The following is a 72,089-nucleotide window of genomic DNA, read 5'->3' as shown; positions in this document are numbered from 1 at the left end:
ATCCGGGGAAAGGATTCGATTGTTGGCAACACAGCGCTTGCCAAAGAATGGTCTATACATTCCATTTCCCTGGTTGACTATCATGACCTTGTCCTTCAACAGGACTTGGAGGCTAACGAGCTTTTCGGAGCTCAAGCTTTGGCGATGGTACGTCTTTTTCTTTTGGCATTCATAGCTCTCTACCGTAATTTTTATCGTTTCTCATTTTTGCTTTGTATCTTTTAGGCGAATGTCCATTTTCAAGGGGCAATTCACCAAGCCAAGACTTGGAAAGTTGGCCTAGAGGATGGAAACAAGCTGGAGGAGGCCAACCAGAGGATAGAGGCTCTTCAAACCCAGCTCATCTCATCAACTTCTGACCTAGAAACGGCCTGGGATGAGAATGTTATCCTCAAGGCTCAAAAGGACAAAGCCTTTGACGGTTGGATGGATACTCAGGAATTCAAGGATTTAATGGTGAAGCATGATGCCCTCCTACATCCAGTCAGCTACAAGGCTGGGACGCCGCTGTGGAGGCTATCCAGGACGAGTTTCCAGAAGTCCTTGAACAATCTTCCTTCCCTTGTCCTATACGAGTTCCAGCACTTGGGGGCATTGCAGATAAACTTGCTGATCTGATTAAGGATGGCTCATCAGAAAGCCAGGGCCAAGGCAAAAAAAGGAAAGAGCTTGAATCCAGCTCTGAAGAGGAGGAATCTTCTTCTGAGGAGGAGACCGAGCCTGTTATAAAGAGGGCCGGGGTAGAAGAGCCTCCAAAGCCAGCGTCCCCTAAACCAGCGTCTTCTGCAGCCTCCAAGGCGTCCGAGGATAGTTCCGAGGGAACCTCTGCGGAGACTTCCAAAGAGACATCCGAGGGACCGACTGAAGAGATGTCCGAGGAGACTTCGGATAGTGGTTTCGAAGAATCTGAGCCTTCAAAGGCCTAAGTTTTATGTATTTCTTCTTTCTTAGACAATATTGAACTTTGCAATTGACTTTTATTATTTTCAGTTGTATTGCCCAAGTACCATCGTATTTTTTCTGAGTTTTCAAACTCAAGTTTATAACTTGGTTTTATCCTTCACAATGCATCAATCTAATAGGCTTAAGCCGAACGCCCTTTATTATAACTTGGTATTCTTGATACCTTACATGAGATGGCTTCAACCCTAATAAAACCTAAACATATCTTCTATAAAAAATCCTAAGCAAGCAAAGCTTCAAGGTGCTTTTAAACCTTCTTGTCACTCTGACAAGTGAGAATCGTGCTTTAACTGTTTTACACATAGTAAACTTTCAGGTTTTGGGCATGCCAAGTTCTCGGGACTTCAAAACTGTCCATAGTCTCCAGCTTGTAGGTTCCTCTACCCTGAATGCTCTTGACTTTGTATGGCCCTTCCCAATTTGGGGAAAGTTTCCCTTTCTGCCCTACACCAGAAGCTTCCACTTTCCTCAAGACTAAGTTACCTTGTTTGAAGAACCTTTCTTTAACCCTTAGGTTGTAGTAGAATGAAGCTTTTTTCTGATATTCCACTATCTTCGCATGTGCCTCATCTCGTACTTCATCAATTAGATCCAGGGCTAACCTTTGCCCTTCTTCATTTTCCTCAGCATTGAAAGCTTGAATCTTGGGGGAGGAATATGATATCTCTACAGGAACAACTGCTTCTGCACCATATGCTAACATGAAGGGAGTTGCTCCAGTCGTGACTCTACAGGTAGTCCTATAGGCCCATAGTATTGGGAGTATTTCATCCACCCAGTTATTCCTTGACTTATCGATCCTCTTCCTTAGTCCATCCAGGATTATTCGATTCGCCACTTCCGCTTGCCCGTTGGCTTGCGGGTGAGCCACAGAAGTGAATCGCAACTCAATTTCATTCTCCTCACAATACTTCTTGAATTCCTCATTGTTGAATTGTGTTCCATTGTCAGTGACTAGGATGTGGGGAATTCCATACCGGCACATGATATTATCCCACAGGAATTGTGCAACTTGCTTAGTTGTAATTTTGGCCAAAGGTTTGGCTTCAATCCACTTAGTAAAATAATCAATGGCTACAATCAGGAACTTCCTTTGTGCCGTGGCCATGGGGAAAGCCCCAGTATATCCATTCCCCACATAGCAAAGGGGATGGGCGAGTTGATGGAGGTCAGCATCTCCGGGGGTTGTCTAACGAGTGGTGCGTGTTCTGACAGCGGTCACACTTTTTCACATATTCTTTGGCTTCAGCCATCATTTCTAGCCAATAGAAGCCTAAATGGGTTATCTTATGAGCTAAGGCCCTGCCCCCCAAGTGTTGCCCATATATGCCTTCATGTACTTCTTCAAGTGCCAAGCGTGCCTCATCGGGCCTAAGACACCTTAAGTAGGGAACCACGAAAGATCTTTTATACATAATTTCATTTATTAAAGAGTATCTTAGTGCTCGAACAACCAATTTTCGTGCTTCAATAGCATCGTTCGGCAACCAACCGGTTTGAATATAAGTCTTAATGGGATCTATCCATGATGTTCCCGGACCTATAGGAGCTACAAGCTTAACATCAATGCTTCGTGTCTTCAGGATGCGGAAGTACACACTTCCTGAACTTCCCTCTATCTCAGATGAAGCAAACTTTGATAATGCATCTTCTTTAGCATTTTCCTCCCTTGGAATGTGCTCAACATGGCATTCATCGAATTGGGTCATCACGGCCCTTACTAGGCGGACATACTTAGCCATCGTATCATCCCTTGCCTCAAACTTTCCCTTCACCTGGGATATGACCAGCTTCGAGTCTCCACAGACTTTTAAGTTCTTGACTCTAGGTGTCCCTGCTAAGCCAAGACCAGCTATCAGAGCTTCATATTCTGCCTCATTATTTGTGGTTGGGAAGTCTAACTTCATGGCATACTCAATTAAGAACCCATCAGAGCTTTGTAAAACCAAACCTGCTCCACTTGAATTTGTTTTTGATGCTCCATCCAAATAGAGAACCCAGTATTCTTTCTCCTTATCAACCTTTTCTTTGTCCTCCTTATCAACTTCCTTGTCTTGAGGTATGGTATCTTCCTGCCCCCCCCCCCCCCGACTTCTTGGTTGGGTATGGTACATTCCACCATGAAGTCAGCCAATACCTGGGCTTTTATCGCCATTCGAGGCTTATATTTGATGTCGAATTCTCCCAGCTTTATAGCCCATTTGACCAGTCTCCCACTAGCCTTAGGACTATGGATTATATTTCTCAAGGGTTGATTTGTTAGAACATCAATTGGATGAGCCTGAAAGTAAGGACGTAGCTTTCTTGAAGCCATTAACAGAGCTAAAGCAAACTTCTCAATGGTTGAATAATTCAACTCAGCTCCATACAGAATTTTCCTGACATAATATACGGGTTTTTGGATTTTCAGTTCCTCCTTAATCAACACAGCGCTCAAGACATTTTCTGAAATGGCCAAGTACAAGTATAGAACCTCGTTTGAAACTGGCTTGGCCAATAACGGGGCTTGAGCCATATATTTCTTCAATTCCTCAAATGCCTTCTGGCTTTCCTCACTCCACTGAAAATCTTTGACCTTCTTTAAGGACTTGAAGAACGACAAGCACTTATCTCCTGACTTGGAGATGAATCGTCCCAGCGCAGCAATCCTTCCTGTGAGCTTCTGAACATCTTTGACAGTTTTTGGTGGCTCCATGTCCATGATTGCCTTTATTTTATCGGGGTTGGCCTCGATCCCTCACTTGGAGTGTGGCGCCCTCCAAACCCGGGTCAGAAGTTTGGGGTCCACACCCACACCTTATTTATAACCTGCTTATAACAATAATAAAGATAATAATAATATATGCAGTGACCCTATTTACCAACTATCACAGACCGCAACAGGTTAAAGTATGCACACAAGCCAAACACACTAATATATTACAAATCGTTCAAATCCCAATCATTCAAGCTCAAACTGAGTATTAAACTTTATTACAACTTCTACAAACTTAAATTATCCCAAAAGAAACCTACTAGCTTAGCTCGATCAACCTAAACCCCTAGCTCTCGCGCTGGACTGGGGATCCGCGGTACCAACTGGTTCCTTCTTAACTGGAAAAGAACATAAACAATATCGCACAAATGAGCTAACTAGCTCAGCAAGTCACAATGACAAAACTGAGAATAATGATCATCAAGTGAACATGATTATGATATCAAATGAACAATGGATTATGATTTAGAATTGGATATTTTACTTTTAATTTAAAAGCCAAGGTTAGGTTGCTGATCAGTCACACACTAACCCCGAGCAAGGCACACAGCATTGCTCTAACTACTGGATCCAAGGCACACATTGGCCTAACTTGACCATTATATGGACTGACCACGAATCTGGTCCACAATTTTATAAAAACAATCCAATTCTAACATAATAACAGAATAAGCAATAATAAACAATAATCAGAATCATTAACAACAATGAGTGTTTAACAATGAAAGGGTTTCAATCCTTGTAAGGATCAATAAGGTAATTTAAAAGCTTGGATGCTGGTATTGAAAGAATTGGATAATAAAGGAATCAACATTTCAGGGTTTCAAAGATTTGGGCTTTCAAAGCATAGGATACAATATTTTAGTATATAAATAATTCAGTTCGCTGTTTGGGATTTTGTTTGCATGTATTTGTGGAGTAGTATCGTATACTTGAGGTTCGTGTTTGGGTATACAACAATCAATGGTCTAGAAAGAATAAGGTTCATGGCTCAAGAACAATGACTGGAATCAGAGTTTGGGTTTCAGTGCTTCAAAGCACTTGCAATATCAACAAGACTATCAAATACTATAATATCTCAAGAAAGTTCAGAACACTTGCCTGGTATTAACTTACTACACTGCACTCGCTTCCAATCACAATCGTCTTACTCCTCAACTACCTGTTTCCCTTTCCTACGCCTTGCCTCTTCTGCTCACATATCATAAGCATCTATTAATAATCGACTCGTAGAGTTCTATTCAACACATACTTCTATCTACCCTTCGTTTTACCCAAATCCGATTAACGGATTGAAAGTTATGCAATAATCAATGTTAGATATATTTGATAATGTCACGGCTAATATGTTTTATGTTTAGCTTTCAGATCTTATTTGAACAGGATAAATCAGTACTTAACTGTTGATCAGTACTTATACTGGAAGTCAGGACTTAAGGATATCAGTACTTATGTTACCAGAAGATAAATATCAGAACTTAAGTGCTGAAGGATAATCAGATAAGGACAATAGCTGATTAAAGGAAAGAAGATCAAGATAAACATAAGAAGAGATATGCATGAAGAAGGAATTCTGTAAAGAATGGAATACTTGGAAGAAAAGATATCTGATTGATATATTTTAGGAAGCAGAATTATATTCCATATCAATTAGCGATTATCTTGTAATTGTGTAGTATATAAACACAGACATAGGGTTTACACTATAAGTGTTATCATTATTAGAAAAGATTATTCATTGTAACCCTAGAAGCTCTCGTGATATTTGTTCATCACTGAGAGGTAACAGTTCCATACTGTAACAGAGTTTATTGTTTCAATAAAGTTTGTTTTCTGTTACTTAAGTTCTTAAAGTTCGATTTGAGTGTACTATACACTGTATTCACCCCCTCTACAGTGTGTGTGTGACCTAACAATTTTTATCAGAGCTTATCTGTTAACATATATACAGTTAAAGATCCAAACACAATCATGTCGGACACAGAAACTCCAACTAAGCCTACCAAAACTGAGGAATCACCAAAGACACAAATTCAGAGTCGGTATGAGACCATCAGAGTTCCCATACTGAGACCATCTAAATATCCCATATGGAAGGTAAGGATGACCATGTTCCTGGAAGCAACAGATCCAGAATACCTTGATAGAATCAAGGAAGGCCCTCACAAACCAACCAAGCTCGCTGTTGCAGTTGCAGGTGAAGCAGCAAAGACCGTACCAAAAGAGAAGAGTGATTATACTGCTGAAGACATAGCATCAATTGCTAAGGATGCTAAGGTACGACACTTACTGCATAGCGCCATTGATAATGTAATGTCAAACAGGGTAATCAACTGCAAGACTGCTAAGGAGATATGGGATGCTCTGGAAATAAGGTGTCAGGGAACTGACATAATTAAGAAGAACAGGAAGACAATACTCACTCAAGAGTATGAACACTTTGACTCAAAGACTAATGAGTCATTGAATGATTTATATGATAGATTTGTCAAACTTTTGAATGATTTGTCATTGGTTGATAAAGAGTATTATCTTGAAGATTCAAACCTTAAGTTCATGTTAGCTCTTCCTGAATGCTGGGATTTGAAGGCAACGACAATAAGAGACAACTACAATCTTGATGAAACAACTCTTGACGAAATCTATGGAATGCTTAAGACTCATGAGCTGGAGATGGAACAAAGAAGCAAGATGAAAGGAGGAAAGTCAAGGACAGTTGCTCTTAAGGCTGAAGAAGAATTCCCCAAAGCAGCTTCCTCAAAGAAAGACAAGGGTAAAGCTCTTTTCATAAAGTCTGATACTGAGTCATCAAGTTCTGAGAGTGATGATGACTCAGATTCTGAAAGCTTGCCTGAGACTGATGCTGATGAGGAGATGATGAAGCTGTGTGCTCTTATGGTGAAAGGATCCACAAAGATTGCATACAGGAAGTTCAGGAAGGGAAAGAAGTTTTCCAGGAAAGGCATAAGTTCTGAGAAAAAGAATTTTAGAAGATCTGAAGGCAGAGGAGGAAAGTCTGAAAGAGGAGATTACACCAATGTTAAATGCTATAACTGTGGTGAGAAAGGCCACATATCTCCTGAATGCAAGAAGGTAAAGGGTGACAAAGGCAAGGCTCTTGTCACAAAGCAGAAAAGCTGGACAGACACCTCAGACTCTGAAAGTGAGGAAAACTATGCATTGATGGCAAATGCTGATAAAGAAAGTGCTAAGAGCAGTTCTGAAGCTGCTGAAACAAAGGTACCTCAGACTACTTATGCTTTTCATACTGATGATATTAATGAGTTGAGAAGATATCTTAAAACCATGTTTGTTAATTATAGAGATCAAACTTTAACATGTGAAAGATTAACTTCTGAAAATCTTGCATTTAAGAAAAGAAATGATTTCTTAGAAAAAGAGTTAGTCATGTTCCATCAAACTCAGAAGGATAGAGATGATGCTTTTTATGTTAGGAATGAAGTGCTAAAATTAAATGAATCTCTAAAAACTGAGTTAGAAAAGGAAAGAGAGATTATCAGGACTTGGACTAACTCTGGCAAAACAACTCAAAATTTGCTAAGTAGTGGAAACTGGAAAGAGGGCTTAGGTTATGGAGAAGATAAGAAAGATAAAAGAACTGAAGAAATTAAGTCTGTTGATAAGCAAAAGCCAAAGTTAAAACCTGTTAAGTTTGTAACTGTAAAGTCTGAAAATGAAAAATCAGAAGTTACAAAGGAATCAACTTCTGACAAACTAAAACAGGAAAAGACAGCTGAAGTGAACATAGGCTTAATGACAAAGAAGCAGCTTAAGCATAAGCTGAAAGATGTCAAGAATGCAAACAAGGTAAAATCACCTAGGAAAAATAGGAATGGAAATGAAGGTGTGAATAAAAGCAATGATTATAAACCTGTTCCTGATGCTCCTAGGAAAACATGTCATAACTGTGGAAGTTCTAACCATCTGGCTTCTTTTTGCAGGAAGAATAAGAATATTAACTCCTTACCTTCAAAATCAGGAGTTAAGAATCAGTCTGTTAGATACAAACCACAAAATCCTTATTTTCATTGTGGTAGTTTATGGCATTCCATTTATACTTGTAAGGAATATCATAGTTTGTACTATGATTATTATCAAATAAAACCTTCTTTGAAGAAAGTTTCCATTGTTCCTTCTAGTGTAAATTCTGATTCAAAGTCTGATAGTTTAAGTTCTGATAAGAAAAATGTTAACATAAACTCTGATGCTAAATCCGCTGCAAATGTTAACAAACTTAATAAGGCCAAAGGATCCAAGCAAGTCTGGGTCCTTAAAATTAATAATTAGTGGTCTTTGTGAGTGCAGGGCAACAGGAAAAATATTCTAGTTCTGGACAGTGGATGTTCAGGACATATGACTGGAAATAAGGCCCTGCTATCAGACTTTGTGGAGAAAGCTGGCCCAAGTGTTTCTTATGGAGATGGCAACATTGGAAAAACATTGGGATATGGCAATATCAATCTTGGAAATGTCATAATTAAACAAGTAGCTCTAGTCTCAGGACTTAAACACAACCTACTGAGTAAAGTCAAATCTGTGACAGAGGTTATCATGTTGATTTCTTTGAAGAACACTGTGAAATTATGAGTAAATCTAAAGGCAAAGTTGTTCTGAAAGGATTCAGGCGTTGTAACATTTATGAAGCTAAGCTTTCAACAAGTACTGATGGTTCTGCAATCTGTCTGATGAGTAGAGCATCAATTGAAGAAAGCTGGAATTGGCATAAGAAACTCTCTCATTTAAATTTCAACAATATAAATGAACTGGTCAAGAAAGATCTTGTGAGAGGATTGCCAAACACAGTATTTGCTCCTGATGGTCTTTGTGATTCATGTCAGAAAGCCAAACAAAGAAAATCTTCATTCAAGAGCAAGACTGAATCATCAATTCTTGAGCCTTATCATCTAATACATGTTGATCTATTTGGTCCAGTAAATGTCATGTCTATTGCAAAGAAGAAGTATGCGTTGGTCATAGTGGATGAGTTCACCAAATACACATGGGTGTATTTCTTGCATACAAAAAGTGAAACTGCATCAACCTTGATTGATCATATCAAACATCTGGATAAAATGGTCAAAGATTCTGTGAAAGTTTTAAGGAGTGATAATGGCACTGAGTTCAAGAATTTGATAATGGAAGAGTTCTGCAAAAACCATGGAATAAAGCAGGAATTTTCTGCTCCTGGAACTCCACAGCAAAATGGAGTTGTTGAACGGAAGAATAGAACTCTCATTGAAGCTGCACGTACAATGCTTGAAGAAGCAAAGCTTCCAACCTATTTCTGGGCTGAAGCTGTGCAGACTGCTTGTTTTACTCAAAATGCAACACTCATTAACAAGCATGGAAAAACACCATATGAGATGGTGAAGAAAAAGAAGCCAAATCTGAAATATTTTCATGTATTTGGATGCAAGTGTTTTGTTCTCAAGAATCATCCTGAATAGCTATCAAAGTTTGATCTAAAAGCTGATGAAGGAATCTTTGTTGGATATCCACTTTCCACAAAAGCCTTCAGAGTCTATAATTTGAGAACAAAAGTGGTCATGGAATCTATCAATGTCTCTTTTGATGACAAAAAGATTACTGGTCTTGAAGATTTCATTGACCATGATCAGCTGAGATTTAAAAATGAAGACTCAAATTCTGATACAGAAAATCCTGACAGTCTAAGTCCTGATACTGTAAACTCTGATGGATTAAACTCTGATGTTATTGAAACTGTGGAGACTACGTCAAAGGAAGATGCACCTATGCAGGGGGGCCATACTCAAGATCCTACCACATCTCAAGAAACATCAGAACATGCATCTAGCTCTTCAAGTTCTGATTCGTCAAGTTCTGATAAGCCAAGTTCTGATAGTGCTGAAAATCTAAATACTGAAGAATCCAACTCAGAGAGCATAGTTTCAGGGGGAGCATCAGAAAATGAAAATGAAAATAGCATGGATCATGGGGGAGCATCCAGTTCTAGAGAAAACCTTCCATCTGCAAGGAAGTGGACAAAATCACATACACCTGACTTGATAATTGGAAATCCTGATGCAGGTGTCAGAACTAGAACAGGTACTTCAAATGAATGTCTTTACAATTCTTTTCTCTCTCAGACTGAGCCAAAGAAAGTGGAAGAAGCTTTTAAAGATGCTGATTGGGTGCAAGCAATGCAGGAAGAGTTGAATGAATTTGAAAGAAACAAAGTCTGGACCCTAGTGCCAAGACCAAAGAATAGATCTGTTGTTGGTACAAAGTGGGTATTCAGAAACAAAACTGACAATGATGGCATAATTACAAGGAATAAGGCAAGGCTGGTTGCAAAAGGATATTCTCAACAGGAGGGAATTGATTATGATGAAACATTTGCACCAGTTGCTAGGTTAGAAGCCATAAGGATATTCTTGGCTTATGCTGCTCACAAAAAGTTTACTATCTTTCAAATGGATGTGAAAAGTGCTTTTCTCAATGGAGAATTGGAGGAGGAGGTATATGTTGAACAACCTCCAGGTTTTGTAGATACCAAACATCCAGATTATGTCTACAGGCTTGATAAAGCACTTTATGGACTTAAGCAAGCTCCTAGAGCATGGTATGAGACTTTAGCTCAGTTTCTTCTGGAAAGTGGATTCAACAGAGGGACAATAGACAAAACACTGTTCTACCTCAACCATGGAAAGGACTTACTTCTGGTCCAGATTTATGTTGATGATATCATTTTTGGATCTACAAATGACAAACTTTGCAAAAAGTTTTCCAAGCTAATGCAGTCAAGATATCAGATGAGTATGATGGGGGAACTTAGCTATTTTCTGGGCCTTCAAGTCAAGCAGAATGAGGAAGGCACTTTTATTTGTCAAACCAAGTACACCAGAAACTTGCTGAAGAAATTTGGAATGCAAGATTGTTCAAGTGCATCCACTCCAATGGCCACTACGACAAAACTGGATAAGGATACCGGTAAATCAGTAGATATTACTGACTACAGAGGTATGATTGGCTCTCTACTCTATCTAACTGCTAGTAGACCTGATATCATGTATTCTACCAGTCTTTGTGCAAGATTTCAAGCAGATCCAAGAGAACCTCACTTAACAGCTATAGAAAGAATCTTTAAGTATCTTAAAGGAACAGCTGCTCTGGGATTATGGTATCCTAGAGAATCGGATTTTAAACTAATAGGTTACTCAGATGCAGATTTTGCAGGTTGCAAAATTGACAGGAAAAGCACAAGTGGAAGCTGCCAATTTTTTGGAGGCAGATTAGTTTCTTGGTACAGCAAGAAACAAAAGTCAATTTCCACATCAACTGCAGAAGCAGAGTAAATTGCTGCAGGAAGCTGTTGTGCACAGATTCTTTGGATGAAGAATCAGTTACTGGATTATGGGTTAACATATTTCAAAATCCCTATTTACTGTGATAATCAAAGTGCTATTGCTATGACAGGTAATCCAGTTCAACACTCAATGATGAAGCACATCAGCATCAGGTACCACTTCATCAGGGAACATGTGGATGAAGGTACAGTGGAATTGCATTTTGTTCCCACAGATCAACAACTAGCAGATATCTTCACAAAACCACTGTATGAAGCTACTTTTACACGATTGGTAAATGAACTTGGAATGGTTTCAGGTTCTTTCTCTAAATCTACTTAGTCTTGTTCTGTGTTATCAGAATTTATGCTCAGTATTTACAGAATTAATCTCATTGTGTATTCCGTGCTTAATTGATAAATGTCTTTAAGTACTGACTGTTGTCTGATATATGTTTCTAAACTCTGATAAGTGATATGTCTGTTCAAGTACCTATTCTATCCTATGAGGATAACTGTGCTAGATACTGACCTAGTAGTCTTCAATAAACAAATGATTCCATGTAAGAAGTAATTATTTCAGTGGAAACCCTATGACACTAGCAAATTCTGATAATTGAGCTTAGTTAAGTTTACTTTGTATATCTTATTACTAAGTCACAAATTAGAATAATGCTACTCATCTGTTAAGTTCTGATACTAGTAAAACTGCTGAATGTACTAAGTGCTGATAAACCTCACTTATCAAAAAAAAAACAAAAAGATCAAAGAATAAAATCAGGTACTCCTTTGAGATCTAGAGTAAAAATGTGGAAGGGACGACCCAAGTGCATTGCTGGTATTAAGTAGATATGCATTAGAAAAGCAAAATATTTTCTTGGTGACTTTTCACACTCTATGATTACTGGAGAAATACTCTGATAATAGCATAAATTCTGATAAATAGTCGTGACTCACTTACACTGAGGAGCCACTGTAAAATAGAATTTCAAAAGATGCATAAAATTAGCACAAAATAGTTGAGGTGGACTCAAGCATGAACTCATTCATCAGTAGGTTTCAGGACAATGACAGCTCTTTAGCAAAATTTTAGTTATGCCTTATTTCTAAGATGTACTGAAGTGAATCAGACTTTACTCTTTGTCTGTTATTTATCTTAATGCACACATTAATCACTCCATCTGAATGATGAAAATTTCTGTGGTGGTCTATGTTATTTTAGATAAACAATCATTGTGTCATTACTGCACAAATTCTGAGGACAAGTTCTAGTTACATGTTCTGATGATTAAGTTCTTACGTCTATAACTCAGAACTTGTATGAGGAGTTACTAAGATGGGCATTTTTTTTCGAGTTAAGAAATTATGTTCTGATGATTGTTAAGTTCTGGTATAGGTCTAAGTTCTGATTTCTCAGTCTAATCCTTTACTTGGCTTATCTATGAATATAATTTGATAACAGTCTCAGTTCGAACTAGAATATGTTGAAGTGGAAGATTAATAGTCACTATGATTAGGATTAATGGTATTTGTCCTTGAACAGTCCACTGTTTCTTGTTTCTTGTGCGTTTTAAACCATGATTCCTCTTTCCAATGAATGTTATTCTTTTTCAAAGTCTAGGGAGACGAGGTAGAATTAATTCTACCTGTCAGCATTCAATTTCTTTGCATCTCCTGGCATTCTCTTGCCTATATAAGCAGCCACTTCACATCAGTCTTTCCATCAAATTCTTCTCACACACTTATCTTCATAATTCTTCTTTCAAAAACACAATGGTCAGATACAACATGTTTTTGAACTACCAAAACTTCAATATGGAGCTAAGCTGTGCCGAGTGGCAGCAGGAATGGCATGTCACAGCCATTCCTGTAATATCCCATATTTTCAGATATTATCATTATTATTATTTGGAATTATTTATGTGATTTTATGTGAATTTTGGTGAATTATCTGATAAGTGGAATTGATGTTTGGGTGTTTATACGTGATATTATTTGAGTATTTGAATTTTTATATGTCCAGAATAAAATATAGATAATTGTGATATTTTTCTGGTAATTTTTGGAGTGTTATATGATTTTATAATGATTTATGTATTATTAAATATTTTCTGAATAATTACCAAAATTATTTTATAAAGCCGGGAATCATCCGACTTTAACCGTTTTCGCGTTTTTACAACCCGAAACTCTTCCGAAAACTCCTTCCTAACCTAATCTGATAATTCCGGACATTTTCCGTGTTTTAACTTTTTCGATCCGGATTACGGTTTGACCCGTGCGCGGCTCGGCGCAATATTTTCGATACGATAGTTATTTCGGTAATCAATAAAACCCGTATTTTCGGGAGATGGGATATTTTTACGTTATTTTCGTATATAGTATTTTATAAAAATCCCGGTTTTGATGATTATTCAAATATGGTATTAAATTGTATCATTTTTATAGTTACTTAGCAGCTAAGTAATCTATTTTCGGATATTTATTTGCATAAATACTTGGATTGTCTCTAAAATTGTTTTTATGGTTTTATAATTACAATAATTATATTTGGGATTTTATAAAATTTAGAAATCAATATTTCATCAATTATTTAGCCCTGTATGATTTTTAGATTTCATTTATTTGTAAAATCCGTATTTAATTCCAAAATTCTTCAAAATTATGAAACTCATATTTATTTAAGTTTGAAATATTCTGAGAATTTTAAAATTATTTTGGGAATTTTTAGGATTAAATTTACCCGCGCGTTGAATCGTTTAATTGATGAAAGCGGGTATAAATTGCGTTTCAAAAATTATTTTAAAATTTCGAAATTTATGTTTTTATAAACTTCGGGATATTTGTAACATTTTAAGACTATTTTTGTGATTTTATGAATTTGTTTCAAGTGCAGCTCGGTTCGTTAAATTGTGTAATGCGGGTATAACGCGCAAGTCAAAAATGCTTTAAAAATTATAAAAATTTTATTTTATTAGTTTTTAATTATTCTGAGAATTTTAGAATTTGTTTGGTAATTTTCTGATTTTATTTACCGGCGCGTTTATTCAATAAGTTGAGAAATGCGGGGCAAAACAAAATTTTCAGATATAAATAAGGATATGTTGCTGTGATCTGTTAAAAAAAAAAAAAAAAAAAAAAAAAAAAAAAAAAAATGAGAAAACGTGGCAGGAGGCCACCACCCCCACCTGCCACCCCTGTAAACAAAACCCCCCCCCCCCTTATTTCCCTACGCATCAGACCCCCACCCCCTGTCTCTCTCTTCTCTGCTTCACTTCTATCTCCTCTGTATATACTTTTAATTTTCAAAAATTCATATCTTACAAACCGTTCATCCAAATTTCAATTATTATATATATAAACAATCAGCGTTTCGATACCTACGCATAGGTATATATATTGCAAGGTTTTAAGAAGAAAATTTGCAGGGCATATTTCCGTTATATTTCCGTTTTAATTTATTTTCGGGGCGTAGAAAAAGAGTTTAGAGGTGGTGATTACTCCACATGGCATCTCAGCGTGTATATATCTATTGCTATTAATTTCGGATTTTTCTGGAGATATTTTCCGGACATCAGATTTTCTCTTCGGGGTGATCAGAATTTATTTTGGGTAACGATTCCGAAATTTCGCCTTCGTACTTATGTATATTATAGCATGTTAGTGTTTATATATTTATTTCATAATTTTTAGAAATTGTTGGAGAAGTCACTTTTGGTCCGAGTTTTGGTTCAGGTGGCCGTGTTATTCATTTCTGGAGTGTTTATATGCGTAAATATAAATTATTGTGTTGATTGTTGTTGGTTGTGTCGATATGATATCGACTGGCAGTCCGAGAAATAGAGGAGGTGCTGTCCAATTTCCAAGAAAATATTATTTTAAATTATTTTTCCAGGCTCAATAATTCTTATAAAATTATTTTCGAGTGTTCGAGCCCTATTATTTAGTTATAAAATGATTCGGAGACCCGTTTTAATTCCGAAAAATGTTCAAAAATTCATAATAAATAAACCGTTCGTCCGTTTAATACGAAACGAACGCGTACAGACTCAGAAAAATATTCCGCTTTCATTAAAAATACTTTCGAGACCCAAATCCTTTTTGTTTCTAAAGGTCGTTTGTTTTACAAGTTATTCTGAGTCGATTATTGATCGAAAAATCATATTTTTGACCTGATTTCAGTTTTAAACGAACAGAGTCGACCCTTCTGATGAACCGAGTCATATGTGATATGAATTATGTGATACGTGAGTTATGTATTTACATGCTATGTGAATTACGTGTATATGTGGGTCATAAGTCTTGTGTTTGACTGTTTTCCTTGTGTGTGGGTTATCGTATGGGTAGACGATAGGCTTTTGACGCGTAATTCGTCGAGTGGTTATCGTTTAGTCGATTAAAGTTCTATATTTTAATTATAGATGCGGATCATTCGAGTTGATCAGGACAAGACGTTGGATAAAGAGTGAAATGGAGTGGTATTGGGCATCTGGCTTCTAGCAATCGCAGGAGCAGCATATCAGTCAAGTGTTGAAAAGAAGGACGGTGATGTTTTAAGACAGAATGTCCGAATAGATGCGTCTTTGCGAGTGTGACTAACTGCTAAAAACCCAAAGGCAAGTGCCCTAACCTCACTTATCATTCAAGTGACGTTTAATTCGATTCATATTATGCAAGTATCCCTATCATCACTTATTGTTCAAGTCATATTTATTTTAAATCTTATCATGCAAGTATTGCTTTTCCTATTCTCAGTTTAGAATCGATAAATGTTTTACATATCGCTGAATTATCATGCAAATATTCTTCTGTTATTCTATGTTCAGAATAGCTAAGTGATTTTACTTATCAACTTATTGGATTTACAAATGTTTTGGATTTTGAGAAAGATGACGTTATTTTGGTTTTTCTGCCCAAGTAAATGGGGGAATAAAAGTTTTTAAGGGTGTCGAGTATTATGACCCCTCTCAATAAAATGTTTTTAAGATTGGATGGTTGCGTAAGAGGCCGTGGCGGCGGTCCAGTGTGAGTTATGTGTTATACAGGATATAACACCTTGCTAGGCCGATATGTGCCTTGGGTACCCCTTTGTTTAGTTGGATATGCTTAGGCATACCGGTGTTGCTCCGCGGCTGATCACCGGCGGCAACACACCGTCGTTCGAGGATTCCAATCTAAATTATTATATTGCTTTTGACATCTTACAAGGAAAGATTATTAAGTATTTTGTTTTCGGATAAAAGATGAAATGTAGTTTAGATTCAGTTTCTGATTTTGAGAATACTTAGTTTGTTGTTAAATATCAAAGGTGGTATTAGTACAGATGATTGGTGTTGACTTCAGTATGGGATGTTGTGAGCATCAAAGTTCGTAGTGATATCTAATTTGATATGATAACAAAATAAGTATTAATATCAAGAGTTGAGTTTTGGGTAAAGTTTATGATTCATTCCCTGATCATTGTTTCATGTTATTGTGGTTTACCATATTTCCGTAAACACTGTTTTTACGAGTTTTATTCTCGTCAAGATTCAAAGTATTGCTGAAGCATGTCGCTCAAGAATATCAAAATGGTTTTGAATACAATTAAGGAATCAATTCTGGGGTTCCTTAACTAAAGTTTTATGATTCAGCAATTATGATTTTTAAATGTTCTGCGCTGATGCAGATGTCGGTTTTATATCAAAACGACCCTATATATGCTATAATTAACTTGCTGAGCATTTCTTTCGCTCATACTTGCCTGTTTTTAAATTTAACCTCCAGTGAGGATTAGCTCGTGCTGTTTAACTCCGTAATTCAAGGAAGCAAAGAAGAAGCTCTTGGAAGGTGGTTGGTCCAGGGTTTGCGATCTAGTGTAAGTTTTATTGTATAAAGTTGTTTATATTATATTATATTATAGTTTTGTATTTTATTTGGGCCTAGTATACTTCATTTCGAAGTTATACTAGTGGGTTTAGTTTTGAGTTGGAATTTATTGAAAAGAGATTTAAAAGAAAGTGAGAAAAATTAATTGTGGAATTTGGATTTCTTGTTTCTAGAACTGTAACCTTAAAAGATCTTGGATTAGTTTGGGGTCATAAATGATAAATATCTTCCGCTGGCATTTGTTTATTGATTTAACAGGTTAATTTGGGATTGAGGTTTCATAGTGACGACCAAATCTCTTGACCCCGGATTTGGGGGCGTTACAGGTTGGTATCAGAGCTGAGGTTATAGTAAACTAGAAACGAGAGTGTGTAGGAGTGTGTATAGCTATGTGAGGACGTTCGAGCTCATATCGAGTTCCTGTTGGACTATTGGATATAGTACCAACGAGTAAGTTAAGATAAGGCGTATTCGTTTGAGATGGTTGTGCTGAGCTGGATGGAACTCCGGGAAGCTGCAAATTTCTATTGTGGAATCTTCTAAAACTACGATTCGACGACGATGAAGATTATCAATATCCTTAAAACATAAAGAAGTGTCTAGAATCGGACGACGAGTCAACAGGATAGTTCAGATTGAAGATAAATATTAAGACTTTGGCAATCCCTTTTCTTTCTATAATTTCTTTTGGCCTCTCTCAAAAGAGGTATCTGTTAGAGGATATATTCCCTAACACTCATTTTCAATCATATATGTGTTTTAAATATGCCAGAGGCTGTCGTGAAGCCTATTTTTCAGGTTTTGATAGCTCTGCCAAGTTATGATAATTTAACTTCCACTTTTCTTATTTGGTGGATAGTTTCTTGGTGATGTGACACCAATTGCTCATTTGGTGTCAGAATTTTGTTCTCTGGATTTCATTTCCTTCATAAATATCAACTTTAAAATCTTTTCATTTTTATTCATTTGATTTTGGATTCCTTTGATATTCTTTTATTCTGACTGAGATGAACAACCTTAACTATAAGGGACACAAGGTATACTTGTCTGTGTGATAGGAGTTGGATGGGACGCCATCACTTGTGTGTATTGTGAATACATGAAGGTTAATAACCTTTAGTAGTGTCTTAATTTGGACACGCAATACCAAGTTCGTTTGATCATATTGATCTCTCAGTTATTCTCTTATTTCAACAATACTTTTTCTCAAATTCAGATTTTGGTCCCGTTATGGCATCAGATTCTTTTCTTTTTGAAATTCCATGATTTTATCAATCCAAATATTCGAAGGTTTGCCAATCAAGTTAAGTTGAGTATCTTGGTCAAGTCAAAGTAAAGCGATGTGATGGAATTACCAAGGACGACAGTGGACTGTAATGCGATTAAAATATTAGTGGCATATACCGAAGTCAATCTGTTTCTTTATTTCTCTCTTTATCTATCTTTATTTTCTTCTCTCTATCTTTCTCTCTATTTTTCTTTCTCGCGATCAGTAAAAAGTGATTCTATTGAAGAATTGGTCAAAGGATGTAGACGGAACAGTGGTACACAGTGAAGCTCCTATAAAAGTTTTATCATGCAAAGAATACAAGATTTATTTGAGATTATGGAAAACTGGAAGTATTTGGGAATGGAAAGTTGGTTAGAAAACCCTTAGTGCTTTCTTCTGCTGATTCCGAGGACGGAATCCTTATAAGGTGGGTAGATTGTAATATCCCATATTTTCAGATATTATCATTATTATTATTTGGAATTATTTATGTGATTTTATGTGAATTTTGGTGAATTATCTGATAAGTGGAATTGATGTTTGGGTGTTTATACGTGATATTATTTGAGTATTTGAATTTTTATATGTCCAGAATAAAATATAGATAATTGTGATATTTTTCTGGTAATTTTTGGAGTGTTATATGATTTTATAATGATTTATGTATTATTAAATATTTTCTGAATAATTACCAAAATTATTTTATAAAGCCGGGAATCATCCGACTTTAACCGTTTTCGCGTTTTTACAACCCGAAACTCTTCCGAAAACTCCTTCCTAACCTAATCTGATAATTCCGGACATTTTCCGTGTTTTAACTTTTTCGATCCGGATTACGGTTTGACCCGTGCGCGGCTCGGCGCAATATTTTCGATACGATAGTTATTTCGGTAATCAATAAAACCCGTATTTTCGGGAGATGGGATATTTTTACGTTATTTTCGTATATAGTATTTTATAAAAATCCCGGTTTTGATGATTATTCAAATATGGTATTAAATTGTATCATTTTTATAGTTACTTAGCAGCTAAGTAATCTATTTTCGGATATTTATTTGCATAAATACTTGGATTGTCTCTAAAATTGTTTTTATGGTTTTATAATTACAATAATTATATTTGGGATTTTATAAAATTTAGAAATCAATATTTCATCAATTATTTAGCCCTGTATGATTTTTAGATTTCATTTATTTGTAAAATCCGTATTTAATTCCAAAATTCTTCAAAATTATGAAACTCATATTTATTTAAGTTTGAAATATTCTGAGAATTTTAAAATTATTTTGGGAATTTTTAGGATTAAATTTACCCGCGCGTTGAATCGTTTAATTGATGAAAGCGGGTATAAATTGCGTTTCAAAAATTATTTTAAAATTTCGAAATTTATGTTTTTATAAACTTCGGGATATTTGTAACATTTTAAGACTATTTTTGTGATTTTATGAATTTGTTTCAAGTGCAGCTCGGTTCGTTAAATTGTGTAATGCGGGTATAACGCGCAAGTCAAAAATGCTTTAAAAATTATAAAAATTTTATTTTATTAGTTTTTAATTATTCTGAGAATTTTAGAATTTGTTTGGTAATTTTCTGATTTTATTTACCGGCGCGTTTATTCAATAAGTTGAGAAATGCGGGGCAAAACAAAATTTTCAGATATAAATAAGGATATGTTGCTGTGATCTGTTAAAAAAAAAAAAAAAAAAAAAAAAAAAAAAAAAAAATGAGAAAACGTGGCAGGAGGCCACCACCCCCACCTGCCACCCCTGTAAACAAAACCCCCCCCCTTATTTCCCTACGCATCAGACCCCCACCCCCTGTCTCTCTCTTCTCTGCTTCACTTCTATCTCCTCTGTATATACTTTTAATTTTCAAAAATTCATATCTTACAAACCGTTCATCCAAATTTCAATTATTATATATATAAACAATCAGCGTTTCGATACCTACGCATAGGTATATATATTGCAAGGTTTTAAGAAGAAAATTTGCAGGGCATATTTCCGTTATATTTCCGTTTTAATTTATTTTCGGGGCGTAGAAAAAGAGTTTAGAGGTGGTGATTACTCCACATGGCATCTCAGCGTGTATATATCTATTGCTATTAATTTCGGATTTTTCTGGAGATATTTTCCGGACATCAGATTTTCTCTTCGGGGTGATCAGAATTTATTTTGGGTAACGATTCCGAAATTTCGCCTTCGTACTTATGTATATTATAGCATGTTAGTGTTTATATATTTATTTCATAATTTTTAGAAATTGTTGGAGAAGTCACTTTTGGTCCGAGTTTTGGTTCAGGTGGCCGTGTTATTCATTTCTGGAGTGTTTATATGCGTAAATATAAATTATTGTGTTGATTGTTGTTGGTTGTGTCGATATGATATCGACTGGCAGTCCGAGAAATAGAGGAGGTGCTGTCCAATTTCCAAGAAAATATTATTTTAAATTATTTTTCCAGGCTCAATAATTCTTATAAAATTATTTTCGAGTGTTCGAGCCCTATTATTTAGTTATAAAATGATTCGGAGACCCGTTTTAATTCCGAAAAATGTTCAAAAATTCATAATAAATAAACCGTTCGTCCGTTTAATACGAAACGAACGCGTACAGACTCAGGAAAAATATTCCGCTTTCATTAAAAATACTTTCGAGACCCAAATCCTTTTTGTTTCTAAAGGTCGTTTGTTTTACAAGTTATTCTGAGTCGATTATTGATCGAAAAATCATATTTTTGACCTGATTTCAGTTTTAAACGAACAGAGTCGACCCTTCTGATGAACCGAGTCATATGTGATATGAATTATGTGATACGTGAGTTATGTATTTACATGCTATGTGAATTACGTGTATATGTGGGTCATAAGTCTTGTGTTTGACTGTTTTCCTTGTGTGTGGGTTATCGTATGGGTAGACGATAGGCTTTTGACGCGTAATTCGTCGAGTGGTTATCGTTTAGTCGATTAAAGTTCTATATTTTAATTATAGATGCGGATCATTCGAGTTGATCAGGACAAGACGTTGGATAAAGAGTGAAATGGAGTGGTATTGGGCATCTGGCTTCTAGCAATCGCAGGAGCAGCATATCAGTCAAGTGTTGAAAAGAAGGACGGTGATGTTTTAAGACAGAATGTCCGAATAGATGCGTCTTTGCGAGTGTGACTAACTGCTAAAAACCCAAAGGCAAGTGCCCTAACCTCACTTATCATTCAAGTGACGTTTAATTCGATTCATATTATGCAAGTATCCCTATCATCACTTATTGTTCAAGTCATATTTATTTTAAATCTTATCATGCAAGTATTGCTTTTCCTATTCTCAGTTTAGAATCGATAAATGTTTTACATATCGCTGAATTATCATGCAAATATTCTTCTGTTATTCTATGTTCAGAATAGCTAAGTGATTTTACTTATCAACTTATTGGATTTACAAATGTTTTGGATTTTGAGAAAGATGACGTTATTTTGGTTTTTCTGCCCAAGTAAATGGGGGAATAAAAGTTTTTAAGGGTGTCGAGTATTATGACCCCTCTCAATAAAATGTTTTTAAGATTGGATGGTTGCGTAAGAGGCCGTGGCGGCGGTCCAGTGTGAGTTATGTGTTATACAGGATATAACACCTTGCTAGGCCGATATGTGCCTTGGGTACCCCTTTGTTTAGTTGGATATGCTTAGGCATACCGGTGTTGCTCCGCGGCTGATCACCGGCGGCAACACACCGTCGTTCGAGGATTCCAATCTAAATTATTATATTGCTTTTGACATCTTACAAGGAAAGATTATTAAGTATTTTGTTTTCGGATAAAAGATGAAATGTAGTTTAGATTCAGTTTCTGATTTTGAGAATACTTAGTTTGTTGTTAAATATCAAAGGTGGTATTAGTACAGATGATTGGTGTTGACTTCAGTATGGGATGTTGTGAGCATCAAAGTTCGTAGTGATATCTAATTTGATATGATAACAAAATAAGTATTAATATCAAGAGTTGAGTTTTGGGTAAAGTTTATGATTCATTCCCTGATCATTGTTTCATGTTATTGTGGTTTACCATATTTCCGTAAACACTGTTTTTACGAGTTTTATTCTCGTCAAGATTCAAAGTATTGCTGAAGCATGTCGCTCAAGAATATCAAAATGGTTTTGAATACAATTAAGGAATCAATTCTGGGGTTCCTTAACTAAAGTTTTATGATTCAGCAATTATGATTTTTAAATGTTCTGCGCTGATGCAGATGTCGGTTTTATATCAAAACGACCCTATATATGCTATAATTAACTTGCTGAGCATTTCTTTCGCTCATACTTGCCTGTTTTTAAATTTAACCTCCAGTGAGGATTAGCTCGTGCTGTTTAACTCCGTAATTCAAGGAAGCAAAGAAGAAGCTCTTGGAAGGTGGTTGGTCCAGGGTTTGCGATCTAGTGTAAGTTTTATTGTATAAAGTTGTTTATATTATATTATATTATAGTTTTGTATTTTATTTGGGCCTAGTATACTTCATTTCGAAGTTATACTAGTGGGTTTAGTTTTGAGTTGGAATTTATTGAAAAGAGATTTAAAAGAAAGTGAGAAAAATTAATTGTGGAATTTGGATTTCTTGTTTCTAGAACTGTAACCTTAAAAGATCTTGGATTAGTTTGGGGTCATAAATGATAAATATCTTCCGCTGGCATTTGTTTATTGATTTAACAGGTTAATTTGGGATTGAGGTTTCATAGTGACGACCAAATCTCTTGACCCCGGATTTGGGGGCGTTACAATTCCTGAGGAGATATGGGACTCTGTCCCACAGGAGGTACTGACACACCTTCTGTTCTTCTATATGGACTACCATCGCCATCTGGAGCGATTGGAGGAGGAAAGGCTGGAAGCTCTCCGCCAGCAAGAGCGAATCATCAGACTCGCCATTCTGTTTGTCGAGAGTAGGAAGAAGAAGATGACTTAATCTCGTCTTCTTCCTGTTTTTCTTCATCATCAGCTTTGTCAGGCTTTTTTGCTAGGACTAAGGCTGTTGATGTTAGGTTTAGAAGCTTAGGGAAAATCTTGTATAAGTATTGATGTAATTTCCATTTCATAAATGTATTGTCTTGATATATTAATGAAAGTTTTTTTTTACTTCAAGATTTTGCCTCTGAGTTATTTTATCTTGTGTTGATAAATCCTGATTGATATTCTGATGACCATATAAATTTTGTTTTATATTAAGTTCTGATTCATTTTCAGCACTTACTTATCTAATTTATCTTGGTCATTTTCATGTGATGTATTTTCAGAATATCAATGATGCAGTGAAAAATAATTCAATCAGTGATAACGGTTTAAATTTTGAATTAAAATTGTTTCTCTTGATAAATGGAACGGTTTTTTCCTTGAAACTAGGCAAATGGGTAAGTAATGATTCCTGTTTTCTCGAGCCCAGTAACTGTCTGTTATTACTGCATGTCTGACAGGTGTCCAACGGTAACATTTTTGTTCAGAGTATAAGTACAACAGAGAGAAGATTTCTTTAATCTTTTATTTTCTTCATATTTTATCTCTCTCCTTACTTTTACTCTCTTTCTCTTTATTTCTCACGTTGGTTTTTCATACAGACATTATCTCAAACACCTAACAGGCATACTTAAATCTCATTTTTTTTCACATGGCACCAAAGGATTTAATCATTGATGGAGCTAAGTTTGTCCCCAACAACTATGCTGCAGTTCTTGATCACACTGAAGCTCCATCTGAATTGCACTTTGTGCAAGATCTTCTTGCACATAGTGAGGCTGGGTATGCATTAACACAGCCTGAATTCTTTTCAAGCCAACAAGTTCTGAGGTTTTGGAGGACTTGATTTTTTGATGATGGTGGTCAACGTGGAACTCCCAGTATTATCTTCCAAGTGGGTGATTCATCCTTTGTAGTCACTCCTGGTACAGTACGCAGGGCTTTACATCTTCCAGAAGATTGTACTTTCTCAATTCCAGAGGACTCAGCCCTTCGGGAGTTAATGGCTGAATTGGGATATGAAAAGAGTCTGACGAAACTTGGACAGTTGAAATGGGCTAATATCAGAAGAGAATGGAGTTTCTTCTTTATTTGCATCACCAAAGCTTTTGGGAACAAATGTTCAAATTTTGATGATATCCCAATTCTGAGTCAGCACATAGGGTATGCTATTATTCATCAAACTCATTTTGATTTTGCAACTGGAATAATTGGTTTAATTGGGGATAGGATGATAGAGGATCGAGATGTTGTTTATTTTGCTAGATTCTGTCAACTTATTTACACTTACTGTACTGATGAACCTCATTTAGTCAGCACTCAAACCCCACCTTTTAAGGTTGTAAAATGATACTTTAATGACCTGGTAAATGCTGATACTAAGAAAAAAGTGGTTAGACCATTACAGATTCCTAAGTCTGTAAAACAGATCCTGGTAAATGCTGATCCTGATACTTATAGATCTGTTTACTCTGATGTCCAACCAACTCCAAACACCCAAAATCCATCAACCTCAGTACCTACCTCTCATTCTACTCAACCTACCCTCAGAACATATCTCAAATCCTATCTCTCTACTTCACAGACTGCTCAACCTTCATCTTCAGTACCTACTGTGAAGCCTTCATCTTCCAAGCCAAAGAGGACAAAGAATGTTCCTCAAACATCTCAAAAGAGAAGGAGTATTGCATTGAGAGATGAATCTGATTCTGAGGAACAGGTTTCTTCTAGAGAACCTGTTGTTTCTGAAGCTGAGAAAGAGATTTCTTAGAAGGATTCTGAAATTGGGGGTTCTAGGCTTCTTAAGAGGCTTAGACGAATGACAGTTCCTGAAACTCCCAAGGAATCCAAATCAACAAGGAAGTACAAGAAACAGAGGGCACAAAGGCCAGTTTCAGATGATGAAGAGGAAGCAGCTAAGGAAGGGGATCAGGAATCTCTGATCTCACAAGACAAGGAATTTGCTCCAGTCACTTCTTCTCCATCCACTCCATCTCAGGAAGTTGTATCTGACAAGGCTAACTCACCATCTGTGTCTCTTGTTGATCCAGGCACAAGTGCTGATATTGATGTTCAACACTTGGTTGTGTCTGAAGTATTTCTCTTAGAAGCTCCAACAGCAAATAATCCTTCCACAACACCTGTTACTGATGCTGTTCAAACTCCAGAGTTATCAACAACACCTTCTCTGCATCAAGATGCTGATGATCAGAATTTAGGTGAGCATCAGGATATGGCTGTTGATCAGAACTTAGTATCAGATCAACAATTAGAGGATGCTGAAGCCTCCATTGCTACTCACACTGTTGTCTTATCAGAAGATACTGATTCTTTAAGTTCTGATGCTGCAAATGCTGGAGATACTGGTGATGCTGCTCCAACTGTAGATGCTGATGAAGCAGGTCCTTCAGGACATACTCCTCAACAGACTCTTCCTAAGTCTGAACCGGTAAAGAAGTTTGGTACCGGGGCTGTACCAGTACCTTGGAGTGAAACTCCTGCAGGTCAGGAGTGGACTAAGGAATGGAACTCAGTTTCATGTGTTCCAACTGCAATACATCTTGCTGAGCACTTGACTAAAGCTGATGAAATGTTAAATTCTGGTGATTTAAAAACCCAGCTTAGAGTCACTGCATTGAGTACTAAACATCTACAAGGTCTTCATTCAACTACTCATGCAGAGCTATACAAGATTCAAGAGAACTTTATCAAACAAGAACAAGTTTGGAAAATTGATAAGAAAAAGTTCTTTCAACCTACCATTGACAGGATTGCTTATATTGAGAAAACTCAAGAGAAACAACAAGCTCAGATTGATGACATTCTGACAAATCAAGCTTCTCAGCAATCACAACTTACTGAAATCCAATCCTCAGTGGAATTACTTATCTCTCTTTTACTACATGTTGATGCCAAAAAGGGGGAGAAGGTAATTAAGTCCAAATGCAACACTAACAAGACACTGCAAGGAAAGGATGATGAAAATGATGATCAAGGATACTCTGGAATGGGTAGCGGTCATAGTCAAGGTAGAAGGTTTACATCAAGACAAGCTAGTCACAGGACAAGTTCTGATACTGGAAAAAGAATAAGTTCTGCTGCTGGTAAAAGGATAAGTTCTGATGAACTTCTAGATCTTGATGAGGAAATGTCAAGACAGTTATTTCTTCAAGAAAATCCAGGAATGGACTTGGAAAGTTTAAAGGAAGAAGAAGCTAGACTTAAATCAGAGAAAGTCACATCTAAATCTGAAGCTTCTGGTAAAAAATCACTTCCAAAACTCAAAGGCATTGTGATCAAAGAAAGGACATATACTGAAGCAACGTTGGCTAGATCACAACCACAGATAGATCCAAGATCTAAGGGTAAAGAAAAGGTTGGTGAACCTATCAAGGTTTATGTACCTCCTGAGGAAGAAGAAATTACTGATGAAAAGGATGATCTTGCTCTGACTTCAAGAAAAGTTCTTAAAACAACCTCTGACATGGCTCAAGTTGTTCAGAGTCAAGAAATTGTAAGTTCTGATATTCAGAAGAAGCAAGTAACCTCTGACAGAGCTCAAGTTAACTTGATATCAGAAAATAGATCAAAGATACTCTTACCAGTATTTACTAAAGCAAAACAGACTCAATCTTTGAAGACTACTGCAAGTGGTTTTGAAGCAAGAGTAGTTACTTGGAAGGAAGCTAGAGATAAAACTGGATTGGGAAGTGCTGATGAAAGAAGAGTACACAACACTACCAATGATCCAACTTCTTTGAGTGAACCAGGTATTGGAGCAACTCCTGAGAGATTGAATCAACTGAAATCTGTACAGATGGTTTACCATACCTACTTGAAAGAATACATCATGTTGTATTTCATGACAGATGGTAGGGTTTATCATATAAGACAAAATGCCATTCCATTGAAGTATTTTGAAGAATTGGAGCATGTACTTTTCTTACTTCAAGTGGATGACAGAATAACAGAGACTGCTGCAAACTACTTAAAAGAACAGATTCAGAGACAGAAAAGGCTTTATTTTGTTAAGTCTGACAGCATATATGTTCCAAAGTACAGAGATCAAAATGGTGATATTGTTGATATGAAGCCTAATACTGCACAGATCAGAACATATCTTGGTATTAAGGGACTTGAATTCAATCTGGAGTCTGACAAAGCTTATGTCATAAGACTAGATTAGGAGTTGAGAAAAGCAAAGATCAATGATCTCAGAGCTGCAATCTTTCAAACTAGTGAAGATACTGCAGAGCTTAAAGATGTCAAAAGGAGAATGATTGATGAACTAAGATATGCTGAGAAATGTTTATTGAAGAACTATCTCAGAACAACTCCTGACATCAGAGAGATCAGAAAATGATGAAGCCAAGTCGAAGATCTACAACTGCTTAAATACTGATATTTATATAGACTGAAGTTGTTATCAGAAATTTAAATTGGTAAAAGCTTTAAGGACTGTAAGTTGTAGTTATCTAGTCTAATTCTCATGCATTTGTACTTTGACATCATCAAATATCTGTTAAACTTGTATATTATGTTAATTTACAAGTTGGGGGAGATTGTTAGATATATTTGATAATGTCATGGCTAATATATTTTATGTTTAGCTTTCAGATCTTATTTGAACAGGATAAATCAGTACTTAACTGTTGATCAGTACTTATACTGGAAGTCAGGACTTAAGGATATCAGTACTTATGTTATCGAAAGATAAATATCAGAACTTAAGTGCTGAAGGATAATCAGATAAGGACAGTAGCTGATTAAAGGAAAGAAGATCAAGATAAACATAAGAAGAGATATGCATGAAGAAGGAATTCCGTAAAGAATGGAATACTTGGAAGAAAAGATATCTGATTGATATATTTTAGGAAGCAGAATTATATTCCATATCAATTAGCGATTATCTTGTAACTGTGTAGTATATAAACACAGACATAGGGTTTACACTATAAGTGTTATCATTATTAGAAAAGATTATTCATTGTAACCCTAGCAGCTCTCGTGATATTTGTTCATCACTGAGGGGTAACAGTTCCATACTGTAACAGGATTTATTGTTTCAATAAAGTTTGTTTTCTGTTACTTAAGTTCTTAAAGTTCGATTTGAGTGTACTATACACTGTATTCACCCCCTCTACAGTGTGTGTGTGACCTAACAATCAAGTAAACACCGAATATATAGATTGATAGTCAATTAACAAGTCACATATAGCACATAATACATCACGTAATCAATGATATATTATTTATAAAGAAGTCTCGGGTCATAAATAGGCTTTCTGTTATTTAAAATGATTTTTAAAATATTTTTCGGAATTAAAATGGGTCGTTGAATCAATTTCGGAATAATAAACAGGGTTCGGTTGGCCAATTCTGGCTCCGAAACAATTTTATAATAATTATCGAGCCTTGGAAATAATTTAGAATAATATTTTAAAGCTCGAAACTATTTTTCGAAATTTTTAAATCATTTTTAAATATTTAAATCTAATTAAATAATTAACTAAAATCAATTGGTAATTAATTAAATCAATTAATAAATTAATTTTCGAATTAATTGACCAATTAATCAATTAAAAATTAACTGAAATTAATTAACTAATTAATTCAGATTTATTTTTGAATTAAAAATAATTTTTGGAATTAAAATAATAATTCTTAGAATTTTCAGAAATTAAAATCGAATTTTTATAATAAAAATAAATAGGAAATATGATTTTTAAATATTCTTAAAACAGGAATCCTATTTTTGCAATTTCTGGAAAGTTCAGGGACCTAACTTCATCATCTCCAAAAGTACAGGGACCAAACTGCAATTTTGCAGTCCAGTCGCCGGAAAACGTGGGGGATGGCCGGAGAACTCGACTCCGGCATCCTCCCACCACCACAAGCTCCAGATCAATAATACACAACACCAGGAATCTATATCTGCAATCAAAATTCATCAATAACCCCAGACTTGGCCGGAATTTGATCAAGAAACTCGCCGGTTTCCGGCGGGTTCGACGTAAACTTCAAAACACAACTCCCTTCTCTACAGACCTCGTTGATTCATGAAACTTGTACGACTAGATTGCAAATTTCACATAGAATACAATCCACTATACCACAACATCAATCTATTCCAGAATAAGAAACCCCCAAATTTCAATTAAGAACATTCATACGGGTTATAAACCCTAATTTTAAAATTCGAAAATCAAACTCAATTTTGAACATGTTATTGAACTCCAAATCAGACGTATAATATATCAAAATCACCAGGAAAACAAGCTCTACAACATGCAATCATCAAATCATACAAATAATCATCCGAACAAAAATTCATATTTTTAATAAATTTAATTCGAAAATAAATAAAATTATAGAAAATAAACCTTGATTTCTGCAGTAAAACAAAGCTCAGAATCTGGTAGAACACTTCAAATCCTTCGTTTTGGTTACTCAAGCTTTGAAAACAGAGATCGGTAACGCCTTCGTTTTGCTGTTTGATTCTTAGAACAGTTTATGTAATTTGGGTTTTTCTCTGAAAGTTATAAAATTAACTATCTGCAAATGATTTTGATACGAAATAAAATACGGTAAAAGGCTATTTATAATTACGGAAAATTAGTATCCCGTTGGATCATTTCGGATATAAAACGGTACGTTTATTTATAAAAACTGATCCAAACGGTATCGGTTTTCGGGATAATTATCCAAATCAGTACAATTTGTATTGCGGTCTTGGTCTCAGCGCCTGGTTACACGTACTACGAAGTGATAATTGGGATAGTTTAATAAAAAGCTCCCGTTTATCAAAAATACGGGTTTTATTGATTTATCGAAATGAATATTGTATCGAAAATTTGTGCCGGGACCCGCGCAAAACAAACCGTACGCCGGATTGAAAAAGTCAAAACATGGAATATGCTCGAAATATTACAATTAGGTTAGGAAGGAGTTCTCGGAAGAGTTTCGGGTTCCAAAAACGTAACAACGGATGACGTCGGTTGGTTCCCGTTTTTATAAAATAGATTTTAAATACCTGGAAAAAGATTTTATAAATATCATATGATCCTTATAAATCCATAAATCATTATAAAAATAATTAGGAAGATATGACAATTATCTATATTTTATTTTGGACATATAAAAATTAAAATACTCAATTAATATTATTTTTGAATATCCAAGTACAGATAACACTTAACAATTAATTCACAGAATAGATACTGAACACAGATAATAATTATTTAATAGCAAACATAATTACACGATATATCCCAGATATTACATCCTTCCCCCCTTAAAAGGATTCTGTCCTCAGAATCTCCTAAGAAAACAAATGAGGGTACTTTTCTCTTATATCAGTTTCTAACTCCCAGGTTGACTCTTCAACCTTTGGGTTTCTCCACAATACTCTTACTAGCTTTACCACTTTATTTCTCAATACTTTCTCTCTCTCCTCTAGAATCTCTATCGGACTCTCTACATATGACAAATCTGCCTGAAGCTCTATTGGCTCATATTCTATTACATGCCTGGAGTCTGGATTATATTTCTTGAGCATCGATACGTGAAAAACATTGTGAATGTGCTCCATGTGCGGTGGTAACGCCAACTCGTAAGCTACTTTGCTGACGTGCTTTAGGATCTCAAAAGGTCCGACATATCTTGGGCTTAGCTTCCCTTTCTTTCCAAACCTCGTTAGTTCTTTCCATGGTGATACTTTCAGTAATACCAAGCTTCCTTCTTTAAATTCCATGTCTTTCCTTGACTGGTCTGCGTATTTCCTCTGACGATCTTGTGCGGCTATCAATCTTTTTTGGATAATTTCAATAATTTCCTTTGTCTTCTGTACCAGTTCAGGTCCAAGTATCTTGCTTTCTCCTACTTCGTCCCAATATATTGGAGATCTACATTTGCGTCCATAAAGGGCTTCATAGGGTGGCATCCCAATACCGGCATGATAACTGTTGTTGTAAGCAAACTCTACCAGAGGTAAATGTTCGTCTCAACTTCCTTTGAAATCAATAGCACAAACACGTAACATGTCCTCGATTATCTGGATCATTCTTTTACTTTGGCCATCCGTCTGGGGGTGATAGGCCGTACTCATATTCAGTCTTGTTCCCAAACATTCTTGAAAACTCTTCCAAAATCTTGAATTAAACCTTGGATCTCGATCAGATACAATAGACACAGGAACTCCATGACGAACTACAATTTCCTTCAGGTACATATGGACCAACTTGTCGAGCGAAAATCTTTCATTTATAGGCAGAAAATGAGCTGACTTGGTAAGTCTATCCACTATAACCCAAATGGCATCATTATTAGCCCTTGTCCTTAGTAATCAAACTATGAAATCTATGGCAATATGTTCCCACTTCCACTCTGGAATCTCCAATGGCTGTAACAATCCACTTGGTATCTGATGCTCTGCTTTAACTCTCTGACAGGTATAACATTTGTTAATCCATTCCGCAATTTCCCTCTTCATGTCTGGCCACCAATAATTCTTCTTTAAATCTCTATACATTTTGGTACTCCCTGGATGGATAGAATATCTTGAACTATGTGCCTCTTGTAAAATTCCATTTTCAGCTCCGTCACTGGTGGAATCCAAATTCTTGAAGAAAACCTAAGAATACCTTGATCATCCTTCTGCGTGCATAATTCCTCACCTACCAAACGATTTATATCTTGATCCATTACATCTTCCTGACATTTTTTTTATTTTCTCAAATAATTCCGGTTAGAAAGTCATACTGTATACTTTCGCTTCCTCAGGCTTGCAAACTATAATCTCCAATTTCTGAAATTCCTTATATATATCTTTAGGTACTGATAACACATTCAACCTTTCCTTCCGACTCAATGCGTCTGCTACCACGTTCGCTTTACCGGGATGATAATTAATCGAGCAATCATAGTCTTTGATCAACTCTAACCAACTCATTTGCCTCATATTAAGTTCCTTCTATGTGAATATGTATTTTAAGCTTTTGTGATCCGTGAAAATCTCGCATTTTTCTCCATAGAAATAATGTCTCCAAATCTTTAAAGCGAAAACTATGGCTGCTAGCTCCAAATCATGAGTAGGATACTTTTGTTCGTGTGGTTTCAATTGCCTTGACGCATACACAATCACCTTTTCGTGCTACATTAAAACACATCCTAGTCCTTTGTGAGAAGCATCGCTATAAATTACGAAATTCCCTTGATCGTCTGGAAGTGATAAAATAGGTGTCGTGATTAATCTCCGCTTCAACTCCTGAAAACTTTCTTCGCACTTATCATTCCATATAAACTTTTCATTCTTTCGTGTAAGCTTTGTCAATGGTGTTGCAATCCTTGAGAAATTCTGAATGAATCGTCGATAATATCCCGCCAATCCCAAGAAACTTCTTACCTCAGTGGGTGTTCTCGGTCTCTCCCAATTCGTAATTGCCTCGATCTTTGCCGGGTCCACTTTGATCCCTTCGTTGCTGATTATGCATCCTAAGAACTGAACTTCCTGTAGCCAAAACTCACACTTTGAGATTTTAGCGTATAATTTCTATTTCCTTAAAATCTCCAAAGCCGTTCTCACATGTTCTGCATGATCCTCTTCCATTTTTGAATAAATTAAAATATCATCTACAAACACAATAACAAACTTGTCCAAATACTCCTTGAAAATTCTGTTCATCAGGTCCATAAACGCTGTCGGGGCATTGGTCAATCCAAAAGACATCACTAAAAACTCGTAATGTCCATACCTTTTTCTGAAAGCTGTCTTTGGTATATCTTCTGGCTTGATCTTCAGTTGATGATATCCCGATCTTAAATCAATTTTGGAGAAGTACTTGGCTCCCTTCAACTGGTCGAACATATCATCGATTCTGGGTAACAGATACTTGTTCTTGATTGTCAGCTTGTTGAGCTCCCTATAGTCGATGCACAGTCTCATGCTTCCATCTTTCTTCTTGACAAATAATACCGGGGCTCCCCACGGGGATACACTGGGTCTGATTACTCCTTTCTCTAACAACTCCTGCAATTGCTTCGCTAGCTCTTTCATCTCAACATGCGCCATTCTGTACGGGGCCTTGGATACTGGTTCTGTTCTAGGTGCTAAGTCGATTGTAAATTCAATTTCTCTATCTGGAGGAAGTCCTGGTAACTCGTCGGGAAATACGTCTGGAAATTCATTCACAACTGGAATATCTTCAAGTTTTGTTGGTTCTTGACTTCTGTCAATCACATATGCCATGAAATGCTCACATCCTTGTCGTAGTAACTTCTTGGCTTCAATCATCGTTAAGAACTTCTTTACTTGTTTTTGACCCTTGAACGTTACTATCTTTCGTCTGGCGTTTTCACCATTACCTTCTTATTTCGACAATCTATCTGGGCATCGTGCCTAGATAACCAATCCATCCCTAATATAACGTCAAATTCTCCTAACTTAAATGGTATCAAATCTACACAAAACTTACTACCATAAATCTCAATCTCATAATTCCCACAAACTTGATTAACATTTACACGTTCTTGATTTGCTAATTCCACAATCATTATTTCATTTAAACACTCAACTGGACAATTTATCTTACTAACAAAATCTTGTGAAACAAACGATCGAGTTGCTCCCGAATCTATTAACACTTCGGCACATAAAGAATTCACATTAAGCGTACCTGCCACGACATCCGTATCCCGGATCGCATCCTTCACCGACATATCAAAAACTCTAGCCCTTGGAGTCTCATTCACTGTTGGGGTAGATCCCATAACCCTTAATGCATTACTAACTGGGGATGATGTCTTGCAATCCCTGGCCATATGTCCTGGCTTTCCACATTTAAAGCACGTAAATCCAATGGCTGGAACCTTTACTGCTGGATTCCGGATAGGCTGATCCTTACTTGCTGGTTCTCTTGCTGGCTGATTTCGGCACTCCCTCGAATAGTGCCCTTTCTGGTTGCATTTGAAACATACCACATTTAACTTATTACAAACTCCTCCATGCTTCTTCCCACATACTTGACAATCCGGAAAAGTTAATCTCAACTGACTTAGCTGATTTGTATTAACTGGACGGTTGCTCTGGCCTCCGTCTCATGCATTCTGTTTCCTGAAATTAAAATTTCTCCCTGTCTGAAACTTGCCCTTCTTAAAATTTGGAAACTTCCCTGGTTGTGACTGACCCTCACTTCCCTCAACTTTCCTTTTTTTGCTTTCTTACTCCTTCTGGAACATCTCACTCTCTGTCTCTACGATCATAGCCTTCTGTACTACTCATGCATAGGTATCCAATTCAAAAATGGCTACCTTCCCTCTGATCCATGGTTTCAAACCTTGTTGGAATCTTTTAGCCTTCTTCCTGTCAGTATCCACATATGACGGTACATACCTTGACAATTCCTCAAACTTACCCTCATAATCTGTTACCGACATGTTCCCTTGCTTTAATTCTAAAAACTTCAGCTCCATTTGATCCTGAACAAACTGAGGAAAATACTTTTCTAAAAAACAATTCCTTAAACCTTTCCCAAGTAATAACATCTGTACCTTCCAATGTCTTCACCATCTCCCACCAATAGGTGGCTTCATTCTTCAGATAGTAACTTGTAAACTCAACCTTCTGTTCCTCCTTTACTTTCACTAAGGCAAATGCCTTCTCTATTTCCTTTAACCAAACATTTGCTTCAATTGGCTCTAAGGAACCCTTGAATTCTGGTGGGTTTATTGCTTGAAAAGTTTTAAAAGTTACCTGGGGGTTGGTCTGTCTTTGTTGTTGTTGTGCCAGGTGAACTGTTTGTTGGGCCAGGATTTGAAGAATCTGGGCTAATGCGGGGTCCATGGGTCCTGGGTTCACATTCGGATTTGTATCATCTTGGTTGTTATTGTTGTTGGTTTTTTCATTCTGGGTGTTGGTGCGGGTATTTCTTTTGGGAGGCATTTTCTGTAAAGAATCAATCAACTTATTTAGCTTTTGAATCAATCTTTTGCATAAAAGAACAGTTTTACAAAACATAAATATCTCTTTTTGAAAACAGTTGTAACTAAGTAAATTGCATGCTTCTTTACAGAATATAAACAATTATGGAAAACAGGGTACGTGGTATCACAGGGGTATAACTGGTGTAATAAATAAGGTAAGGTATAACAGGTGCAATAAAGTAAATGACAGTGCTGGAAAGGAAAAAGGTACTGATATATAGATCAAAAGTTTTAGGTAGTACAGGCGTAAAGACGCTTCAGAAGTAAAAGCAAAAAGGGTACAACAACCTACTCACTAGTCAGCATAGCTAGTCTATAAAGACAGCTCAAAAGTCTACTGATACACACTACACACTACTGTACATACTACATAACCATAACAACACTGCTCAGTATCTCCATCTCTGAATCTCTGGCTCATGGCAAATCTGGACCTCCTATCTCCTCAAGCTCCTCTAGAACCCACTTAGCCCACTCCACTAGGACATCAGGGGTGATGTCCTCATGTGTAGCCTCAGCAATCCTCACAGTAGCTGCTCTACGAAATGCCTGGAGCTTCTCCCTAAGTCGCCTCTCACCACTCCCCATCTCTCTGGTACGCATGATATGCAATAACTCCTAGATCTGACCCTGTAGGAATCGCTGCTCCATAAGGCAAGCCTCAAACTGATGATATGGGACAGGATAGGAAGAGAACTTGAAAGGTACTCCTGTGACTGAATGACTAGTAAAGCCTGAATCAGCAGGTGGGGGTCCTCTGATAGGTGGCCTCATGCCTGGAGGTGGAATAGCCTGCAGTGGTACGGGCTGTAACACAGGTGGAGGTAATATAGCCAACACTGGTGGAACAACAGGACGTGGATCCGAAGACGACACTCTAACTGAAGGCTCTGAGTGATCAGCTGATACGGGAATAAAAGAGTCGGCCATCGCTGCTATCTGAAATCATATCGCAATATCAGAATCTCGAACCATAACGCGAATTACACTAATACCTGATATACCGAAGCACTCAACCTCTCGATGTTCTATATTTCTATTCCTTACTTCTAATCCTAACCCTCTACCCATTCCCGTCAACCTAGGCTTGTGTCAGTGACTTATAACCTGTAGCTCTGATACCAAACCTGTGGCGCCCTCCAAACCCAGGTCAGAAGTTTGGGGTCCACACTCACACCTTATTTATAACCTGCTTATAACAATAATAAAGATAATAATAATATATGCAGTGACCCTATTTACCAACTACCACGGACCGCAACAGGTTAAAGTATGCACACAAGCCAAACACACTAATATATTACAAATCGTTCAAATCCCAATCATTCAAGCTCAAACTGAGTATTAAACTTTATTACAACTTTTACAAACTTAAATTATCCCAAAAGAAACCTACTAGCTTAGCTCGATCAACCTGAACCCCTAGCTCTCGTGCTGGACTGGGGATCCGCGGTACCAACTGGTTCCTTCTTAACTGGAAAAGAACATAAACAATATCACACAACTGAGCTAACTAGCTCAGCAAGTCACAATGACAAAACTAAGAATAATTATCATCAAGTGAACATGATTATGATATCAAGTGAACAATGGATTATGATTTAGAATTGGATATTATACTTTTAATTTAAAAGCCAAGGTTAGGCTGCTGATCAGTCACTCACTAACCTCGAGCAAGGCACACAACATTGCTCTAACTACTGGATCCAAGGCACACATTGGCCTAACTTGACCATTATATGGCCTGACCACGAATCTGGTCCACAATTTTATAAAAACAATCCAATTCTAACATAATAACAGAATAAGCAATAATAAACAATAACCAGAATCATTAACAACAATGAGTGTTTAACAATGAAAGGGTTTCAATCCTTGTAAGGATCAATAAGGTAATTTAAAAGCTTGGATGCTGGTATTGAAAGAATTGGATAACAAAGGAATCAATATTTCAGGGTTTCAAAGATTTGGGCTTTCAAAGCATAGGATACAATGTTTTAGTATGTAAATAATTCAGTTCGGTGTTTGGGATATTGTTTGCATGTATTTGTGGAGTAGTATCGTATACTTGAGGTTCGTGTTTGGGTATACAACAATCAATGGTCTAGAAAGAATAAGGTTCATGGCTCAAGAACAATGACCGGAATCAGAGTTTGGGTTTCAGTGCTTCAAAGCACTTGCAATATTAACAAGACTATCAAATACTACAATATCTCAAGAAAGTTCAGAACACTTTCCTGGTATTAACTTACTACACTGCACTCGCTTCCAATCACAATCATCTTACTCCTCAACTACTTGTTTCCCTTTTCTACGCCTTGCCTCTTCTGCTCACATATCATAAGCATCTATTAATAATCGACTCATAGAGTTCTATTCAACACATACTTCTATCTACCCTTCATTTTACCCAAATCCGATTAACGGATTGAAAGTTATGCAATAATCAAGTAAATACCGAATATATAGATTGATAGTCAATCAACAAGTCACATATAGCACATAATACATCACGTAATCAATGATATATTATTTATAAAGAAGTCTCGGGTCATTAATAGGCTTTCTAGTATTTAAAATGATTTTTAAAACATTTTTCGGAATTAAAACAGGTCGTTGAATGAATTTCGGAATAATAAATAGGGTTCGGGCCAATTCTGGCTCCGAAACAATTTTATAATAATTATCGAGCCTTGGAAATAATTTAGAATAATATTTTAAAGCTCGAAACTATTTTTCAAAATTTTTAAATCATTTTTAAATATTTAAATCTAATTAAATAATTAACTAAAATCAATTGATAATTAATTAAATCAATTAATCAATTAATTTTCGAATTAATTGACCAATTAATCAATTAAAAATTAACTGAAATTAATTAACTAATTAATTCAGATTTATTTTTGAATTAAAAATAATTTTTGGAATTAAAATAATAATTCTTAGAATTTTCAGAAATTAAAATCGAATTTTTATAATAAAAATAAATAGGAAATATGATTTTTAAATATTCTTAAAACAGGAATCCTATTTTTGCAATTTCTGGAAAGTTCAGGGACCTAACTTCATTATCTCCAAAAGTACAGGGACCAAACTGCAATTTTGCAGTCCAGTCGCCGGAAAACGTCGGGGATGGCCGGAGAACTCGACTCTGGCATCCTCCCACCACCACAAGCTCCAGATCAATAATACACAACACCAGGAATCTATATCTGCAATCAAAATTCATCAATAACCCCAGACTTGGCCGAAATTTGATCAAGAAACTCGCCGGTTTCCGGCGGGTTCGACGTAAACTTCAAAACACAACTCCCTTCTCTACAGACCTCGTTGATTCATGAAACTTGTACGACTAGATTGCAAATTTCACATAGAATACAATCCACTATACCACAACATCAATCTATTCCAGAATAAGAAACCCCCAAATTTCAATTAAGAACATTCATACGGGTTATAAACCCTAATTTTAAAATTCGAAAATCAAACTCAATTTTGAACATGTTATTGAACTCCAAATCAGACGTATAATATATCAAAATCACCATGAAAACAAGCTCTACAGCATGCAATCATCAAATCATACAAACAATCATCCGAACAAAAATTCATATTTTTAATAAATTTAATTCGAAAATAAATAAAATTATAGAAAATAAACCTTGATTTCTGCAGTAAAACAAAGCTCAGAATCTGGTAGAACACTTCAAATCCTTTGTTTTGGTTACTCAAGCTTTGAAAACAGAGATCGGTAACGCCTTCGTTTTGCTGTTTGATTTTTAGAACAGTTTATGTAATTAGGGTTTTTCTTTGAAAATTATAAAATTAACTATCTGTAAGTGATTTTGATACGAAATAAAATACGGTAAAAGGCTATTTATAATTACGGAAAATTAGTATCCCGTTGGATTATTTCGGATATAAAACGGTACGTTAATTTATAAAAACTGATCCAAACGGTATCGGTATTCGGGATAATTATCCAAATCAGTACAATTTGTAGTGCAGTCTTGGTCTCAGCGCCTGGTTACACGTACTACGAAGTGATAATTGGGATAGTTTAATAAAAAGCTTTCGTTTATCGAAAATACGGGTTTTATTGATTTATCGAAATGAATATTGTATCAAAAATGTTGTGCCGGGACCCGCGTAGAACAAACCGTACGCCAGATTGAAAAAGTCGAAACATGGAATATGCTCGGAATTTTACAATTAGGTTAGGAAGGAGTTCTCGGAAGAGTTTCGGGTTCCAAAAACGTAACAACGGATGACGTCGGTTGGTTCCCATTTTTATAAAATAGATTTTAAATACCCGGAAAAAGATTTTATAAATTTCATATGATCCTTATAAATCCATAAATCAACATTAAAATAATTAGGAAGATATGACAATTATCTATATTTTATTTTGGACATATAAAAAGTAAAATACTCAATTAATATTATTTTTGAATATCCAAGTACATATAACACTTAACAATTAATTCACAGAATAGATACTGAACACAGATAATAATTATTTAATAGCAAACATAATTACACGATATATCCCGAATATTACATGGAGACCATCAATCCCAAAAAATTTCCAGATCCTACTCCGAAAGCACACTTCGTAGGATTTAACATCATCTTGTGGTGCCTCAGGACCTCGAAAGCTCCCCTCAAATGGGTTATATGATCAGTTTTTACTAGACTCTTGACTAACATGTCATCAACATAGACTTCCATAGTCTTGCCAATAAGATCCTTAAAAATTTTATTTACCAACCTTTGATAGGTGGCTCCTGCATTCTTGTGACCAAATGCCATAACAAGATAATAATAAACACCAAAGTCAGTGATGAATGATACCTTTGGAATGGCGTCCTTATGCATCTTCATCTATTTGTATCCACTAAATCCATCCATGAAGCTCAGCATCTCATGCCCAGCAGTGGCATCTATCAAAGTATCGATCCTTGGTAACGGGAAACAGTTCTTAGGACAGGCATCATTTAGATCAGTGAAGTCCACACACATCCTCCATTTTCCATTGGCCTTCTTCACCATTACAGGGTTTGCTAATCACTCTGGAAATTGAATCTCCTCAATGAAACCAGCCTCTAAGAGCTTCTCCACTTCCTGTTTTATAGCTTCTTGCCATTCTGGAGCAAAACTTCTTTTCTTTTGTTTCACTGTCTTCCGATTCGGGTCCACATTCAGCTTGTGAGTAATCAGTTCCGGGTCTATTCCTGGCATATCAGCTGCTGACCATGCAAATACGTCACTATTTTCTTGCAAAAATTTCACCAACTTCCCTCTAAGGGGCTCCTCGAGCGTGGCTCCAATAAAAGTCACCTTCTCAGGATCTTCAGGGGCTAAAGGAATTGAAACCAAGTCTTCTGCTGGCTTTCCTCTTTTCTCATCATTCTCTCGGATATCCAGATCTTCAATAGGAAGAACCTGCCCCCCAACTCCATCTGCCCTCAAAGAGGCCACATAACAGCTTCTAGCCATTTTTTGATCTCCTCTCTCTTCTCTGATCCCATCCCGGGTGGGAAACTTTATAACTGAATGGTAGGAAGAAGGGACTGCCTTGAAGGCGTGTATCCCTATTCTTCCCATGATAGCGTTGTAAGTCGAACTAGCCTTCACCACCACGAAGTCCAACATCTGAGTTGCTTGCTTTGGTTCATGTCCTATGGTTGTTGGCAACTTGATTATCCCTTCTACGGGGCATTCCACTCCCACAAATCCATATATTGGCATGTCGGTTGGGGTCAATTGGGAGTCGTTATATCCCATCCTCAAAAAGGTGTCATGGAGCAAGATATCCACTGAAGCACCATTATCCACAAGGACCCTTCTCACTGGGATGTTCCCTATTATCGGGGTTATAACCAACGGGTCGTCAAGGGGAAATTTCACACCCTCCAGATCAGAATCATCAAAAGACATTGTTACTCCTGTCCTGGCCCTCTTTGGGGCTTCCCCAACAATATGCATAACTTCTCGGGCATACGCTTTCCTGGAGTTCTTGGATAACCCAGCAGTAGTTGGTCCTCCAAAAATTGTGTTTATCACAGGCCCTCGGGGTCGTAGTCCTCCGAAGATTGTATTTATCACTGGTCCCCTAGGCTGAGGATTCCGCCCCTGATCATCTTGGTCCCTCCTACGATCTTCAAAATTCTATCTTCCATTGTTATTCCTATCCCCTCCATCTCCAGTGTACTTGTTCAACCTCCCTTTTCTAATAAGGAACTCAATTTCATCTTTCAGTTGCCTACACTCATCGGTGTCATGACCCATATCCTTGTGAAATATACAATACTTGCTCTTATCTAACTTGGCAGGATCGGCCTTCAAGGGCTTAGGCCTGCGAATATCTCGATCTTTCTCGATTTCCATTAAAATTTGGCTCCTTGGAGCATTCAACTTAGCATACTCAGTAAATTTTTGTCCAGGTCCTCCTCTCTTGGGAGTTGAGTCAGGTAACTACTCAGTTCTAGGATACTTTTCCTTAGCGATGTATTCCAGATCGGTCTTTCGCTTCTTGCCTCCAGCGGGTTCGTTGCTCACGACTGTCTTCCTCATACTCTCTTCCACTTTGTGAAATGATTCAGGTAGTCTCTTCAGGATTCCTTTACCCCCTGTTGCAGTGCTATCATGGCTACCTTATCGTCAAGGTCCGGGACTTTTAAAGCTTCCTTTGTGAAATGATTCAGGTAGTCTCTTCAGGATTCCTTTGCCCCCTGCACAATGCTCATGAGGGATGCTAAACTTTTCTCATACACTCTCTCACTGATAAATTGCTTAATAAAAGCCTGACTAAATTCTCTGAAGGACCCAATAGAGTTTGGGGGTAAACGACTATACCACCTTTGAGCTATACCCGACAGGGTTTGAGTAAAGGCCCGATACTTAATAGCGTCATTCACGGGTTGCAACAACAGTGCATTAGAGAATGTCCTAACATGATTAGCGGGATCTCCTGTGCCATCATAAGCTTTGATGGTGGGCATCTTGAACTTTCTTGAGATATGGGCATTCATTATCTCTTCAGTGAATGGCGGAGTAGGATCATCAGGATCTCCAAGGGGAAGGAGATTTCTTGGATCAGCCCTTGGGACAACAACCCTTCTCTGTATTGGACCATCCAGGTCTATGATAGGAGGAGGATTTCTCCCCTAGGAGGTAGTGGGGGTCTGGTGGTCTGGTGCGCCTCCAAATCGCGCTTCAGCCTTTGAATCTCAGCCTCGTGAGCCTTGATCCTTTCCTGCACTTCTTGGGGATTCGTCCCTTGGGTGCTCCTAGGACGTTGGCTACCATCAGCCATCGGCTCTTTTCCAGCACGTCTCCTTCTTGGGGCCACTTCATCATCCGAAGATTCAGAGTCTCTCTCAGTGTAAGGACCAGAAAATTCTTGATCCTTAGGGATAAGAGCCAAACCTCGTATGTAGGGGGCGATCGCCCTCGTGCTTCACTCCGTCCAATATGTCCACTTCCTCTAACCTCGGGGTAAAGGGGCATCCCATAAGGGGGTTAGTAGTCACAACAGTTGAATACTCGTACCCAATGGGTCGAGAATTCACAGGTGCATGTAGTTGTTGAACTTGAGGATTCGTACCTTGAGTAGCCGAGGGAATCGTCCCTTGTGACTGAGGTTCAGTTACCCCTATCTGGGCTTCTCCTTGGGTGGCTACATAAGTTGAATGAGGAGGTACCTCCACGGTTGATGAAATTGGGTTGTCCCTGATGGTGTTCCTTCCTCAAGAGCTCTAATTGTTCTCCGTGTTCTCGCCATGGTTGTTGTTGTGCTTCCCCACAGTCGGCGCCAAATGTTATGGATTAAAAACTAGGGTATATGATTGTCATATTTATTACTAAGGAACATGAGCTTCGAGGCTCGATTTGACTGCTCTTGTGTTTCGTGACTCAATCTGCCTTAACAAGACGACTACCTACCTTGCTGATTGCCAAGGATCAAGTCAAAAAACGTAGTTCTGATTTGTGGGGTGAGACCCCTTATATAGATGTTGGTGGTTTGAATTGGACTTGGTATAGGAGACTTGGTAGCCCAGTCTCAGAATTAGAATGGACTTTGGAGTCCTAAATAGTAGGAAACTGATTCCTTATCCTTCTAGGTCCCTTAGAGGCTAATCTGCAAGGATTTATGTCCTTATGGGGACTCTTCCCAATAGTTGATTTTTCCTTATTAATTAATCATAAAATTAATTAATATTCAGGGTTTTTAGGCCTTCTTTGTTCCATCAGGCCTGATCTGATCCATCAGGCCTGATCAATGTGTTAACCTTTTTGGTCTGAATATCATACATCTTCTTATTGGGCCTAGTAGCCCAAATCATGCATAATTAATGTAATATTTAATTACACAATCATGATTTATTTATCCCTATCAAATTCATATTTATTTAAAAAATTAATTAAAAATTAATTAATTAATTAATTAAATCAATTAATTAATTTATTTAAATAAATAAAACTAAATTTTGAATTTTAAAAATAATAAAAATAAAAATAAAATCCAGAAACCGTTTTTCGAAAATTGATTTCGGTCAAAATGGATCAAAACCGGGTTACAATCGGGTTGGAATCTGGGTTGACAAGAAAATCCCGGGTCGGGATGAACTTGCAGGAACTTTCCAGAGTCCGGCGAGTTCCCCAGACTCCGGCAATGCTATGTTTAGCCTCAAATCAACACCATTTGGTGTGATTTTTTAGGGGTTTTCATTGCAAATCACACCAGCAACACAACCCAACCATCCTCTAGCAAGAATCGTCCCGGAAACTGATTCTCCGGCCAAAATCAATCGAGAACCGGCCAAAATCCAGCCAACAACCAATCTACCAATTTTGTACATGAAACTTCAAGATTAATAGCTTAAATTAAAGCTTATAACACCAACAATCAAGCCCCCAACACCCTATCTACCTCATATCCTTCTATAATAAAAAATGATTAATCAAAAATTTGCATAAACCCTAATGATTGAACTGGACTATCTATCAATCGTGTTTAATGAAATTAATAGCATATATTGATTGTAAACTATTCATATGAAGCTATTCAAACCATTAAATCAATCAAATAGCCCTAGAAGCGGAAAGCCCTAATTTAAGTGAAGAACCCTAAAAATTAAAATCCAGGATCTATGAATCTACATATGAAATTGATTACATAAACATATAGAACAAATCAAAAGCTTCAATTTGAGTACTTACATGATAGTATTTGAATCCCGGAATCATTAGAAATCACTGTTTGATTCTTCGACCCGAATTGAAGAACTTGACCTGATTTGAGAGAATTTTCTGACTTTTTATGAAATTTTTATAATTAATAATAAAATAAATCTATTTAAAATTACTGAAAAGTACCCCTAATTATAATTTAGGCCTTAACTATATTTCTTAATAAAATTAATTATCCCTTAATTAATAATTATGGAGAATAATTTTTAAAATTTTAATTTTGAAAAAATACAAAATATATGTCAAAATTTTGCAAAAATTATGAATAATCCAAAAATACAAAAATATGAAATATTTGAAAGTCCTAAAATTTTATAAAAATAAAATTATGATTTTTGTGGGCTTCGGAATACCCGTAGGGGCCCAGAAAAATCATTTTTCACAAAATGAGACATTTTCTAAATTAACAGGATGTTCGGAAAATCAATATGGTATAGGATATATTATGCAAAAATAAGGCCAATTGCTCTATACGAAATAACAGCTACTAAAACGAAACCTGGATAATATAACTTTTAATATAAATCCATTTAACACGTAATAATATACCCGAAAATATCTCGAACCACTCAAAATACATACAACACATAACAGCTAACATTTTATGATCAATACTTATTTATGATATAATAAAACACATAATACTCACTTAATATTTTACAAAATAGTCATAATTTTTAAGTTGTTACATCCTTCTTTCTTAAAAGGATTCTGCCCTCAAAATCACGCTAAGAAAATAACTGAGGATACTATTCTAACATCTCATTCTCAAGTTCCCAGATTGACTCTTCAACCATAGAGTTTCTCCACAAAACTCTTATTAACGGAACCGTGTTAATCCTTTATAATCTTTCCTTCTAGTCTAGAATTCTTACTGGTTGTTCAACATAAGATAAATTCGCCTAAATTTCTATCGGCTCGTACTCTATCATATGCCTCGAATCTGGATTATATCTCTTAAGCATAGACACATGAAACATATTATGAATATGCGGCATATGTGGCGGTAAGGCCAACTCATATGCAACTTTCCCTCCTCGCTTCAGTATTTCGAATGGTCCAACATAACGCGGTTTAAGTTTTCCTTTCTTGCCAAATCTAGTCAATCCCTTCCATGGTGATATCTTCAACAACACGGTTCTCCCATATTTAATTACATATCTTTCCTAGCCTGGTGTGCATATTTTCGTTGATGATTATGCGATACTTCTAATCGTTTCCGAATAAGTTCCCCATTCCTTTTAGTTTGCTGGATTAATTCTGGACATAGAATCTTTCATTCACCAACTTCATTCCAACATATTAGATACCTACATTTCCTCCCGTATAAAGCTTCATAGGGTGGCATTATAATGCTTGCATGATAGCTATTATTGTAGGAGAATTCTACTAACGGTAAATGCTCATCCCAGTTGCCTTCAACGTCCAATGCACATACTCGTATCATGTCTTCAATTGTCTGGATTGTTCTTTTTGCTTTCCACGTCCGTCCGCGGATGGTATGCGATACTCATACTGTCTCCAAAATCTCGGATTGAAATGAGGATCTCGATCAGAAATGATTGATACAAGTAATCCATGCCGCATTACAATCTACTTGAGATATAAGTGCACTTACTTGTCAAGCGAAAATATTTCATTGATCGGAAGAAAATGTGCTGACTTCGTTAGTCTGTCGATAATCACCCAAATTGCATCGTGATTTTCCCTGATTCTTGGAAGTCCTACCACGAAATACATCACAAAATGTTCCCACTTTCATTCCGGAATATCCAGTGGTTGCAGTAATCCACTTGGACGCTGATGTTCTGCCTTGACTCATTGGCACGTAAAATATTTACTCTCCCATTTTCCTATCTCTTTCTTCATGTCTATCCACCAAAGTTTTCCTTCAGATCTCTGTATATTTTTGTGCTTCCTGGATGAATAGAGTATCTTGAGCTGTGTGCATCTTGTAAAATCTCTTTTTTTAATTCTGCTACATTAGGTACCCAGATTTTCGAAGAAAATCATAGGAATCCCTTATCATCCTTCTGACTTGTAATTTCTTCTCCAATTAAGTTTTCACTTTCATGACTCATTATATCTTCTGGCATCTTTGAATCTTTTCTAATAATTCTGTTTAAATATCATTCCATAATTCATTTAAGTGGACACTTCTGGAATACGAACCTCGATTTCCTATTTCTCAAATTCCTGATTAGTTCTTCTGAGGAAGCTAGCATGTTTAATCTTTCTTTCCTGCTCAATGCATCTGCCACAATATTTGCCTTTCCTGGATGATAGTTGATCGAAACATCATAATCCTTGATTCATTCTAGCCATCGTCGTTGTCACAAATTGAGCTCCTTCTGAGTGAAGATGTACATTAAGCATTTATGATCGGTATAAGTCTCACACTTCTCACCGTATAGATAATGTCTCCAAAGTTTCAATGCGAACACAATTACAGCTAATTCCAAGTCATGAGTTGGATACTTTTGTTCATGAGGCTTAAATTTTCTAGATGCGTACGCAATCATGTTATCATATTGCATCAATATACATCTAAGTCCTCTATAAGAGGCGTCACTATAGATAATAAAGTTTCCTTGTTCATCTGGTAAAACCAATACAGGCGTAGTTACCAATTGATTCTTCAACTCCCAAAAGCGTTCCTCGCATTTTTCATAATATATAAACTTTTCGATCTTTCGAGTCAACTTCGTTAATGGAGTAGCTATCTTTGCAAAATATTTAAAGAATCTTTGATAATAACCAGCTAATCCCATGAAACTTCTAACTTCCGTAGGCGTCTTCGGTCTTTCCCAATTCAGAATAGCTTCAATTTTGGAAGGATCAACTTTAATTTCTTCAATACTTATTACATGACCTAGAAATTGTACCTCTCTTAGAAAAAATTCACATTTAGAAAATTTCACGTGAAGTCCTTTCTTCCTTAATATTTCCAAAGCAATTCTCAAGTGCTTTGCATGTTCTGCTTCAGTCTTCGAGTAGATCAGAATGTCATCAATAAACACAGTCACAAACTTATCCAAGTATTTATTAAAAACTCTGTTCATTAGATCCATGAATGTGTTCGGTGCATTAGTCAACCCGAATGCCATTACAAAAAATTCATAGTGGTCGTACCTGGTATGAAATGCAGTTTTAGGAATATCCTCAGCCTTAATCTTTAGTTGATGATAACCTGATCTTAAGTCGATCTTCGAGAAGTGTGTTGCTCCCTTCAGTTGATCGAATAAGTCATCAATTCTCGATAAAGGATATATATTCTTAATGGTTAATTTGTTTAGCTCGCGATAATAGATACAAAATCTCATGTTACCATCCTTTTTATTGACGAACATTACCGGTGCGCCCCATGGGGATACACTAGGACTTATAATCCCTCTATCCAAAAGATCTTGTAACTACGTAGCCAACTCTTTCATTTAGACTAGTGCCATTCGATATGGTGCTTTTAAAACTGGCTCAGTACCTGTAGCTAAATCGATAGTAAACTCAATCTCACGATCCAGGGGTAACCCTGGAAGTTCATCGGGAAATACGTCTGAAAAATCACATACAACCGGAATTTTATCAATTTTCGGACCTTCTTTGTTAACATCCAACATATATGCTAGGTAAGCTTCACACACTTGACGTAGAAATCGCTTAGTCTGCATCATTGTGAAGAATTTCTTCTTCTATTTCTCACACCTAAATATTACCCTTACGTCATCCGCGGTTCGTGGATTTACCTTTTTATTCACATAGTCGATTTGGGCGTTATGCTTGGCTAACCAGTCCATTCCTAATATAACATTGAATTCTCCCAACTTGAAAGGTATCAAATCGGCAGAAAAGTGATGTCCTAATATTTCATTGTCACATTTTGGACCCACTCGATCAACGGAAACTTGGTCATCATTACCTAACTTTATAATTAAAGTTTCACCAACCATTGAACTTCATAACATAACTCATTAACAAATTCCTCAAAAATAAAAGATTTTGTAGCTTCAGAATCAATTAATATTTTTGAATTTATGGAGTTTACAGAAAGCATAATTGCAACTATGCTTGGATTCCACACTGCCTCCTTCATTGTCATGTTAAAAGTCCTTTCCTTGGGCTGATTTTGTTGTGGTGGTGGCGGTGATTCCATAATCCTTGGAACATTTGCAGCTATAGCTGGCCCTTTATAATTACTGGTAATATGCCTTTTCCTCCCACATTAGAAATATGTAACATCTGTTTTTCTTATTGGGCATTAGTTGAAATAATTACCCTTCTGTTTGCATCTGAAACATGTAACATTTAACTTATTATAAACCCCCGTATGTTTTCGGCTGCACGTCTTTTAATCCGACAACAGTGGTCTTGCTACCCTTTGCTGATTTGTAATTTGGAAACATTTACCTGGTCCTCAGTTTCCCTGGTCTGGTCTTTTAAAGTTCATATTTTTCTGGGCCTGAATCCAGGAATTTTGCTGAAATGGTTATGGAAATTACCTTTTCCCCTTTCTTTCTAGGACATTTCACTCTCACCTTCAATTATCATGGATTTCTGAACGATTTTCATATATGTTGTCAATTCAAAAACCGCCACTCCGCTTCGAATACATGACTTCAACCCCTGTTGAAACCTCTTCGCTCACTTTTCTTCCGTGTCTACCTACTTTGGCACAAACCTAGACACCTCGGTAAATTTTGCCTCATACTCTGCCACTGACAGGTTTCCTTGCTTCAACTAAAAAAACTTTAACTCCATCCAGTTTTTCATATAGTGTGGGAAATCCTTTTCAAAAAATAACTCAGTAAACCTTTCCCATGCCACAATCTCAGTACCTTCTAAAGCCCTCTTTGAATCCCATCAGTATTTAGCTTCACCTTTTAGAAAGTAACTTGCAAACTCAGTCTTTTGGTCTGCCTCAACTTTCACTAATGCGAAATCTTTCTCAATTTCCTTCAGCCATGTCCCGATTTTAGTCGAATCTGCAGAATTCTTCAAACTCTGGTGGTTTTTACCTCTTGAAACTGCTTAAAAATAACAGTGGGTACAACTTGTTGTGGTATCTGCGGTGGGTTTGGTGATTGTTGTTGATGCAACAACTGTTGTTGTTGGAATTGTTGTTGTTATTGCATCATAACCATTTGTTGTTGCATCAAATTTAGCATCTGAGTCATGGTTTGATTAGTCTGTTCTTCAGAGTCATTGTTTGAATTCTCTCACCTGGTCTTTCGTTTGGGTGCCATTTTTCTGGTGATAATACAAGCAATTTATTTAATAATCTACTAAACATCATTATCAAATAAAGAAGAGGTAAAAACCAAAACCAAAACATCATTATTTAAGAAGAGGTATAAACATCATTTAGTAAATAAAGAAATAATTTAACTTTTACTGGAACAAGAAATTTAAATAAATCAAACATTTTTAACAGTCCTGTTCCACACAACATCATTATTAAATAATTTGCTTGTCCTCTCACAGGTTAAACATAATTTGAAAATATGAAAATGGACTACATGATAAATAAGGGAATGTAAATAATGCAGAAATTGGAGTTTAAATAAATAAAAGAAAAGAGGCTTCAAAAAGGTCTAGTATATATATCAACACACAAACAGCAGGTGTGAGTGCTTGATACAAAATACTACCAACTACTTGCTGTCGACTACAAACCAAAACCGTGAGAATTATACACACGTAATATCACAACTAAAATATACGCCTACCTCTATGAACATATCATACATATCATACATCCAGTATCCATCAGAATAACCATATCATCAATAATCTAGCGGAGCTCGCTCTATATCCTGACGGAGTGACACAAGTATCACATTAACAAGTTTGACCGCACATCGGTACTTTGCATAAGTATGAACCCCCTCATGATCCAAAAACTCTAACTCCCAAGAGGTTGTTCTGTTGTCTGCCTAATCCTTTCTCGTAAGAAATGGTCTGGATGTAATGCTGCCAAAGGTTCTGTCTCCCTGCGGTCTATCATCCCTAATATCTCTCTACATTGAGCTCTCTAAAAGTCTTGGCCCTCACCCATACTGGCATACTATCTATATGGAACAATGTGCGACTTTCCAACGTGTTCAATGGATCCCCTCGATGCAACTCCAAAAGCCTCAGCTAAATCCTGTTGTACAAACTTTGGATCGAGGTCCAGTGGTATAACTGGCTGATCCACCTCCTTCTTTCCCATCTCTCTACCTCGGGCATCTGGAATATCTCAAGAACTGGTGCATACACTGTCAAACAAATATGGAAAACTATAGGCGCTGGATATGGGGCATCACGGGTGGAGTAACTACTGGTCCTGATATAGGTACTGTAGCTGGTGGCTGTGGCTCAAATCCTGGTGGATATGCTACCTGATCTTGTACATGAACTGCAGCTGGTGAAACAATTGGTGCAATAGACGCCTGGCCCTGATATCGACGCTCAGAAGATGACTCCATCTGAGAAAAAAAACCATGATATAAAAGAAAGTTAACCTTCTATCCCTAGAATCCAACCAAATCCTAACTTATTCGCTAAAATAACCTAATAGAAATTATTACAACTCTATTCCTATCTTATGTGATCTTCCTATCCTATCGTAATCCTAGTTTTTTTTATTTCAGGGACCAAAACCTATAGCTCTAATGCCAAACTTTAACGCCCTCCAAATCCGTGGTCAAGATTTGGGGGTTACTTGCCAATTACCAACATAAATCACCCTGTATAATATATATATAAACATACATCTAACCGCTTTCTACTACTACTCAGGATCTTTAAGGTTATGGTATGAAGAAAAGAACACAACATTACTATTATTACATTCCAAAGTAAGATTTTTATAAATCGCTCTGATAGGAAGTTTATTACAAACCCAACAATCTAATCAAGTTTTAAAACTATTTCCATTTTATTGAAACACACACAAGAACTACTCAAACTAAACCTGATCTGGTAATTCAAAGATTTCTTCCTGGATTGGGATTAGCACCCTTGGTTCCAGAGGGTTCCGCCTTTTCACTCGTTTCTTTACTACCCGTGTGTCAATAGGCTTCATTCTAGGATTTTACTGAAAGATAAAAGTGAGTAACAACAAGCGTGGGTCATAATTTCTCAGCAAGTCCATATATGTACCAATGTCAGTAAAAGTAAATCAAATGAATCTGGTACGGATTAGATAAGTAATCTCAAATAATATCAGTTTATTTATGTACATAAGGAATGTCGTTGACGGTGATCAACAATAAACGAAACTGGACACAAGAACCAACATATGTACTATAACCTGCTGATCAGTAATGATATAATACAGATCTATGCCCATCCGCATAGACCCACCATCATATCGGGTACCCATGCCTATTCTGGCCTCTTGAAAAAGTATTACCAAAAGAACAGTAACTGAATTCTAATAAACCCGAAAAATGGTCATATGCTCAAGATATCAATAACTTGTATTAGGTATAGGAATAAGTATAGCAATTCACTCTTCTAAATTTAGAAGAGGGGAGAAAACTTGCCTTGTACACGATCTCTATCAAATCTACTACTGTTATCTAGCTCTGGCTTGTACTACCTTGCTCGATTCATATCTATAAAGGAAAGATACCACATTAATTGACTTGTACATTATTTGTACATCAAATCCATATCCACGAAACCCTTATCATCTACCCATATGATAACAAATAGCTCGTAACATAATTAAAACTAGCATTTAAGACTCAATTAATCACACAAATCACATAACACATAAGTCAGATAATCACTCAGGTCATTAAAATATTTATAGAATTGTAATCGGGTCTATAATTAAAAAATATCGAAAGCCGACTCGTTTCTGAAAGAAATTTGAATTTAAAACTATTTTTTATCGAAAACAGATTTTTTTTCTGATTTTAGGAGCGTTGTTTCATTTGAAACGGACAAACGGTTCAAATAATATTTAATTAATAAGAATAATCTTATTATTAATCAAAATATTTGATTATTCAAATCAATTAAATATTAATTATATTTTTAAATAATTATTTAGGAAAATTCAGAATTAAAAATGGTTTTTCATAATTTTTGGAAATTGAATGAATTTAAAACAAATTATTTAAATAAACAAAATATTTATTAAAATATTTAATCAATGTAAATAAATAATAGATATTAAATAAATAAATAAATTTTGAATTTTGTAAAATATTTAAAATAATTCAAATTTAATTATAAAATAAATAAATTATTTAATTGACTTAATTAATCAAATTATTTAAATAAATAAAACCGATTTTTGAATTTGAAAAAAATAAAAATAAAAATAAAATCAAGAAACAGTTTTTGGAAAATTATTTGGGTAAAAATGGATCAAAATCGGGTTGGAATCCGGGTTGGGAAGAACATCTCGGGTGAGGATGAACTTGCCGGAACTTGCCCAGAATCCGACGAGCTCCCCGGACTCCGACCATGCTCTAGTTAGCCTCAAATCAACTCTGTTTGGTGTGATTTTTGAGGAGTTTTCATTGCAAATCACACCAGCAACACAACTCAAACATCATCTAGCAAGAATCGTCCCGAAAACTGATTCTCCGGCCAAAATCGATCGAGAACTGGCCAAAATTCGGCCAACAACCAATCTACCAATTTTTTAAATGAAACTTCAAGATTAATAGCTTAAATTAAATCTTATAACACCTACAATCAATCCCCTAACATCCTATATACCTCAGATCATTCTATAATATAAAAATGATTAATCAAAAATTTGCATAAACCCTAATAATCGAATTATAGTAACTATCAATCATTTGATGAAATTAATAGCATAAATCGACTGTAAACATTCATATGAAGCTATTCAAACCATCAAATCAATCAAATAACCCTAGAATCGAGAAGCCCTAATTTCAGTCAAGAACCCTAAAAATCAAAATAAAAAATAGATGAATCTACACATGAAATTGATTGAATAAACAGATAGAACAAATCAAAATCTTTAATTTGAGTACTTACATAATAGTATTTCATCCCCATAATCACTAAATATCATAGTTTGATTCTTCGACCCGAATTCAAGAACCCTAACCCAATTTGAGAGAATTTTCTTATTTTTTTATAATTTTTTTAATGATTTTTACATAATTAATAAAATAAATCTATTTATAATTACAGAATAATAACCCTAATTATAATTTAGGCCTTAACTATTGTTGGGAATATGTTGTGAACTTGATGATTACATTAACAAAACACCTTAGTAGATTTAACTTTGAAATTGTAGCACCCGACGGATGATCAATTATAATCTTGACTGATGATTTAATATAGTCCCGACGGATGACTAATTGATATCCATCGGGTGAGTAGCTTATGTAACAATAAGTCATGTAGCACATTTCTGCAAACACCTTTGTATAGATTATGTAGTAGTATATAAGTCATGTTGACTTTAATTAGATATGCAGAATAGGTTGATTAAATGTAAATATAAGATGACTTGTAATTCTGCATAAGTGAAATGAAGTTAAGTATCAAATAGCTACCCGACGGATGATCAACAAAGCTACCCGACAGATGATCAACAAGGCAACCTGACGGATGACAAGCATGTACCCGACGGATGATCAATTCAAACATCTGTTGACAGTGACAACACAGTCACATGCGTTGGGTGTTTACAAAAGGAATGTGGAAGCCTTTTTAACAGGAAATGAACAACAAAGGAGCATTACCATTTCCATGCAAGTTAAGAAGATTTTCAAAGATACTGGAATAGAGTAGTGAAGCAGCATGAAGTTTGACTTGATAGTTTTGTTTTATTATCCTGTTTTATTACCATGTAAACTTGGTGGTATATAAACCAAGTGTACCTAGTAGAACAAACAACTAAGCAAACACTTTCAGAAGAGAAATTGAAAAAGCTGTAACTGTTAAGAATTTCTCTGTAGTTTGTTTGTTCACTTGTAAAGCAGCTGTGAGACAATTTGTTCTTCACAGAGTTCTTAATTCAATATATATATATATATATATATATAAATATATCTGGTGGATACTTTCAAATCCACCAGAAAGTTTTAAAGACTTGTGTTATTATTACTTTGTGTTTTTAATTTATTTAACTTGTGATTCTGAACCTTGCAAATCAAAACACTCATATCTATAGTTTGAGTTAGAACATTTTATAGTTCAAGAAAAAGTTTACTAGAATTACATTCAACCCCCCTTCTGTAATTCTTGCTGCATTGTTAGGGACTAACAATTGGTATCAAAGCAAGCTCTTAAAGCACAAAGAGTTTAAAGATCACAACAAACAGCATGATGAACAAGAAGGATGTTTGAGTCAAGATTCCTTTTCTGGACAGAGACAATTACCATCACTGGAAGGTAAAGATGCATCTTCATTTACTTTCTCAAGATGAAGCCTATGTGGATTTCATAGAGAGAGGTCCTCATGTACCATTGAGAGCTGCAACTGGAAATGAGCCATCAGTTCCCAAGCCAAGGCATGAATGGTCAGATCCTGATATTGAACAAGTCAGGCTAGACAAGAAGGCCATGAATATTCTGTTCAATGGAGTTGATGGTGACATGTTTGATAACATCATTAATTGCAAGATAGCCAAGGAAGTTTGGGATACCATTCAAATAATTTGTGATGGCACTGAACAAGTTAGAGAAAACAAGATGTAGTTACTAATTCAGCAATATGAGCATTTCCACTGTGAAGAAGGTGAAACTCTCACTGATATCTTTAGTAGATTTCAAAAGCTACTAAATGCTCTGAAGCTGCATGGAAGAGTCTACCTAACCAAAGATTCTAACCTCAAATTCCTGAGATCCCTTCCAAAAGAATGGAAACCAATGACAGTCACCTTGAGAAATTCACAAGAATACAAGGAGTTTACACTAGAGAGACTGTATGGTATTCTAAAGACTTATGAGCTTGAAATAGAGCAAGATGAATGAATGGAGAAAGGGAGGAAGAAAGGAGGGTCCATTGCACTGGTTGCTGAGTTAGAGAAAGAGAAGGAAATAAAGATGAAAGTTCTTGAATCTACATCAAAGATATGTTAAAGCAAGGAAAAAGGGTTGTAGCTGATAATGAAGATCCATTGAGTCATGATGATATGGATGATATTGATGAACACATAGCATTCTTATCCAGAAGGTTTGCCAAGCTCAAGTTCAAAAAGAACTTTGGAGCTACTAAGCCAAATAGAAACATGGTGGATAAATCAAAATTCAAATGTTTCAAATGTGGCTTAGTTTGTCATTTTGCAAATGAATGCAGAAAGTCAGATTTCAAGAAGAAGTTTGAGCTTGTGGATTATAAACAGAAGTATTTTGAGTTGCTCAAATAAAAGGAAAGGGCTTTTATTACACAAGAAAATGACTGGGCAACAGATGGTCTGGATGAGGATGAAGATGTCAGCTATGTCAATCTAGCCCTAATGGCCAAGTCTAATGCAACAGAGACAAGTTCTTCAAGTAATCAGGTAATCACAACTAACCTTACACATTTATCTAAAGCTTAGTGTAATGATGCAATTAATGACATGTCTACAGAATTATATCATTTGCGTGTTACACTTAAGTCCCTCACTAAGGAAAATGCTAAAATCAAAGAAAATAATTTGTTTATAAGTGAGAGGAATAATATGCTAGAGTCTCCGTTTATTGAATTTGAAAAATTGAGAATAGAATGTAAGATTTCTAAGGATGAATTAACTGAGTCCTTGAAGAAAGAAGAGATTTTGAAGAAGCAGCTTGAACAAGAGCAGGAGGTGATTAAGGCATGGAAATCATCTAGAGATGTCCATGCTCAAATCACCAAAGTTCAAGGAGTTGAGTCCTTCTGTGATGCAGCTTGGGAAAAGAGTAAGGAGAAGCCGGAATCCAATTTGGTTGAAGGATTTCTAACAGATGTAGACTCGACGGATGATGAGAGTCATTCGTCGGATAATCAAAAAGATTATTCGTCGAGTGACATAAATCCTCATCCGTCGGCTGTGAGCAAACCTGTGAGTAAATCCAAACTTGCCAAGTTAAATGAAAAATATGGATCAGTTTCCAAAAACTTTATTTCAGGAGAAACAAGTCAAGTCAAGAAGGAGAAGAAAGTGAATGTTGGTCATTTGTCCATCAAGCAATTGAATGACAGACTAGAAAAGATTGAGGTTAAAATAGATGCTAAAAGGAAAAATAATAGAAATGGAAAAGTAGGAATTAACAAACATAACAACTACACACCTGATAAAAATGCTCTTAGAAAAATCTGTGTTAAGTGTGGTAGTGTGAATCATCTTTCTGTTAACTGCAAAATTGCCATGCCTACTTCCATGATTGTACCTCATTTTCCTAATTTGAGTGTTATGCCTTCTATGCCTATGAATGCTATATCTGCACAGAATATGAATGCACAATTTGCTAATGCGCCATTTACACCTAATCCTTATTATGCTACATTTAGTATGCCTCAAATGCCATTTAGCATGCCCTACTGGAATAACATGTTTCCAAATAGCATGCCATTTCCTGTTAATCAAAATGTGCATGATAATTCTGTTTTAACGACTGGTTTCAAAGGTCCAACTCAGATGACTAAGGATGAATCTGATATCCCCAAGTCAAATGAGATAAAACCTAAGAAACAAAAGAAGAAAGCTAACATGGCAGGACCCAAGGAAACTTGGGTACCAAAATAAACTTGATTTGGTTTTAATGTATGCACAGGGAAACATAAAGAATCTGTGGTACTTGGATAGTGGTTGTTTAAGATACATGACTGGAGATTCTACCCTGCTCACAGAGTTCAAGGAGAGAGCTTTCCCAAGTATTACTTTTGGAGATGACAGCAAGGGTTATACTGTGGGATATGGCTTGATTTCTAAATACAATGTCATTATTGAGGAGGTTGCCCTAGTGGATGGTCTCAAGCATAATTTGCTGAGTATCAGCCAGCTTTGTGACAAGGGCAATTCAGTAACCTTCAATTTAGAAGCTTGTGTTGTGATAAACAAGAGGAGTAACAAAGTGGTTCTCACTGGAGTGAGAAAAGGAAATGTGTATCTAGCTGACTTCAACTCATCAAATGCAGAATCTGTCACTTTCCTTCTCAGTAAAGCAAGTCAAGATAAAAGTTGGCTATGGCACAAGAAGCTGTCGCATCTAAACTTCAAGACAATGAATGAGCTTGTTAAGAAAGAACTGGTTAGAGGAATTCCTCAAGTGGAGTTTACAAAAGATGGACTGTGTGATGCTTTCCAAAAGGGAAAGCAAATCAAAATATCATTCAGAAAGAAGCTTGATTCAACAATTGAAGAACCTTTGCAATTGCTACACATGGATTTATTTGGACCATTCAATGTGTTGTCCATCTCAAGGAAAAGATTTTGCCTTGTAATTGTGGATGATTTCTCAAAGTTCTCTTGGACATATTTCCTAAAGTCTAAAGATGAAGCTAGTGAAATCATCATCAATCACATAAGGCAAGTCAACAACCATCCTGATTTTAAAGTAAGAAGAATCAGGAGTGACAATGGAACTGAGTTCAAGAATTCTGTGATGAGATCATTTTGTGAAGAAATTGGGACTATGCATGAATTTTCTGCAACAAGGACTCCACAACAAAATGGAGTGGTAGAAAGAAAGAATAGATCCCTTATTGAAGCTGCAAGAATAATGCTTGAAGAATCAAAGTTACCAATATACTTTTGGGCTGAAGCTGTGAACACTGCCTGTTACACTCAAAATATCTCTTTGGTGAATCAAGCAAAATGCATGACTCCCTACCAATTGTTCAAGAACAAGAAACTAACTCTAAATTTTCTTTATGTCTTTGGCTGCAAATGTTATATCTTGAAGAATCAAACTGATCAACATGGGAAGTTTGATGCTAAAGCAGATGAAGGAATTTTTATTGGATATATTATGGAAAAAGCATATAGAGTCTACAATCTAAGAACCAACATTGTTGTGAAATCAATACATGTTGTGTTTGATGATAAAAAGATTGAAGGACTGCAAAATGGATATTTCAATGAGAGCCTCAAATTTAACAATGTGGAGATGGTTAGTGATGACAGTGATGATGAAAGTGATCAAGAAACTACAACTAAGGATCGTGCAAAAAAAATCTATAACTAATGAAGCTAATAACTCAACATCCATCGAGTTACAAAATGCTTCATCCGTCGGGAGACAATCTGCATCATCTATCGGGAGACAATCAGCCTCATCCGTCGGAACTCAAAGTGCTTCATCCATCGGGTCATGGAGAGAAGCTGAAAGTCAAGGTAGATCACTCATCAAAAGTTTCCCTTTCTCAAATTAAAGACTCACTAACTCAGGGGGAGTTTCTCATAATCAAAACTCAGTCACACATCAAGACAACAATGTGGCCTCTTCATCTAGAGCAAATCTACCACAACAGAGAAAATGGACAAGAGATCACCCCTATGAGCTAATTATTGGTGATGCGTCTTCTAGAGTTCAGACAAGGAAAGTAACTCAAGATGAATGTATGTACAACAGCTTCCTTTCTAAGGAAGAACCAAAGAAGGTAGAAGAAGCCCTGTTGGATCCTAATTGGATTTTAGCTATGCAGCAAGAGCTAAACCAATTTGAAAGAAATAATATATAGAAGCTGGTACCCAAGCTTAAAGGAAAGAATCCAATAGACACAAAATAGGTATTCAGAAACAAGAGGGATGAAAATGGCATAGTTATCAGGAATAAAGCTAGATTGGTAGCTAAGGGCTATTGTCAATAAGAAGGAATAGATTTTGATGAAACCTTTGCTCCTGTTGCAAGACTTGAAGCCATCAGAATCTTCTTAGCCTATGCAGCCCATGCCAATTTCAAGGTCTATCAAATGGATGTCAAAAGTGCCTTTCTAAATGGAGATTTGGAGGAGGAAGTCTATGTTAGTCAGCCTCCTGGTTTTGAAGATCGAAATCTACCTGATCATGTATACTATCTTTTGAAAGCACTCTATGGATTGAAGCAAGCACCTAGAGCCTGGTATGGCACTTTGTCAAAGTTTCTTTTAGAGAATCACTTCACTAGAGGTACTGTAGACAAACCATTATTCTTTAGAAATGTTAATGGCTCTGGTATACTTGTTCAAATTTATGTAGATGACATTATTTTTGGCTCTACAGATGAAAAACTTTGTGAAATGTTTGCCAAATTGATGCAAAGTAAGTATGAAATGAGCATGATGGGAGAACTAACTTACTTTCTTGGTTTACAAGTTAAGCAAGTTAGTGATGGAATATTTATTAGTCAAACTGAGTACATTTATGATCTTTTAAAGATGTTTGAACTAATGGATTGCACATCTGCAAAAACTCCCATGGCCACTGCAACTAAACTTGAATTAAACACTACTGAAAAGTTTGTGGATATTTCAAGTTATAGAGGCATGGTTGGCTCACTTCTGTACTTAACAACTAGTAGGCCAAATATAATGTTTGCTACTTGTCTCTGTGCTAGATTTCAGGCTGATCCTAGAGAATCTCACTTAATTTCTATTAAGAGAATTTTCAGATATCTCAAAAGTACACCAAAACTTGGCATTTGGTACCTTAGAGATTCTGGTTTTTATCTAGCTGGTTATTCAGATACAGATTATGCAGGTTGTAGAATTGATAGAAAAAGTATAACAGGAACCTGTCAATTTCTAGGAAACAAGGTAGTGTCCTGGTTCAGTAAAAAGCAAAATTCAGTTTTTACTTCTAGAGCAAAAGCTGAATATATTACTGCTGGCAGTTGCTGTGCACAAATCTTGTGGATGAAAAACCAATTGCTAGACTGTGGTCTGCATGTGGAAAGAATTCCTATTTTCTGTGATAACACAAGTGTAATTGTCATTACTGAGAATCCAGTACAGCATTCAAGAATAAAGCACATAGACATCAAGTATCATTTCATTAGGGAACATGTAATGAATGGTACTGTGGAACTATATTTTGTTCCAAGTGAAAAATAGCTTGAAGATATATTTACCAAGCCACTGGATGAATCCACCTTTTCAAGGTTGGTAAGTGAGTTAGGTATGCTTAATTATTCTTGAATTATTTCAGATATTTTTGCAAGTTATAATGCAGCCATAAATTTAATTGATTTTTCAGCCTTGAATGAAATTTTTGGTAAGTCAAAATTTACATCCCGACGGATGATCATTATCCATCGAGTTTGATCATCTGTCGGAATAGAATATCTAAAAATCAATTATTTTTCTGGATTATTTTATTAACCCGACGGATCACATGTTTTATCCTCATCCGTCGAGTTGTCCAAATCATGGTCGTTAATTCTCTGAACATCATCCATCGAGTTTACTTACAGTCTGTAAGTATATTTCTACGGATGGTTGATAGAATTTTGACAGTTTATTTTAATTTAAATGACTATCTTGTGCAAATTTGATTGGTTCTTTATTACTTTTGTCAGTTTATTTTTGAGAAAGTATAAAAGCAAAACTCATTTTTATTACTTTTCTTTTATCATTCTCAATTCATGTGCTCTACCTTCTTTCTTTCTCAAAAGCAATTACCCTCTTTCTCTCTGCAATTTTTACTCTCTAAAAATGGCACCATTCGTCAAAATCATGTCTTAAACTGGCTTTATCTATGAGAAGAACAATTTCACAGCTCTAGTGAACAAGGGGATTCAACATTCTGGCGACTACCACAAAATGATGGATTTTGTGCAAAGCTTTAAGCTCAAATATGCCATGCTAGAGTCTCCCACTATCTACTGTGAGGTTGTGGAGGAAATATGGACAACTGCAGTGTACAACTCAACTAACAAGACCATCACTTTCACTATTAAAGGTAAGGAATTTTGTGTTAATATTGATACTATTAAAGCATACTTTAGGATTTCGGATAATACTATATCTACTCCACACACAGACACTGATATTGTTAACATGTTAAACTCCATGGGTTATGCACTCACCATCTCTAAATTAAGTGAAATTAGGAGATTGGGTCTTAGGAAAGAATGGAGTTACCTGTGTGATGTAGTTACTAAAGTATTTTCTGGTAAAATTAGCAATTTTGATTCTATTAATATCTCCATGCTCAACATGCTTTACATGCCAGTAACTGATAAATACTTCAATTTTAGTGATCTAGTCTTGTTTGAGTTGGGGTTTAAGTTAGGGGAGCTTCATAAGAGGGGTAAGAGTGTTTATTATGCTAGATTTTTCATGATGCTTGCTAACCACCTCTGTGAGGAAATTGTGTTTGAGAACCCAACTAACAAGTTAAATTCTTGGGTTCAAGAAAAGAGAATTATTGTAGATCTCAATAGAGCAGATCACCATAAAGAGGTGCCACTCTTCTACTTTCCAGTAATGGAGGCACCTCAGGTTAGTGAGGTAATTTCAAATGTCTCTACTATTCCAACCTCAAACATTTCTTTGGCTTCTAGTGTAGCAGTGGCATCTGTGTCAATGACCAGACAGGTGACTACCCAAGCTACCAAAACCGAAGTTTCAAAAACTAAAACAAAGAAAGCCCCCTTTGGTGTCTCTCAAAAGATTGAAGTTGTAAAATCCACTAAACAGAAAGAGGGGAGTGTGAAGGTGGGAAAGACAGGTGAGGGACAGGGTGAAAATCAAAGAAGCCTTAAGAATAAGGATGGTGAGCATAGTGTACCCAAACCAAGCCACACCACAGTTTCCAAACAAACCGTGGTTGTTAATAAGGACAAAAGCTCAATTCTAGTTTTATCCTCCTAAAAGGATGTAACTATTGAAACAAGCTCTCAACCAGGAGCACAGAACAAAAGGGGTAGGGACACAAGTTCATCATAAACTTACACAAGAAAGAAGAAAACTAAAACCCTTGGGGATGCACAGGGTACACACAGAGTGCAAACTGGAGCTAAAGACCCAGTCACTACACCATCTCAAAGTCAAATTGATGTGGCTCTAACAAATATGGAATCACAGCCAAAATCTGTACAAATTGAAACACCTCAAACATCAAACTCTCCTATACATTCTTTGGATGTTGACATGATTCAAACATCTAAACCATATTCTCCATCTTTAACTCTGTTGGAGAAGCCAAAAATCCATGCAAGTGAGCATCATCTTCTAGATGATTTGTTGGCTCACTTTCCATTTCTTTCTGAAAATGTTGAGACATCTGTGCCGAAATTTTCATCAATCTGCACAGAGTCTACAATAGTCTCCACTCCACACTCATTCATTTCTACTCACTCGATGGATATTGTTCATCCGTCGTGTAGTGATTGTATCGCAACGGATGTGCCTAACAGCAGACATCTGTCGGATAGTCAAATTACTAACCCGATGGATATTTCTCATCCGTCGGGTGTCTCTGCACAACTCCAAAGTTCAACTATAGTTACAAGTGTAGATGACTTAGTAACTGTGCAATCACTATTAGGATTGAGGGAAGATTGTGACTTGAGTGAGAGTCTGGGTTGCTCCCAGGAAAAGGAGAGGAAAAGAGTGATCCAATGTAGTCCATTTCTTCAGGACTGGACAAAGTGAGTGTGAAGAGTCCCACCTTAGATGGTGAAGGTGAGGGTGTAAGGGTGGGGAGCCAAGGTGAGACCTTGATGCAAGAAAAGAGAGAAAATGAGAGAAATACAGGTACTAGAGATATAAGGGTGGATGTCATTGTAAGTGAGTTAAAGAATATCCAGGATGCAGACAGGGAGGGACTATCTCAGCAAACTCAAGCTGTTATAGATTCAACCTTCTTGGATGCTGAGGCATATACTCACCTTGTTCCAGCATACCAACTTCTAGCTGAACAGGGCAATGACAATGCAGAAAGAATGCTCAATTTGGTGCACACCACACAGTCCATGCAAATAGCTAAGGATGCCATAACAACATTTCCCTCAACAGCTGGTGATGTTAATTATGAGACTGGTGGTTTAGAAGAATTATTTGGAGGTGAGGTGGAGATAGTGAAGAATAGCCCTTGGACATAGGGGGAGAAGTAGGCCCTATTTCCAGATCAAGCATGCCATAATGGGCCTTCTCCAAGAACTGTGATGATCACCATTTCAAGACCACAATCATCCAAATTATCAGCCAAACACAGTCTGCACTTCAATCCACCACAAATGCTAGCACCAAGAAGCTTCTGCAAGCACATCTTTCTTCTCTCCAACTACATCAAATCTATGGCTACCAACAAAGTTAAAATGTCTCCCTTATCAAAAATCAAGTTGATCAACTTAAGAAAGACATCTTTGGCAAGTTGGAAGCTAAACATCCAGAAGCCACAATGCTTGACATCAAAAGATAGCTCAAGAAAAACTCTGATCTTGCAACAAAGGTGGATTCCTTGGACAAAAGAATGGTTGCTATGAGCCTCTCTTACAGCAATCCATCTACACCAAGCTCAAAAAACAGACTTGCTTCAGAAACTGGTGGCTGCACAGACCTCCTCTACTCAACTTGATGATAACAAAAAAGGGAGAAAGAGAGTTCTAGAAGTGAGGGGGAACAAAAAGTGCTTAATATTCAAGTGAGTAAAGCAATTGTGGCAACAATTGCTTTCACAAAGCCACCAGCTAAAGATAGCATTGATCTGATAAATGAAGCAGCAGCCACTTTGAGAGCAGCTGAGAAGAAGCAGTTTAGTCCAATCAACTGGGATAAAATTGATGAGGATATTAAAAAGAAATTTGGTCTAGCAAAGAAGCCAGAAAAATCAGCCATTCATCACTCTCAAGTCAGACAAATTTATGTGAATGATATGAGCATGAACTATCTGGAGAGAGGCCAGTCATCCTGCATCAAATCCCCAAAAGAAGGTCTAATCATGAAGCCAAAGGTGAACTACTTAAAGTCTTCACTCAAGAACCCTTTGGACACAGTGTATTAGACAACAAAGCCTGATAAGAAGAAACTGTTATCAAGATCTATTGCATTCTATAAGGATCCAGCTGATTCAGCATTGAAAATGAGAATTTCCAAGGTTTTCAGAAATGGTAAGGAAATTTGTGTGGTGGCTGGACACCCTCAATTTGTTGAAGTAAAAAGGGAAGAAAAGGCAAGATTGAAGCAAGAAAAGAAACAAGCTGCTCTAGATGCTAAAAAGCTCAAACAAAAGAAGGACCAAGCTGCTATCTTGGCCATGTTGCAAGCTGTGAAACCCACACAACAAATTCCTGAACAACCATTTGAAACCACGGTAGAAAAGAAGGTTTAGATACAAACTTCATTCCAAGATAGTGAACTTTGATGAAGAGGAATTGGAAAATCAGTTTCCCAAAAAGTCTACTTCTACAACAACTCACACATCCATGCCCTCTGTGGCACATGAAGAATTCAAGATAGATCCATCCAAGAATTTCCATGGTGAACCTATCATTCCAAAGGATGAGACAATAGACTGGGATAGTCTACCAATTCTTGAACTCAATCTACCTCATTTCATGAAGCCAAAGAAAACAAAGACCAGAGCAGTCAAGAAAGTGAAGCCCTCAACTCTCAGATCCAAGTCCCTAACCAAAACTCAAACCAAGGTCAACAAGGGAGATATCATGTACATCTGTGACATCAAGGAATTTTCTGATCTAAACCTCTATCTAGATGAACTGGAAGAACTTAGAGGGATTTATGCTTACAGGAATCTACCTGAAAGGCTAGTATTCAAGTACAAGGCAGGAAAAGAGATGACATGGCCACTTCATAGGATTCTTCAAGAGAGCCAATCTACACTGATAAAAGTCTATTCATCTTTCAAGAAGAACTTTGGATTCAATGTGACAGCTAGAAGACTAGTTCTAAAGAAGATTGAAGAACTGAGGAGTATTATAGCCAAAGATGCACTCCCAAAGACTTTAACTATTCCTTACACAGGAAGTAGAGTGCATCTAAGGCCCTACTGGCTGATGGAATTCTTGGATGATAAAGGAGTTAGAAGATTCTTCAGACTAGAGGACCAGCTGAGCATCTCTAGCAATGAGACTCTACTGGAAATGCAAGAAATGCTAGATCTGTCAGAAGCTGATGAACTTGAATTCCAAAGACAGCTCCAAAATTAGATAGAAGAAAACAATAGGAAGCTCGGAAAGAAATCCAGACCATCAAGGAAATAGATTAATCTGCTCAGACTAGAGGAGCACCTTGAAAATGACTGTGAGCAAATCTTTATACACTTTGTCCTGTAAATTTTCAGTAAATATTGCAGAACTTTTTAGTTTAATCTACTACCTTTTAAATTTGTATTTTTAGGGTGTTTTGTTATCATCAAGTTTCTCTTAATTTATGGCTACAATACTAGTAGGCATAAATTGGGGGAGATTGTTGGGAATATGGTGTGAACTTGATGATTACATTAACAAAACACCTTTGTAGATTTAACTTAGTCAAATTGTAGCACCCGAGGGATGATCAATTATAGTCCCGACGGATGATTCAATATAGTCCCGACGGATGACTAATTGATATCCATCGGGTGAGTAGCTTATGTAACAATAAGTCATGTAGCACATTTCTGCAAACACCTTTGTATAGATTCTGTAGTAGCATATAAGTCATGTTGACTTTAATTAGATATGCAGAATAGGTTGATTAATTGTAACAATCTGTTCAACAATCTGTTGCTCCTTCTTAATGAGGAACAAGATCAAGTGATGTCAGGATTGAAGAAATACCTAAACCATCTCAGTCTCTGGATCCCAAAATGATCATTGATCCTATGTCTCTCAATCCTAAACCTAGACCAATGGAGGTACCAAATCTAAATATCTACAGAGAAGAAAGTCAAGATGAAGTTGAAGTTCAATTATTTAGAAGACCAAGATAATTATAAATTGAATAAGCTCCTGACAACATAAGGGCAAATCCTGACACAGGAAATCCTGATACTGTAAATCCTGACAGTTCAGTTCTTGATCCTGAAAGATGGTCAATTCCTGATGTTGTTGAAGATGGAGAAGAAGCTGTCTTGTAGCATTTAAATCTTCAAATCTTGTCTGTTTATGTTGATGCTTATAATGTTGAGATTGATGAAGAAGAAAGAAGAGAAGAAGGAAAAATAAGAATAGCAATTAACATGGCTAATCAAGAATTCAGAATTATGTTGTGGAGATCTGGAAGAAGTACATGGAGAGTCACAGATCAAAAAGTACTTAGAGAAAAGGAAGAGAAAATGACTCATTGCTTTCCTAAGATTAAGCATAATTACAAATAGGAGAAGGTTGATGATCTGAAATGTAAGAAGGAAATGAACTTTGTTCCTAGAGGAGTAAGGGATGAAGGACTGCCTAATCTTAGTGTTATGAACAGAAATGATGATATCCCTTCATGGTTGACACATGCTCTAGCTCTCAAATTGTCTAGACTACACACAAGAGCAGGAATTGGGCATCATAAAGCTGAACAGATAAATTCAGGAATGGTGAATTTTACATTAGCTGATAAACCTGGTCAAGAAGTTACAGTTGATCATTCAGACATGCTTGAAGCTATGAAAATCATTATCGATAGACATGATGGCTCAGAACCAAAATAGAAGATATTGCTATGCTACAAGGAGATCAAGTTCAAGTTCTTTCACTTGATGAGCTGATGAGGATCACAACCAAGGAACTCAAGTATATTCATTATCTATTGAGCGTTGAAAATCAATCATCTACTTGCAGTTACGTTCAACAAGCTCAGATGTAGGAATGCTTTGGCGAAGTTCATGGTGAAGGATGAACAAGCTTTCAATGTTGTAGAAGGAGTCGGTTTTAGGGAATTAATGCAAGAGTTGCAGCCAAAGTTTGTTGTTCCAGGAAGAAATACTCTTACAAGAGACCTATATCATTTGTTTTGCAATGAGAGGACCAAGTTGAAGAAAGAGTTGACTAAACTAGGCCAGCGGATCTGTTTAAGTACTGATTGTTGGACGACCCGTAGTCAGATATCGTACATGTGTCTCACCACGCATTACATCAATTCGGATGGAAGTTGCAAAAGCGAATAATAAATTTCTGTCAAGTTGCAAATCATAAGGCTGAGAAAATTGGAAAGGTTATTGAAGCTTGTTTGCTGAACTGGGGAGTGGAAAAGGTGTTCACGGTGACGGTTGATAATGCCACTGCTAATGATGTAGCTGTTGGGTTTGTAAAAAGGAGCGTTAATGCATGGAAAGGCTATGGGCTTGATGGGGAGTTTATACATATCAGATGTGGTGCTCACATTCTGAACATGATTGTGAACGATGGTTTAAAAGAATTACATGATTCAATAACAGCCATTCACAATTCCGTTACATATATTCGGTCTTCTTCAACAAGGCTACTGAAATTTAAAGGATGTGCAGAGTGAGAAAATATTGATTACAAGGGGGTTGGTTTTGGATGTGCCGACGAGGTGGAATTCGACCTACATGATGCTGGATGTGGCCCTGAAGTTTGAAAAGGCTTTTGTGAGGTATGAAGAGGATGATGACAAGTTCTTAAGTTTCTTCATCGAAAAAGAAAACGGGAAGAAGAGAATTGGCCCTCCTAATTGTTCTGATTGGGAGTGTGCTTCTGTTTTTGTTAAGTTCCGATCAACTTTTTATGAAGTTACTCTCAAGTTCAACGACACTCTACATGTTACTTCTAATAACTTTTATCATGAGATTTGTGAGATTCATTCTCAATTAAGTGATTTAGCAACAAGCAGTGACCCCTTCTTGTCTACAATGGCTGTGAGCATGAAAGGGAAATATGACAAATAATGGGGCATTGTAGACAATATTAATCCTATTCTATTTCTGGATGTGGTTCTTGATCAAAGGTACAAAATGAGTTACTTGAAGTACTTTTTTTACAGTGTTTACAATGCTGAGACAGTTGCAAAGATTGTAGTGAAGGTGGACTCAATTCTCCAGCGAATGTACTCTTTTTATGATCTTGGGGGAGATGAAAACAAGGTTAGTTTTCAAAAACAACTTGTATATGTTTACCATCTAATTTACTTGTATATCGCTAGCTTTCAAATTTATTTTAGTTTTACTTTTATGGTTATCCACCTATATGCTGAGATGTGAACTTTTTTTTGAAGCTTGGATTGAATTATTCAGTTGATTATTTAGTAAACATCAGGGTTTAATTATCCACCTATAATTGTATTTTTGTATGTGCAAGAATTACTAGTCGAGTTCTTTCTGTTGTCAGACTTATCACCCATATTACTTTGTACTAACTAAAAGAAAATATTTAAAATAAGAGTCTAAAGAATATAAGAGTCTTTTAATATTTTTCAGACTCCCAGACTGGACTAATGTGTGTGAAAATGGCTTCCACTTGAAAATGGCATGCTCCCTTTAATTGTATATATTTCCCTTAGACTAGAGTTGTGTATTTATTTTCTATGCATAAAAATTAGAGCTCTGTGAAGGTATATTGGATCCAGCCAAGCCTAGAATTAAATTGCACAATGTTACCCAACTTAATTAACATGTATGTTGAGAATTGAAAAAAAAAGTACATATAGCTACCAGAAAGCTCTGGCTATGATAGCAATTATTAGTAGTATTCCTGATATATTTGATTAGTATACTTTCAAGGTTCTGTATACTTTCATGTATATATAAGGCTTGAGTTTCTGTTACTGAATTAATAATATATCTTTTCCAGGATGACTCTTATAACATTTAAGACTTTGAATTTAATTGAAGTACAGATTATAGATTTGGTGTTTTACTCATCTGGAAGTTAATTTTATTTTGGTTGTTGTTCACTAGTTTACCAAGATAGATGTGCAGATTTCTTGAAAAGAGACACAAAAAAGAATGATGTTGAAAAATTATTTACAGCAACAACAGATGTTTGTCACTGAAAAGAAAAATGATCTTGAAAGATATTTGGCAGAAGAACAGGTCTATCCAATGACCCCCAGTTTTAATATCCTGGATTGGTGGAAGGATAATTCCGGTTAGTATAAATTTTTAACAATGCTGGCTAAAGATGTTCTTGCAGTTCCTATATCTATTGTTGCCTCTAAATAGGCATTTAGCACCAGTAGCCGTATTTTAGACTCATTTCGGAGTTCTTTAAGTCCGAAAATGTTGGAGGCATTAGTATGCAGTCAAAGCTGGTTAAGGGAGGGTTATGGAGGTATCAGATCACGAGATCATTTGGATGCAGCTGAATTTTATAAGTTTCTTGAAGAAGGTAAACGACTGACAATACACCATCTATTATGTGTCATGTACTATGCACTAGTATGCACTCTGTATTATTATATTTTTTTATTATATTTTGTTGTACTCATATTTTATTTATGCAATTTTTTTGTAGAAGATGAAAAGCTGTCCAAGGATAGTGCCGCTGACAAGATAATCAACATCGACAACGAGTGACTCAACTAACATCTATGTGAAGTTGATTGAAGTTGAACTTTTATCGGAATGCTGATTTATCTAACTTTTAATTTTGTTATTAAGACTTATTTTTACTGGATTAAACGCTCTTTTGACGTGTAACTTAATACTTAACTATTTTGTACTTTGTCTGAACTTAAAAAAATTGGATGTACCAACTTAATTATCCAGTTTGGCTTTGAGTTGCAACTTGGAAGCAATATTCTGTAACTTTATTATTGTTGATCAGGTTCTTCCATTACATAATTTTATAATTTTTTTATTGTTAAACCAATCAACCCGAACCGACCCGAACCGAACCGAGGTACAGAGGGTAGGGTTGGGTTATAGGATTATTATTTTTACAATGGGTTCGATTTTGATAAAATCGATTTAAATGGGTCGGGTCACTAAAATGCCCGTACACCGGCCAAACCGACCCACGGGCACCCCTACAAATGACAATGAAATTTAGAGAAGCAAACTCTTAATACCATCCATATGCACTATTGTTATGTTGTAGTTAATTTTGAATTCACAATCTTGAAATTCAATCTTTTCCTGTGAAATTAATAATTATGTAAAAGTTACGGGGCTTGTCACCAAAATTCTCATTTTCAATTTTCATGACCCTGTCTGATAACTCTAATCCATGATCTGGTCCCTTTGATGCCGTGTTTGGACCCTTTTGGTGGTGTAGATGTTGTTTAGTACCTACAAAATAACACCGGAGGGGAGTTTGAGCTATGCGGCGCCTCTGTTGTGAGAGTAAGAACTCACTTTTGGATGATGAGGATAAAAATATAAGAAGACTGTGAGTCCTTGTGGATGAGGGTAAAAAAGAGCGTGTAACCTCTAAACCACTTTTCCTTGGACTATTTATATCCCCACGGTAAGGGTTTAGGGGTTGGTACCTTTCAATCAAAGCCTCTCATTCTTGAGAGCGGAGGGGCACCTGGGATATGTGGATGCATTACACATGTCCAGGTCAGGCTGGTACAATAGGGTGTTGATCCTTATCCTTCCTTAGTTGTCATCATCACGTGAGATCCTCAATTGTGGCTTTTGTTTCACGTATTATGCCCTATTTGGGCTTCTGGGTATGGGTTGTGAGGTTACTTTGGTCCTGGGGTGGGTCGGACCTGGGCTGCGCCAGATTTGGACTAGGTGACCCAGACCCGGGTTCAAGAGGGATTTTATATCCTATCATTTCCCCCTACTCCGTTATGCAGATTATTTTGGATGGGGGAGTATTGAGTCACTGTCTTCTTGTGGAAAAAAATTGCTGCTTTCTTGCCCCCAGTCCGGGTTGAGGATGGTGTGTCTTGGTTAAATTTTTGAAAAATTTTGTTGTTTTCTTTCCCCATGTCTGAGTTGAGTATGGAGATGTCCAAGCCAGACTAGGACAGTGAGTCATGGTTGGCTTGTTGAAAAATTTTGTTTCTTTCATGCCCCCTGTCCGGGTTGGATATTGAGGGATCCAAACCCGACTAGGACTGTGAGTCCTTATTTCCTTGTGGAGAAAAGTTTTGGTTTTTTCTTTTTCCCCTAGTCCGGACTAGGACAGTGTTCGAAAGGGCCAAGCCGAACTACGAGAATTAAACATTGGTTGACTTTGAGAAAGATTTGCTTCTTTTTCCCCTAGTCCGGGTTGTGGTTGAAGGAACCAATCAAGACTATGAGAATGAATAATGGTCCGAACTGGGGTTGAATTCTAAAAATTCTGTAGTTGGATTGATTTATTCATATTTTACCTCCTTTCATTCATATTTTTACAGTTGAGTTTCTCAAAACGTTGTGCCACCATAATTGTCCTCAATAATTAGTGTTTTCGTATAATTGTGTGTATATATAAGCCCGCCCTCTCTTTGTATTTTTACTTTTACAATTCTATAAATTGTAACCCCCACTACGCCATAGATGGCCAATTATAATGTTCTTCTGATGTCACAATAGGCCTTAAATCTGTTACAATAGAGCTACTGTAACAGTAAGGGGTGTTACGTTTATGAGCATTACAATTGCTAAGAAGTGTAACACTTTTGGGAATCTATTGTAACACCTTAAAAGCATTACAATACCCACCTAATGTAACGGTAAAAGGAGGTAATGTAATACAATAGGTTATATGTTTATTTTTATTTTCAATGGACCCACACAAACACGTAGATTACCACGTCATCGTGTTGGACCCACATTACCATGTCATCATGTGGCACAACGTCACGTCATCATGTGGGACTCATATTGCCACGTCATCATGTGTGGGACCCATACTGCCATGTCATCATGCGGTGCCACATGGTGACGTGGTAGTATGGGGGACCTACACTGCCACATTA

Source organism: Apium graveolens, chromosome 3, assembly GCF_009905375.1.
Source record: "Apium graveolens cultivar Ventura chromosome 3, ASM990537v1, whole genome shotgun sequence".
NCBI classification, from domain to species: domain Eukaryota; kingdom Viridiplantae; phylum Streptophyta; class Magnoliopsida; order Apiales; family Apiaceae; genus Apium; species Apium graveolens.
This window is presented reverse-complemented; position numbering follows the sequence as displayed.